The sequence below is a fragment of the Lactuca sativa genome, chromosome 4, assembly GCF_002870075.4.
Source record: "Lactuca sativa cultivar Salinas chromosome 4, Lsat_Salinas_v11, whole genome shotgun sequence".
In the NCBI taxonomy this organism is placed as follows: domain Eukaryota; kingdom Viridiplantae; phylum Streptophyta; class Magnoliopsida; order Asterales; family Asteraceae; genus Lactuca; species Lactuca sativa.
Window position 1 is genome coordinate 260,180,706 of NC_056626.2, and position 72,089 is coordinate 260,252,794.

The 72,089-nt window shown below is 41.9% G+C and overlaps 1 protein-coding gene and 1 long non-coding RNA gene across 7 annotated transcripts; one reads left to right on the forward strand and one right to left on the reverse strand.

The window, feature by feature from the left end:
• Positions 1–21,210: 21,210 nt before the first annotated feature.
• LOC111890693 (putative receptor-like protein kinase At3g47110) lies at positions 21,211–24,525 on the reverse strand. Its single transcript, XM_023886778.3, has 2 exons — positions 21,876–24,525; positions 21,211–21,781 (listed from the first exon to the last, which is right to left on the reverse strand). Exons 1-2 carry the CDS (start codon positions 24,493–24,495, stop codon positions 21,360–21,362), a joined length of 3,042 nt encoding a protein of 1,013 aa, XP_023742546.1. The 5' UTR covers positions 24,496–24,525; the 3' UTR covers positions 21,211–21,359.
• A 1,609-nt stretch (positions 24,526–26,134) lies between these two features.
• LOC111890704 (uncharacterized) lies at positions 26,135–31,624 on the forward strand. Of its 6 annotated transcripts, none has more exons than XR_002849959.3 (7): positions 26,135–26,487; positions 26,841–26,869; positions 26,958–27,049; positions 27,312–28,120; positions 28,365–28,421; positions 31,107–31,222; positions 31,287–31,624. It is a non-coding gene; the product is annotated as an uncharacterized LOC111890704 (long non-coding RNA). The 6 variants fall into 6 exon arrangements; XR_006190849.2 differs by having other exon boundaries at positions 31,107–31,217; XR_002849960.3 differs by having other exon boundaries at positions 31,107–31,202.
• The last annotated feature ends 40,465 nt before the right edge of the window (positions 31,625–72,089 follow it).

Genomic DNA, 72,089 nt, shown 5'->3' on the forward strand with positions numbered 1-72,089 from the left:
ACTTGGACCTTGTCCCATGCATCAGACTGAAGTCCGGAACTAATTGCATCGGACCGAAATCCAGAATCTGACTGAGCATATCATAGCATAGCATAAACATATCAACTAGCATAAACACATAAACTGCATACTGCTTCGGGCTGTAGCCCGGAACACATAACACATAAATCCTGTCTGAGCCACGAAGGCATCAAACATACTAAAACTGCATCGGACCGAAGTCCGGAAACTACTACTAGCTAAACGGGCCGGCATTGTGGCCTTAGACCCATTCCTACTGGAAGGAAACTCACCTCGTGACGCTGACTGCTGAAATCCTGAATGAGAAACCCCTGACGGCTGCTCCGGCTACTTCCCAGCTATAATGGGAAATAAATAATAGATTAGAATAGGGATTTCCTCTATGGGTAAAATGACCATTTTACCCCTACTATGGTGTGGGACACAACATGGCCCAGAATCTCAATTCATTCGAAGTCCATCTATGGCCCCACTATAGGCCCACTAATGGCCAAATTTGCTATATTGGGCCTAGAATCCTTTTATTGGGCCTTACTCAAGCCCAATACCAAATCCTTGGTCCTTAGCATCTGAATTCTGATGGGTCATAAAGGCCCAAGGACCCTAAGCCTAAAACCCAGCCCACACCGAGGCCCAACACTCGAAGCCCAAACTGGTGGCGTACGTGGGGCGTACACCAAGGTACGCTAAGCGTACTGGCTGGTGGCCTGTACGCGGCACGTACTTCCTTGTACGCCCAGCGTACAGCCTTGTTAAGCCAACATTTCATTAAGTGCTTAATAATCCGATCCAGAAGCTACAAATCCAGATCCTAAGCTTATTCAATGACTTAAGCCATAAAGTTGCTTACTTGATGTCTTACAAGTCTCATAAAGGCTCAAACTCTCATAAATAACATTCTACTTCCATAAAACCAACTAGATCTCATGCATGGTTCCAAATAAGCCTCAAAGATCGAAACTTTTCTACTATGGGGACACTTGAGCTTCAAGGATAGCAATCCTAAGCTCCAAAAACGAAGTTGTAAGATAAAGGTCCCTCCTTTGGACCTAAAAAGGTCCAAACTTCAAAAACTCCTAGACCTAAATTCACAAGAGGAAAGTTGAAAGCTTTATACCTCTTTTGAATGCCAAATGAAGGAATGATCCCAGATCTATGAGCTCAAGGTTCTCAAGTTCTACTTCTTCCACTTTTCTTCTTCTTCTTATTCACAAAAATGAGCTCAAAGATCAAACACACACAAGTAAGGAGCAAAGGGGACGATCTAGGGTTTCTCTGGGGTGAATGACAAGTGAGGAGGCCAAATGGGAGGCTATAATGAGGTTTAAATACATCTCAAACCCTAAAATTAGGGTTTTTCCCCCGGCTGTGTACGCTGGGCGTACACTATGGTACGCTGCGCGTACACCTCTCATCCACGCGTTTCATTTAACCCTTATGCCCAGCGTACAACGGGTTACGCCCCGCGTACGGCTTATGGGCAGAGTACATCTTGGCCCAACAAAAGGCCCACTCACATAACTAAATCTGTTATAGCCCAAAATAAAACTTGAGAATTAAATAAACTTATACCTCGGGAAAACGATCGTTACAAATCTCCCGCACTTGAGTCAGACTTCGTCCTCGAAGTCCACTGCTACTGAATCGGAAAATAACTCTAGGTAATGCTCCTGCATCTCCTCCTCTGATTCCCACGTCCACTCTGAACCCTTCCGGTGCTGCCACTGCACCTTCACTAGCTGAATTACCTTGTTCCTCAAGGTCTTTGTCTTCTAGTCCAGAATCGCGACCGACCTCTCAATATAATTCAGGCTGCTATCAACTTGAATGTCTTCTAAGGGAACATCTGCTGACTCATCCACCAAACACTTCCTCAACTGGGACACATGGAAAGTGTTGTGGATCTGCCTAAGCTCTGCCGGAAGATCCAACCGATAAGCAACCCGACCCACCCGGGCCAAAACCCTAAAAGGACCAATGAACCTGGGGCCCAGCTTGCCCCTCTTCCGAAACCTGATGACACCCTTCCAAGGTGATACCTTTAGGAGGACCATGTCGCCTTCCTGAAATTCCAATTCTGATCGCCTCCTGTCGGCGTAACTCTTATGCCGACTCTGCGCAGTCTGCAGCCTACTGTGTACCTGTTGGATCAACTCTGTCGTCTTAAGCACCACTTCGGTGCTCCCAATGACATGCTGACCAACCTCTCCCCAACAAATCGGGGTCGTACACTTCCTCCCATATAGCATCTCGAATGGAGGTCGGTCAATACTCGCATGGTAATTGTTGTTATACGAAAATTCAGCTAACGGAAGATACGTATCCTAACTGCCACCGAAATCTAGGACACATGCCCGTAGCATGTCCTCCAGGGTCTGAATCGTCCTCTCGCTATGTCCGTCCGTCTGGTGGTGGAAAGCAGTGCTGAAATGGAGACGAGTACCCATCTCGTCATGAAACCGCTTCCAAAATCAGGAGGTAAAACGGAAATCTCGGTCTGACACTACTGAAACAGGCACCCCATGTCATGCCACCACTTCTTGCACATAAATATCGACTAGCTTCTCAGCTGATATGCTCTCCTGGATCGGTATAAAATGAGCACTCTTCGTCAACCGATCCATTATAGGCCAAATCGCGTCCACTCCTCGAGCGGTCTTGGGAAGCTTAGTGATGAAATCCATGGTGATTTCCTCCCATTTCCACACAGGAATGTCTAACGGCTGCATCTTGCCGTGAGGTCTTTGGTGCTCCACCTTAACCTTCCTGCAGGTCAGGCATCTTTCCACATACCAGGCCACATCCCGTTTCATGCAAGGCCACTAATAATCGGGTCTAAGATCTCTGTACATCTTTGTTGCCCCTGGATGGATGGAGAATCGAGACTTATGAGCCTCGTCCATCAGCACTTGCCGTACTCCGCCCCAGTATGGTACCCAGACCCTCCCATGAAGGGTTAACAATCCTTGACTATCATAGTCAAACGAAGCTACTCGGCTTACGATCCTCTCACACTTCTGCCTCTCCTCCTTGAGGACCTCGTCCTGCACCTCTTTAATTTGCTCCAGTAATGGAGTAATCATTGTCATCCTCAAACAAATGTCTCTAATCGGGGCTGCTGCTGCCTTGCGGCTCAGGGCCTCGGCCACTACGTTGGCCTTCCCTAGGTGATAAAGGATCTCACAGTTGTAATCCTTCAGCACATCTAACCATCGCCTCTGCCTCATGTTCAGGTTCGGCTGGTCCATGAGGTACCTCCAGCTCTTGTGATCCGTGTAAATGGTGCAACGGACCCCATAGAGGTAATGTCTCCAAATCTTGAGGGAAAAAACCACTACCCCCAACTCTAAATCATGCGTAGGATAGTTAGCCTCGTGAGGCTTCAACTGTCTCGAGGCGTAAGCTATCACACAGTCCTGCTGCATCAACACTGCTCCCATACCTGCGATCAAAGCATCATAATAGACTACAAAATCTCTACTCCCTCTGGTAGGGTAAGAATCGGTGCCTCGCACAATTTCCGCCTGAGGGTCTCGAATGCTACCTGCTGCTCAGGCCCCGAGCGAAACACCATCGACTTCTTGGTCAGTCGGGTGAGCGGTACTGCTATCTTGGAGAAATCCTGGATGAATCTCCTGTAGTATCCTGCCAAACCTAGGAAGCTTCAGATCTCGGATTGAGATCTCGGGACCTCCAACTGCATCACGGCCTGTATCTTGGCCGGATCTACCAAAATACCCTTCTGGTTGACAAGATGCGCAAGGAATTGCACCTCGTGCAACCAGAACTCGCGCTTGGAGAACTTTGCAAAAAGTCTCTCCCTCCTCAAAATCTCTAGCACCCCTCTCAGATGGTCCTCATGCTACTCCTGAGTCTTGGAATACACCAAGATATCATCCATGAATACTATTACAGACCGATCCAGCATTGGCTTGCACACGCGGTTCATGAGATCCATGAACGCTGTTGGAGCGTTGGTGAGGCCAAACGGCATCACCACAAACTCATAATGACCATACCGGGTCCTGAAAGCAGTCTTCTGCACATCCTCGCCTCTAACTCTCATCTGATGATACCCAGAGCGTAAATCGATCTTGGAAACCAAGACGCTCCCTACAGCTGATCAAACAAATCATCTATCCTCGGAAGTGGGTAACGGTTCTTTACCGTTACCTTATTCAGTTCCCGGTAATCTATACACATACGGTGCGACCCATCCTTTTTCTTCACAAACAAAATCGGTGCAACCCAGGGCGAACTGCTCGGCCTGATGAAACCCTTGTCTAGCAGCTCTTGTAGCTGCGTAGATAACTCCTGCATCTCTAGGGGAGCCAATCGATATGGTGCTTTGGCTATCTGAGCTGCACTAGGAATCAGGTCAATCCTAAACTCAACCTGTCTCTCGGTAGGTATTCCAGGCAATTCCTCTGGAAATACATCCGGGTAGTCTCGCACTACCGGAACATCATCAATCTTCATCCTGCCCTTCTCCCGAGCATCTATAACATAAGCAACATAACCGTCGCAACCCTGTTGGAAATAGCGCCTCACCCTGGCCGCTGAACATAAAACTGGCCCACGCTGTGGTCTCTCACCCTGAATCACAAACTCTCCCCCACTGGGATATGAACCCTCACCAACTGCAGCTCACAATCTATCACTGCCCCATTGGGGCTCAGCCAATCCATGCCCACTATGACTTTATTCCCTCGTAAGGGAATAGGGACCAAGTCCACCGGACACTGCTCATTGAACAACTGTAAAGAACATCCTCTGTGCACCCTTGCGACTCTAATGGTCCTATCAGCTGCTATCTCAACCTCAAGTGGACAATCTAGCTCTTTAGGAGCTATGTTGAACCTCTTGCTAGGCGCAAGAGAGACGAATGATCGGGTAGCCCCCGAATCAAACAATACTGAAGCTGAAATGCCGTTCACTGAGAACGACCCTATACAAAACATATAACCATAAGAAACAATCAATAATAAATGCAGAGATAAGGGAAATATACATACTCGTCACCACGTCAGGAGTCGCTTGAGCCTCCTCTGTCGTCAGCTGAAAAGCCCTACTCTTTGCCACCAGCGTCTCAGCTCGGCCCTGACGGCCATCCATAATCCTCAAAGTAGCAGGAGCAGGTGCTGACACCTTTCCTGCAGCAGCTAAACTCGGACACTGGGACTTTTTATGTCCCCTCTGATTGCAATGGAAGCAAATCAGATTTGATGTTGTAACGGTGGCAGTAGTGGTTGTACAATCTCTGCTCATATGCCCAGTCCGACCGCACTTGTAGCAGCCGGCACTCCCTGCCTTGCACGCCCCATCGTGTAATCTCCCATACTTGCCACACCGAGCATGGCTCTGCTGACTCCTAGCTCTGTGATCTGAACCCTTGGGCTTCTTGCCTGCATTCCCTGTACCTGGAGCCGCCTCCGGCTTCCTTTTCCTCTCCATTTCAAGGTCAATCTCTCTCTCTCTCTCTCTCTCTCTCTCTCTCGCCCTAGCAATCATGTCATCCAGCGTTTTACAGCTGGACCGGCTCACGAACTGGTGGATATCACTCTGCAGCATCTCATGATAACGAGCCTTCTTCGTTTCCTCATCAGTCGCGTACTGAGGAACAAGAAGTGCCCTCTCCCTGAACTTAGCGGTAATCTCCGCCACTGTCTCTGTAGTCTGAATAAGATCCTGAAACTCGCATGCTAACTGCTGCACCTCAATAACCGGGGCGAACTCGTCTCTGAATATGGTAGTAAAGTCTGCCCAAGTCATGGCATCCAAGGCTGCGTCATCCCCAATGGCATGACCAATCTCCTCCCACCAATCTCGTGCCCTGTCCTTCAGAAGACAGGAAGCCAATCTGACCTTGTCCCCCTCGGGACATCTGCTAGTGCGGAAGGCGTTGGCCACGTCTACCAACCATCTGGTGCTCGCTATGGGGTCCCGTGCCCCGTGATAATCTGGAGCCCCGCATGCCCGAAACACACTGAAAGTGAGCGTGCGCGACCCCATAATGGCCGCCACCTCAACACGGAAGGTGCTCAACCTCTCGCCCATCATCTATAAGATACCCTCCTTGATCGAACCGAAGATCACAGGAGTCTGCTCAAGTATGGTACGAGTAATCTCTGAAGAGAAAAACTCCATAGTCTACTCATCCAACTGCCCGACCTCCGGGCCTGATCCTGATCCCCCTCCGGCACCTGAACTACCGACTGCTGGTCTAGGGTGTAATACCACCATTCTGAAACACAACATTATAAACATCAGGAACGCTGATAATTCCCAAGGAATCACTACTTTCACAAGTCTCCTGGTCTTATCTCAGCTTTCCTTGATTCGAGTACCGATCCTCTTCTTCCAATAGTACAGGCCCATACTACCTTCCACATCTATTCGTACTTTCCTCAAGTACTTGCCTTGACTCCACCAAGTCACTAATACTGCTAATAATCTCTGCTACTCCCATCCTAGGCTTACCCTAGGGAATTCTCTGACTATACCCGATCCAGTCCTCAGCTGCTGAAGGCCTCCTTGTGATGCCAACTAGTCGTCACCTGAATACCATCACATGCGGCGAGGCTCAGATAATCCTTCAAGTAAAAGACTCGTCTCTACAACGGTTAGACTCAGACAAGAGCTGCGCAATAGTGCTAAGTCTAGCACTCTGAGATTATCCAACCCTGTTCACATGTGACGTGACGCATTCACCAAATGGCTAACTCCCATCACTTAGAGTCGCACAAAGCACAAAGCAAGCAGCATTCAGACATAGGAGACTACTCAAGCAATTCTATCCTCTTAATGGGAAACTGTACTAGCATGAAATGCTAAGCTCCTACTATCAAGCATAACCTAAATAGGCTATCATTCTGTTGTATAATCAAAACTAGCATGCAATTCTCATAAAGCTGAAACACATATAGCAGGAACATAAGGCATCCTCCTATATCCTTAGTCCTATTCTAGCATGTTGTTCTACTGGAACTGAAATATATAATCATAATATAACTTGTATGGTAATTTGGGAGTACTTACTTGAGCCCGGTTGATCGCATGCACCACACCCTTTTCCTTTTATAAAAACTCTTCTTTTTTCTAAGTTCTTTTTCAAAAATCATTTTCGAAAACATTTTTCTTTCGAAAATCTTTACCGTTCCCTTAGTTTGAGTTCAAACACACCCGGAAGTGTATCCGAATCCATCAAACCAAGGCTCTGATACCAACTTGTAACATCCCAAAATACGACCCAAATTTTTTTTGTTTAATAATTACTAAAAAACACCATGTTAATATCATAAAGTAAAACTTGTACGTCAATATCTCAAAACAATAGAAAATTGTATCAAGATTGTATTAAATCACATCTATGAAAAGCTAAAAACAACTCCCAGAACAACTGAAGTTGTGGTGTGTGCGATGTCATCAACCCGAGCTCTTCCCTTTACTTGCCGTGCCTAAAACCAAAACTAAAACTGTAAGCACACAGCTTAGTGAGCTCCCCCAAACTACCACATACCACACAATAACATATAAACACATATTGGGCCTTGCCCACTGCATCGGATCGGAGTCCGGAAACTGCATCGGACCGAAGTCCAGAACTAACCAGGGCCTTGCCCTCTGCATCGGACAAAATTTTGGAAACTGCATCGGACCGAAGTCCGGAACTGACTGGGACCTTGTCCCATGCATCAGACCGAAGTCTGTAACTAACTGCATCGGACCGAAATCCAGAATCTGACTGAGCATATCATAGCATAGCATAAACATATCAACTAGCATAAACACATAAACTGCATACTGCATCGGGCTGTAGCCCGGAACACATAACACATAAATCCTGTCTGAGCCACAAAGGCATCAAACATACTAAAACTGCATCGGACCGAAGTCCGGAAACTACTACTAGCTAAATGGGCTGACATTGTGGCCTTGGACTCGTTCCTACTGGAAGGAAACTCACCTCGTGACGCTAACTACTGAAATCCTGAATGAGAAACCCCTGACGGCTACTCCGGCTGCTTCCTAGCTATAATGGGAAATAAATACTAAATCAGAATAGGGATTTCCTCTATGGGTAAAATGACCATTTTACCCCTACTATGGTGTGGGACACAACATGGCCCAAAATCTCAATTCCTTCGAAGTCCATCTATGGCCCCACTATAGGCCCACTAATGGTCGAATTTGCTATATTGGGCCTAGAATCCTTTTATTGGGCCTTACTCAAGCCCAATACCAAATCCTTGGTCCTTAGCATCTGAATTCTGATGGGCCATAAAGGCCCAAACACCCCAAGCCTAAAACCCAGCCCACACCGAGACCCAACACTCGAAGCCCAAACTGGTGGCGTACGTGGGGCGTACACCAAGGTACGCTAAGCGTACTGGCTGGTGGCCTGTACGCGGCGCGTACTTCCTTGTACGCCTAGTGTACAGCCTTGTTATGCCAACAGTTCATTAAGTGCTTAATAATCCGATCCAAAAGCTACAAATCTAGATCCTAAGCTTATTCAATGACTTAAGCCATAAAGTTGCTTACTTGATGGCTTACAAGTCTCATAAAGGCTCAAACTCTCATAAATAACATTCTACTTCCATAAAACCAACTAGATCTCATGCATGGTTCCAAATAAGCCTCAAAGATCGAAACTTTACTGCTATGGGGACACTTGAGCTTCAAGGATAGCAATCCTAAGCTCCAAAAACGAATTTGTAAGATAAAGGTCCCTCCTTTGGACCTAAAAAGGTCCCTCCTTTGGACCTAAAAAGGTCCAAACTTCCAAAACTCCTAGATCTAAACTCACAAGAGGAAAGTTGAAAGCTTTATACCACTTTTGAATGACAAATGAAGGAATGATCTTAGATCTATGAGCTCAAGGTACTCAAGTTCTCCTTCTTCCACTTCTCTTCTTCTTCTTCTTCACAAAAATGAACTCAAAGATCAACACACACACAAGCAAGGAGCAAAGGGGACGATCTAGGGTTTCTCTAGGGGTGAATGACAAGTGAGGAGGCCAAATGGGAGGCTATAATGGGGTTTAAATACATCTCAAACCCTAAAATTAGGGTTTTTCCCCCGGCCGCGTACGCTGGGCGTACACTATGGTACGTTGCACGTACACCTCTCATCCACGTGTTTCATTTAACCCTTACGCCCAGCGTACAACGGGTTACGCCCCGCGTACGGATTATGGGCAGACTACATCTTGGCCCAACAAAAGGCCCACTCACATAACCAAATCTATTATAGCCCAAAATAAAACTTGAGAATGTTAGTCCCTGATGTATTTTTTGTATGCTTCAGTCATCCCTATAAAGAGGGGTAGATACTAGAGTTAGAGTAGCTTTTTGATCATTTCACTATTGTACTCTACACTTTTCTCTGTATCTTTCTGAAGCATAATTGAGCCATCTAGATCATATTTACATTTGGTGTTTATATTTCTATTGTCAGACCCCGAAACCGTTGGCGGAAACATTCCGGGGCGTAGGACGTCATGTATAGCATCACAACCAATGAATAACAACAATCATAGCAACACAACCATTACAGTGAATATTCGAAAGAAAATGTTTACATCTATTTGAAACTCAGTTTGAATTGCATTCATTAGCTTTGCAAAATAAAAACTTAAAAACTCTAAATACTTCGGTTCCTCAGAAAATCCAACGAGTACCTGTCTACTGATTTCCTGAGAATACAAGCAGTTTGAAAAATATCAGCATAAAGCTGGTGAATTCACAAGCAGTAGTTTGTAATGAAAACTTATTGATGTGCGAGCCGAAATGATTGTGTAATTTCAAGAAAATCCGATATTTTCTTTAGTGAAAAACATAGTGTCATCGATTTCGTATACAACCATGAATGTTCATTTCTGAAAAACCGTAGTGATATGCGAAAATACTACCCCGTTTGGCTAGCTAAAGATAAACATGATGTATAAGTATTTAATATGAAAAAACGTAGCATAAATGATCCGGTTTGGAAAACCCTGGCTCGGCCAGTATGCATAGTGTGTTTAGTTCTATTTAGTATAAATAAAACTACTGAAGAAAACCAGGTTGGTAAACTATCGGTGATTTATACATAATGTGAGTCGTATAACCATGCTTGATATGACTAGTGACATTTCCAACGTTCTTCAGGCGTTGATGTTAAATAATATTTGTACATCTCAGGCGTGCCCGCACTAACTGTAACTAGCAGTCCAGATGTGGGATTGTCAGTCCCGAATAGATCTATTCACAAACCTCACGCTCTCCCTCCAGGAGACTCTAGTTATACAGTGGTAGGATTTTTCCCTGTACACCTAAGGGTACAGTATTGAAGTAACGCCTCACAGTATCGTACAATCTAGTTTACATGTAATGCAGTAGCGTTCTACCGTAGTGAAAATCCGAATGTATACCGCGTATAGTGATAAGTTACGGTTATGAAAATCATAATAAAACAGTGATATACCTGTAAACGGTTTCTGTTCCACTGCATATGTTTAGTAGAGAAAGTTTTTATGCTTGATAAGTTTTTAGAGAAACCCCAAACTATACCGATTATAGTTTGCATGAATAGCGTAGCGAATAGCGTATCCGTAAAAACTATGCAGTTTTAGTGAAAACGTCCCTTATGCTCGGCATAGTACAAAAGGGAAATAAAGTATGAGATTTGCATAAGTTTTATGTATTTTCCTGAAAACATTTATGTTTAGCTTATAAGGAAACATTTATGTTTAGCTTGTATTTCCCCCTCTGAAAACCATAAAAATGATGAAAAATGTAGGGGTACGAACTCACAGTTGTTGCGTGGGGTTGTTGACTGAAAAGAAGATTCCTAAGTTGTTGCACGCGACACTTAACGAAAACCTATTATCAAATAAATACACATATGTATCTAAATTAGCGATTTCGATAAATAAAGTGTCAGAAAACACTTGAATTTGGTTGAGGAATGTTACCGAGACTTGTTTGAATCGAAGAAATGGGTTTTCAGCCAAAAGTACTACCAAAAAGGTGTTTACGGCCGTGAACAAGAGTTTACGGTTTCTGAAGACTTGGGGAGTTTACGGTTTCTAAAGACTTGGCGAGTTTATGGTCGTAAACTCAAGAACAGAGTTTACGGTCTTTGAAGGTTGGACCCTAAAATCAAGAAGAATGATGGTTGGATGTTGATTTCGACGAGTTGAGTGTTTCCAGACGTTCCAAAGGGCTCCAAACGTGATTTTGTCGATGTTTTCCGGAGTTTGAATGTGTTTTGAGTGTTTACGGTCGAGATTCTTAGAGAGAGGAGGAGAGAGTGTGGCCAGAAACGTCGTAATGAAGTCGAAGGCATCGTATTTATAGGGGTGAGGTGAGGGGTCCACTCGTCACTGAACGTAAACAGGTTGACGGTCGTAAATGAGTTTACGGTCGTAATCCCACTTCGACCAGAAATGTTTGATTTTTCCAAATTTTCAGGTTTCCGCGCAATTTTTGGTTCCGATCCGTAAATAATTTAATTAAAAATAATTAGATTATTTTAGAGTAAATTACACGAATGGTCCCTATGGTTTGGGATAATTTACACGTTTGGTCCTTAACTTATTTTTTTTAACTCAGACGGTCCCTACTTTATGTTTTTGTTGTGTCTTTGCTCCCCAACGAAAGTAAAAAGACTACCTTACCCTTAATATTTTATTTTATTTATTTATTTTATGTCAGTTTATTATTTCTAATTTGTTAATATCAAAGTTTATTATTAAGTTTAGTTAATCATGGTCTTCTCTTCCCCAATCTAGTGCATATTTCAGGCAATATCACCGGCCGCCATCTCCGGTTAATATCACCGGCCACCATCTTCGGTAAATATCATTGGCCACCATCTCCGGTAAATATCATTGGCCACCATCTCCGGTCAATATCATTGATACCCCACCCCATAAAAAATTCAAACAATCCGGTAGTAATTTGATAAAATGATTCTGATAAAACATCCATAATAACAATTATACAAATCATTACTTAATTCTGGAATCCGCGAAACATAATCCTCAAATCAAGCCCCCACTAAAACAATTGTTCAGACACCGAGCTTGATATTTTGTTCAATGGAGAAGGTTTACACATATCACAGATCGAGGCTAGGAGGGGAGAGAAGAGAGGAAGTAACGATATGATGTCCTTCTTGTGATTTTCCACCAACAAAAAAGGGGAAACAAAAGCTAGGGTTCCAATTTCTGACGAGATTTTCGATTATTTTCATGGGGTGATGGAATAGATAGACCACGAGATTTCCAGCGAGGATTCCATTTCAACAGATCGACAACGATGGAGCAGAAGATCGATGACGATCTGAGCTGTTGTCTTCTCTATAACATGCTTCATTTTCTTCGATGACTTGCTCCTTCACGTTCCACGTATCGTCGGAGAGATAAGGGTGACCTGGAAACTTTGATTTTTTTCTGATTGAGATCTAAAAAGTGATTTCTTGTAGAGATCTGAACCTTGTTTTCTTTTTCTAGTGGAGATCTGAAAAGGAAGATTTGATACTTGGCTTTTCCGGTAGCAGAGAAGATTTGGAGATATCCAACAGGTTATGACGATTTCTATTTGGCTGGGAAGAAGACAGTAGTCAGTAGTGCTAGGTGATGGTAGATGGCGGAGGTCCGGTACGTTGAGTGGCGGCGGTATAGTTATGGCGAGAGAGAGAGAGAGAGGGAGAGAGAGAATAGGTTTAGTGGGATGATATTGGTAACCAGGTAGGAGTGAGGGGATGATAATATCCAGTTTACTTTTCTTTTTATTTAAAAATTAAATATTAATAACAAATGGAAATTAACTAATAAACACAAGGGTATTATTGTCATTTCAAATGGGAGAGGGACCAACCACGCAATAAAATCATGTTATAGGGATTGTCCGAGTTAAGAAAACAAGTTAGGGACCAAACTCGCAAATTACCCCAAACCATAGGGACCATTCGTGTAATTTACTCATTATTTTAATAAACCAAAGAGTTTGGCGGAAAAGTTAACAAATTTGAATTTTTATTAACATAATCACGTAACGGAAACGGGATAAGTTTCGGGTTGTCACATCATCTCCCCGTTAGAGGGAATTTCGTCCCGAAATTCGAACCTAGAATATAAATCATGGATTAGGAAAGAGATGCGGATACTTCTGTTTCGTCTGATCTTCGCGCTCCCACGTGAATTCAGGCCCCCTCTTGGCATTCCAGCGAACCGTCACTATAGGGATGCGACTTTGTTTCGTTTGTTTGACTTCCTGATCCATGATTTCGATAGGTTTTTCCACGAAGTTGAGGTTCTCGTTGATTTCAATCTCTTCGAGAGGAATCACAAGTGTCTCATCGGACATACACTTCTTTAGGTTCGATACGTGAAAAACAGGATGGATGTTGCTGAGTTCTCGCGGTAGCAGGAGTTTGTATGCTACGGGACCGATCCTAGCAAGGATCTCGAATGATCCAATGTACCTTGGGTTTAGCTTTCCACGCTTTCCGAAGCGTACCATGCATTTCCAGGGTGAGACCTTCAGAAGGACGCGGTCGCCAACTTGGAACTCCAAGGGTTTATGTCTCTTATTGGCGTAGCTCTTTTGTCTATCTCGTGAGGCTTTCAGTCATTCCCAGATTTGTACAATCTTCTCAGTTGTCTCTCAGATGATTTCAGGACCAATGAGAGTACTGTCGGGGATTTGACCACTAGTTAGCTGCGTGTCGCCCACCTCAACCCAACACAGAGGGGATCTTCACTTGCGGCCATAGAGGGCTTCAAACGGTGCAACCTTGATGCTGGTATGGTACCTGTTGTTGTAGAAAAATTCAACCAAAGGAAGATGAGTGTCCCATGACGCGCCGAAGTCAATGATGTAGGCTCTCAACATGTCTTCCAATGTCTGAATTGTCCTCTCACTCTGTCCATCAGTCTGCGGATGATAAGCCGTGCTCATATCCAATTTAGTTCCAACAGCCTTCTGTAAAGACTGCCAGAACCTCGATGTAAACCTGCTATCTCGATCGGAGATAATGGATGCAGGTACACCATGAAGGCGAACTATCTCTTGCATGTAGATCCGTGTGAGTCTCTCCATCTTGAAGCTTTCTTTGATTGGCACGAAGTGGGCGGACTTCGTCAACCGATCAATAATTACCCAGATGGCATCGTGCCCACTCTGAGATCTGGGTAACTTGGTGATAAAATCCATGGTTATCCTTTCCCACTTCCACTTAGGTATTTCCGGCTGCTGAAGTAGACATGAGGGTCTGATATTCGACCTTCACCTTGGCGTAAGTCAGGCACTTGCCCACGAAGGTAGAAATCTATGCTTTCATGTTTGGCCACCAATAGAGTCGTTTGAGATCCAGATACATCTTATCTGAACCTGGGTGAACGGATTATTTAGTCTTGTGAGCCTCATTCATGACAACCTCTCTGTAACCACAAAACTTTGGGGTCCAGATTCGGTTCATGAAATAGTAGACTCCGTCTCCCTTGATCTCTACATTCTTTTCCATTCCTCTCAAGGCTTCACCTGGCATGCTCTCTGGTTTTAAGGCTTCCAGCTGAGCCTCTCTGATCTGCGCGGACAGGTGGGAATGGATGGTCATTGTTAGTGCCTTCACCTTACGCCCTGAATACTCCTTTCGAATGAAGGCGTCTGCTACCACATTGGCCTTGCCAGGATGGTAGCAAATTTCGCACTTGTAGTAACTGAGTAGCTCGACCCATCATCGTTGTCTCATGTTTAACTCCTTCTGATTAAAGATGTGCTGTAAGCTCTTATGGTCGGTGAAGATAGTGTACTTGGTTCCATAGAGATAGTGTCTCCAGATCTTTAACGCAAAGACCACTGCTCCCAACTCCAAATCATGAGTTATGTAATTGACCTCATGTGTTTTCAACTGCCTCGAGGCATAGGCGATAACCTTTCCTCGTTTCATGAGCACACAACCTAGGCCCTGATTGGATGCATCGCAGTAGACCACGAAGTCTTCCGTCCCTTCGGGCAGGGACAAGATAGGTGCACTGCACAGGGCCTGCTGCAATGTCTGAAACGCAGTGTCTTTCTTGACTCCCCAATTGAAGGTTACACCCTTTTGTGTTAGGGTAGTTAAAGGCTTAGCGATTCTAGAGAAGTTTTGGATGAAACTTCGATAATAGCCCGCGAGACCCAAGAATTGCCGGATTTCTGTAGGTGTCTTTGGTGTAGACCAGTTTTCAATCGCTTTGATCTTGGAAGGGTCCACGTGTATGCCTTCTTTGCTAACCACATGACCAAGGAAATTCACGTTCCTGATCCAGAACTCACATTTCGAAAATTTTGCGTATAGCTTTTCCGCCCTTAATGTTTCCAACACCTGCCTCAAGTGTTGTTTATGATCATCTTCACTCCGCGAATAGACAAGTATATCGTCGATGAACACAATCACGAACTTGTCTAAGAAACGGCGGCACACCCGATTCATCAGGTCCATGAATGCTGCCGGTGCGTTAGTCAGACCGAAGGGGATTACTACAAACTCGTAGTGTCCATAGCAAGTTCGGAATGTTGTCTTGGGGACATTACTCTTGTGAACTCGCAACTGATGGTACCCTGATCTTAAATTGATTTTTGAGAAATAACTGGCTCCCTGAAGTTGGTTGAAGAGATCTTCGATTCTGGCTAAAGGATATCGGTTCTTGATGGTCAGCTTATTCAGCTCTCGGTAGTCAATGCACATCCGAAAGGATCCATCCTTCTTTTTCACAAATAAGATTGGAGCTCCCCAGGGTGAGGAACTCGGCCTTTTGAATCCTTTGTTGATCAGCTCATTGAGCTGATTGGATAATTCTTGCATCTCCGCTGGCGCTAAACGGTATGGAGATTTAGCTACAGGAGTAGCTCCGGGGATCAATTCGATACGGAACTCTACTTGACGCTCGGGAAGGATTCCTAGGAGATCTTTAGGGAGGACATCAGGAAAGTTACAGACTTCGGGGATGCTCTCGAGGTCTCTAACTTTTCGCGTTTCGTTGACAACATGAGCTAGGAATGCATGACATTCCTTCTGCAGATACTTTTGAGCTTGGATGCACGAAATGATACTGAGGTTCAAACTGAGCTTATTACCATAAATCATAATGGTTTCGCCAGAAGGAAGATTGAGACGGACAACCTTCTCGAAGCAAAGAACATCAACATGATTGGAGCTTAACCAGTCCATGCCGATAATGACGTCGAAGCTTTTGATGGACACAGGCATAAGATTGATAGGAAAAGAATAATTGTCTAGAGTAAGGGTGCAGCCTATGAATATGTCGTTAGTGCTCTCCTTTCCGTTAGCCATCTCGACGGTAAATGTTTTGGTTAAAGGTTGGGATTTACACTTGATTAGATGTTTAAATGAATGACTAACAAAACTCCTCTCCGCACCAGAATCGAAGAGAATGCATGCATAAGAGTTATCAAGGAGGAACGTACCCGTAACAATGGTAGGATCAGCAACTGCTTCATTCTGGCGCATAGCCAAAACTCTCCCTGTATTGCCACCAGTTGTTGCCTTGGGGCAGTTTCTCCTGTAGTGCCTAGCCTCTCCACATCCATAACAAGTTTGACCAGTGCCCGCTCTCAGAGCCTGGTTGGTTGGTTGGGCCAGTGTCTTGCAGTATCGAACTGTGTGTCCCTTCTTCCCACAGTTGTTGTAGATCAATTCACGGCAGAGCCCGTGATGATGGAAGTTACATTTGTTGCACAGAGGTAGTTTCCCAGCATAACCACCGATAGGGGGTTGGGTGGTTGGAACAGCAGTGGGAGCAGCAGCAGGAGCAGTAACAACATGAACTGCCACTATCTGTTGTTTCTTGGAGGGATCCTGCGAAGACTGACCCTTTCATTTGTTGCCAGACTTCTTCTTCTTCCCACCGCTTTCCTTTTGTGGCTCGGAGACAGCTTCCACCTCATCCAGATCGATTCCATGATCGATCAGAGTCTGTGCTAGATCCTTGGCGCTTTTAAATGTAGTAAGCCTAGCAGCCAGGACATTTCCTTTGGTGGGTTGCGTCAGTCCCCATATGTACCTCTCGATTTTCTTGCTTTCCGGGGTGACCATTCCCAGACAGAGAAGCGCCAGATCATAGAATCTAGCAGTGTAGGTAGCGATTTCGGAACCCCTCATCTTCAAGTTCCAGAGTTCATGTTCCAACTTTTGCACTTTGCCCCTCCGGCAGTACTCCGCGAGCATGAGCTCCTTCAGTCTTTCCCATCCAATGTCATTAGCCACTGGCAGGGTTAGGGTTTTGACTTGACCATTCCACCAGGTCAAGGCTCTGTCGGTGAAGGTGCAGGCAGCAAACTTCACCTTGTTGGCTTCAGAACAGACGCAAATTTTGAAGATGGATTTGATCTTCTTGAACCACCACGTCAGGGCGATGACACCTCCATTTCCATCAAAGGACTTTGGTTTTGCAGTCATGAAGTCCTTGTAGGAACACTCTTTTTGATTCCCCTGACTTCCATCTTGTCTATGTGGGTCGGTTCCACCTCCAACCCCACCAGCGTTCACTTGTGTCATTGATGCGGTCACGGCGGCGGTAACTGCTGCCTGGCACATGAAACGGTCGAACTGAGGAGGTGGTGGTGGTGATGGAGTGTCGTTGTTCCTTCTGATGGTTCTTGGTCGAGGAGGCATCTTGTTCTAGAAACAATCAGGAAGAAGGGGATGGTAAGTCCTCGAGATATATAAAAGAACAAAATATATCTCATCCTGATAATGAAAGTATTCTACCGAGCGATAATCATATAAAGGTAACTAACACAAGTAAGTTATCACTTTAAGGAAGGAAAAGTAACAATACTTAGAGTGAATCTGCGTACTAAGTTTGGCTCTAGCGAAAATACTCCTATAGTATTTTGTGAGAGATGATTTATGGTAAGTTTTAGGCCTGCTGTAGCACCACAGTCAACCCTAAACACATGTTGGTAATGTCTCGACTGAATATAGTTGATCGGGCTATATTCACCCTAGACATGATTACATAACTGCCCAGGTTTAACCGCAGCGTTCCAGCATCCAAAATACTTTTGTTCAGTTCTACTAGCGACACGAATCCTATTATGTATGCATGCTCGTATACTTCTTATAAAAATACTTATATTTTGAAAGTATAGTTTTAGTGCATAGCACTTAGGCCCCTTAGTGTTTATAGTTGTATACCACGTAAGGTTCGGTATACTAGTTCGCTATAAACATGGGCTCTGATACCAATCTGTCACACCCCGAAACCGTTGGCGGAAACATTCCGGGGCGAAGGACGTCATGTATAGCATCACAACCAATGAATAACAACAATCATAGCAACACAACCATTACAGTGAATATTTGAAAGAAAATGTTTACATCTGTTTGAAACTCAGTTTGAATTACATTCATTAGCTTTGCAAAATAAAAACTTTAAAACTCTAAATGCTTCGGTTCCTCGGAAAATCCAGCGAGTACCTGTCTACTGATTTCCTTAGAATACAAGCAGTTTGAAAAATAACAGCATAAAGCTGGTGAGTTCATAAGCAGTAGTTTGTAATGAAAACTTATTGATGAGAGAGCCGAAACGATTGTATAATTTCAAGAAAATCCGATATTTTCTTTAGTGAAAAACGTAGTGTTATCGATTTCGTATACAACCATGAATGTTCGTTTCTGAAAAACCGTAGTGATATGCGAAAATACTACCTCATGTGGCTAGCTAAAGCTAAACATGAAGTATAAGTATTTAATTGAAAAACCATAGCGTAAATGATCCGGTTTTGAAAACCCTGGCTCGGCCGGTATGCATAGTGTGTTTAGTTCTATTTAGTATAAATAAAACTACTGAAGAAAACCAGGTTGGTAAACTATCGGTGATTTATACATAATGTGAGTCGTATAACCATGCTTGATATGACTAGTGACCTTTCCAATGTTCTTTAGGCGTTGATGTTAAATGACATTTGTACATCTCAAGCGTGCCCGCCTAACTGTAGCTAGCAGTCCAGATGTGGGATTGTCAGTCTCGAATAGATCTATTCACAAACCTCACGCTCTCCCTCCAGGAGACTCTAGTTATACAGTGGTAGGATTTTTCCCTGTACACCTAAGGGTACAGTATTGAAGTAACGCCTCACAGTATCGTACAATCTAGTTTACATGTAATGCAGTAGCGTTCTACCGTAGTGAAAATCCGAATGTATACCGCGTATAGTGATAAGTTAAGGTTATGAAAATCATAATAAAACAATGATATACCTGTAAACGGTTTCTGTTCCACTGCATATGTTTAGTAGAGAAAGTTTGTATGCTTGATAAGTTTTTAGAGAAACCCCAAACTATACCGATTATAGTTTGCATGAATAGCGTAGCGAATAGCGTATCCGTAAAAACTATGCAGTTTTAGTGAAAACGTCCCTTATGCTCGGCATAGTACAAAAGGGAAATAAAGTATGAGATTTGCATAAGTTTTATGTATTTTCCTGAAAACATTTATGTTTAGCTTATAAGGAAACATTTATGTTTAGCTTGTATTTCCCCCTCTGAAAACCATAAAAATGATTAAAAATGTAGGGGTACGAACTCACAGTTGTTGCGTGGGGTTGTTGACTGAAAAGAAGATTCCTAAGTTGTTGCACGCGACACTTAACGAAAACCTATTATCAAATAAATACACATATGTATCTAAATTAGCGATTTCGATAAATAAAGTGTCAGAAAACACTTGAATTTGGTTGAGGAATGTTACCGAGACTTGTTTGAATCGAAGAAATGGGTTTTCAGCCAAAAGTACTACTAAAAAGGTGTTTACGGCCGTGAACAAGAGTTTACGGTTTCTGAAGACTTGGGGAGTTTACGGTTTCTAAAGACTTGGCGAGTTTATGGCCGTAAACTCAAGAACAGAGTTTACGGTCTTTGAAGGTTGGACCGTAAACTCAAGAAGAATGATGTTTGGATGTTGATTTCGACGAGCTGAGTGTTTCCAGACGTTCCAAAGGGCTCCAAACGTGATTTTCTTGATGTTTTCCGGAGTTTGAATGCGTTTTGAGTGTTTACGGTCGAGATTCTTAGAGAGAGGAAGAGAGAGTGTGGCCAGATACGTCCTAATGAAGTCGGAGGCATCGTATTTATAGGGGTGAGGTGAGGGGTCCACTCGTTAGGTTTACGGTCGTAAATGAGTTTACGGTCGTAAACACGTTTACGGTCGTAATCCCACTTCGACCAGAAATGTTTGATTTTTCCAGATTTTCGGGTTTCCGCGCGATTTTTGGTTCCGATCCGTAAATAATTTAATGAAATATAACTAGATTATTTTAATAAACCAAAGAGTTTGACGGAAAAGTGAACAAATTTGAATTTTTATTAGCAGAATCACGTAACGGAAACGGGATAAGTTTCGGGTTGTAACATCAATCTATACTCTGATTTCATTTCATATACTCGATCTATATCAACGACAGTTCTTTAAAATTTTAGCAGGTAGAGTAGAAGGAACAAGCAAATACTCGATAAAATGTTTTCATTGTAATTTTGGATGTAAATTGTCTTATTTTACCAAAACATATTATTATGTTAAGATAATTTTTTCAAACTGATGTCTAATTTTTTAATCATGTTTGTGTTGTGTTTATAGTGGCCCTCCAAGACTTGAAGGAGATAGACCGAGATTCGTTGATACTTGATAAGTTTGGATACCATCGTGGTCCCACAGGGCCTTCCGGTAAATTTGGTGACGAGAAGGGTTAAGGCTTATTACCCGCTGCTTTTTTAAAAGGGTAATATTTCTTTGAAAAAATAGGTTTGTATATTGGTTCATGCGTTTAATTTTATATGGTAGACATTTTCTATATTAGAAACTGAATATGGAGTTTGTTTGTTTTAAGTATAAAGATCAAGGTATTCCGGTTGTAACAATAAAAAGAAAAGAAAAAATATCTGTGCGAATATGTGATCTATAATTACCACTACATGCATTTTGTAGCAATGCACTTCAATAAGATTTGAAAAAGTTTATTAAAAGAAAAATTAATGGGTAAATTAGAATTTGTTAGCTGTTATAAAGGTAATATACTAATAAGGTATGTCCTTTTGTTTTAATTAAATCGAATAAGTAATGAGGCATGCCTTCTAAATTTCATGTTTTTGTTCAACATACCTAAAAACCCCCTAGTCAATTAATCTTGGCAACCCTTTTTGCCGAAAATCCCAAAATTTCATATCTTTTATTTTCTTATATATATACGAATGGATCCAATCATCCTGATTTATTAGTACTTCCCTTTCATTGATAAACATACAACCTAGAAATATAGCATCTTGCATCAAATCATTCTGATTTATCAATACCTGCCATTCATTGATGGAGATGAGTTACGAAACATATCTTGAACACTCTTGAGTTTGCGCAAAGCCTCAATAATGGTGATTCGTCCTTCAGGGGTATCGTTAGCACAAGAAAGCGCAACCCCCATGACAGTTGAGAGGCAATGAAGTTTCATTTTCAGGTTCATGGAACGAGCATCCAGACATAACTCTTCTGAGCACAACTCTTCTGAATACAACTCTTCTGGATCTTGAATCAGGTCATGATCCACCACTTGATCTAAGTTCCCTGGGAAAGCAGACTGCACCCATGTCTTGAGGCTCAAACCACCCACAAAGCTCTCGTCTGTTGGTCTTTTCCCGCTAAAAATCTCCATAACCATAATTCCGTAACTGTATACATCTCCTTTAGTAGATGGGTTTGCTCCCATACCATATTCTGCATGCGATGTATATACAAGTCAATGTAACGTACAATTATATATACTTTCATGAATACAACCATAGATAATAATATTAGTAGACTAATTAACCTGGAGGTATGTAACCCATTGAACCTTTAAGAACATGGCTAGAGCTAACAAGTTTATCTTTCTCAAGCAACATGCTAGCAAGCCCAAAATCCCCGATTTTAGCAGTAAAATCTTCATCCAAGAGAATGTTACTTGGCTTTAGATCACAATGCACCACTGGAGCTACCACACATTCATGGTGGAGATAGGTCAACCCGCATGCTACATCAATTGCCACATTTAATCTCTCCAGCAACCCCATTTCTTTCCCGATCCAACTTTCCAAACTCCGATTCTTCATGTATTCATAGACCAGAGCACGAAATTCCTTGTTTTTGGGATCCAAACTGGAACAGGAAGTAATTAGTTTCACAAGATTCCTATGCCTGAGATGCCGAAGAACACCACATTCGGCTAAGAAGCTAGTCAATGAACCAGTGGTTTCCATGTCAAGAACCTTCACAGCGATTTCCATGGATCTTCCTTTGAGATGGAGATACCCTTTGTAGACAGACCCAAAACTCCCACGACCAATCAGGTTTTCCTCATCGAAGTTCCCTGTTGCAGAGCATAGCTGGTCATATGTCACGATTTGATGCTGGCCCTTGAACGAATCAAGAGTCTCCATGATCATAATTGCTTTGTGTTTTCGGAAGTAGAAAAACAAGGCGATTGATATAATAAGTATTGCTATTACTGAAGATATTACCACGACTAAGATGACAACTACTTTGTTGGTGTCATCTCTTGTGCATTTGGAATCATAACATAGTTTTGGGTTGCCTTCAAGATGAACTCTTGTGAGATTCGAAAAAATCCCATCACTTGGAACCTTTCCTTCCAAGTTGTTAAAAGAAAGGTTCAATAGTTTTAGGACGTTTAAATTTTGAAGCTCGAGAGGGATTGAACCGGAGAGTTGATTCGAAGAGAGGTCGAGTGTTTCCAAACCTTTTAATTCCCCCAAACTATTTGGAATGTTTTCTGAGAGCGAATTTTTAGATATGATCAGCTGTTCCAAGCTCTTACAATTCTGGATCGACTCTGGAATGTCGCCCGATAAATTATTGTTGGAGAGATCAACTGTCACCACTCTTTCCAGGCTACGAATTTCTGGAGGCAATGAGCCTGTCAATGAGTTGCTGGAAAGATTGAGGATGATGCTTAAACTTGGGAGATTTAGAACTTCTCTGGGTATACTTCCATTCAGCTTATTCATAGAGAGATCCATTGAAATTAGGCTCTTGAAATTTGTAAAACTGGTGGGTATATTTCCACCCAATTCATTGCTTGACAAATCAATATGCGTCAACCTTCCAAGATTACCCAATGAATTCGGAATATTGGAAGTGAATCTATTTTTGGCTAGAAAAAGCTCTTGTAGGTTTTCCAACTGGCCTATTTCAGGAGGGATTTTACTCGAAATGGAGTTGTAACTTAAATTTAGTAACGCTAGACCTTTCAGTTGACCAATTGAGGAGGGGATGCTTCCAGATATCCTGTTCGAACCCATGTACAAATTTCTAAGTGTTTTGGAAAGATTCCCTATGGACTCCGGAATAACACCATCAAAATGGTTTCCATCAATAGCTAGGAAATCAAGCTTTGTACTATTTACAAAAGAATTCAAGAAACCAAGACCCTCACCTTGTTCACTAACAATATTATTGTGCCCAATATTGTACAATGTTAGCTCACGAAGGTTTCCTAGTCCAGGTGGCACTGTTCCATGCATTTGGGTATGTGCCATCCGGATGTTTCTTATATTTGTGAGGTTGTGCAGCGAACCAGGAATAGTACCTGTGAATCTATTGATGCAAAAGTTGAAATCAAGAAGATTTGGGAGTGTATCACCAATATTGTAAGGTATCTCTCCCCTTAAATCGTTAGAAGCTACAGCAAAAACTTCCAGCAAAGACATGTTGTAGAAGGATGGAGGAACTGTCCCCGTGAGCTTATTGATTGTGATGTCAAGAATCTTTAGGTTACGAAGACGAGACAGGTCACTAGGGATCGGGCCTGTAAGTGAATTGGTGCCCAAATTCAAAGTGGATAGTGAAGTAAGGTTGCCGATAGATGGTGGAATAAAGCCTGAAATCTGGTTTCTTGCCAAGTTCAAAATTCGAAGATTAATGAGGAGAGTGAGGCTTTCAGGAATCGAACCTGAAAGTCTGTTTCCCATGAAGTCGACAACCCTGAGGTTGATACACTCGCTTATGTTTGCTGGGATGGTGCCTTGGATGCGGTTGAAGCTGATGTTGAGGAGTTGGAGGTTAAAAAGATTAGTGATCGTTTCAGGAAGAATACCGTTAAATTGGTTGTTTTGAAGTTCAAGTGATCTGAGAAACGATAGATTCCCAATATATGGGCTAACTGGACCAGTTATCCGAAGCATGGAGAGGTCAAGACCGACAACTCTTCGGTTACGATCATCACACAACACTCGGGTCCAATTGCATGGGGATGAGCTTGCTGGATCCCATGTAGCTAAAGCTTCTGGTGGTTGCGTGATTGTTTGAGATTTGATGGAGATTAAGGCTTGTTTATCAGTTTCAATACTTAAAGTGGCAGAAACTGCAAACTGATTTTGTATGCAAAAAGAACAGCTAACCAAGAAGATGGAAAGGTGTGAGAAAAAACTCATGATATTTTGCAGATGACAATAATTTTACTGGTGGGGAAGTTGTTAGAGGGTATTTATGAACGTGGTTGACTGTCACATCAGTATTTATGCATTTCATTTTCCATTCTTTATGGCTTCTCGACTCGGTCGTATGTGATTTAGATTTTTCAAAGCAATGTATGATTTTTTGAAACCAAATATGATAGAGAAAATGATAGGATTCAAGTTGTAAAAAGATAAAGAGCTCTAGCATCCATATCCATATGCTGTGATATTTTTAATAGCTATTGTTTTTGGAAAAAAATAAAAAAAAAATAGAATAAAGAATAAGCGAATCACACTTTGACCCCACCTTCTCTATCTTCTCTCCTTTCATTGTGGGTGTAAGGAGGACGAGACGGTGAGCTCCCTAGCTTGAGCTAGGAACCGATGTGTAGCCGCACCAACGACCTCCTAGCAAGACTTCCTAATGAGCCACTATTTGTGGCCTAAGGCCGAAGAATGCGTGCAGAATGCGTGCAGAAAGTTTCTCTTACTTTTAGTCTCAATCATTTCCTCCACTTTTTTTTCCCTTACCAAAAGCCAATGTGTATGTGGGAAACTTCCTTCAATCTTTTTTTTAGATAAAAATAATTGAATATATATATATATATATATATATATATATATATATATATATATATATATATATATATATATATATATATATATATATATATATATATATATATATATATATATATATATATATATATATATATACTAGCCGTTTACCCGCGCAAAACGGCGGACGACAAATAGTTTGTTTTGACAATTAATTTTTTTCGATGAAAATGATTATTTTCAATTCAATCATTAGTTTGTTTTAGGAAACATGTCATATTAAAAATAAAAAAATTCAAGAAATAATCAAATTATAGGGTGTTGAGTATTTATTTGGATGAAAAAAGATCTGGTCAAAACCTTGGAAGAGAAGATTTATAGGAGTTTGTTTAAATTTCAATATTATTTTATTAGTGGACGTCTTAAAAAAATATTATTATTTTATTCAATTATATTTTTAGAAATAATGGAATTTGTTTTATAAGATAGTAATATATATATATATATATATATATATATATATATATATATATATATATATATTACTATTTCTAAAAATAGATTTAAGATGTATTTAAACCTAAAGTACAAAAAACCTATAATATAATAATTTTATAATTTAAATCGTCTAAATGTTTAAACAGAAAATACAATCACTCAATGCATATGTTTCTTATTTAAAACCTTGGAAGAGAAGATTTATAGGAGTTTGTTTAAATTTCAATATTATTTTATTAGTGGACGTCTTAAAAAAATATTATTATTTTATTCAATTTATTTTTAGAAATAATGGAATTTGTTTTATAAGATAGTAATATATATATATATATATATATATATATATATATATATATATATATATATATATATATATTACTATTTCTAAAAATAGATTTAAGATGTATTTAAACCTAAAGTACAAAAAACCCTTAATATAATAATTTTATAATTTAAATCGTCTAAATGTTTAAACAGAAAATACAATCACTCAATGCATATGTTTCTTATTTAATTCACGCTGTAGGTTTCCTTATTTCACTTTGACCTAGCCCTCGTTTAAATCCCCGATATATCACTTATTTACTTTATCACGTTTGACTTGAATTCAAGATACCCCAATCTCGGCATTTATCCAACAACAAACCTAAACCGCTTTCATGCTTGATATGCTATGATCCGCAACCCAAATGATCATCCATCATCTGCCAGATCTACGTCCTTCAGATGCTCTCCAGTTCCATCGCTATCAGCCACCATCAAAAGCCTAGAACCCATCTCATAAATCAGGCACTGTCAGAACTCCAATGAATGTTTTAGTGGCGAAAATAGTCTTCCCCCTACTCTGATTCCTTTTATCCCAACCACCATCGCACAACCTGCACACAAACACCACGATGTCGGAAATCAAAGGTTTTATGTCAATTTCCTTGTCTCTTATGTACATAGATCTCATGCCTTTTCACTAATAACATCAGGCAGGTGAAAGTATGTTGGTCATACTTATTGTTCTTCATTTTGAAACACTTCTGAAAATATATAGTAGATTAAGAATTTGGGAAATCGCAAGGCTGCTATGAAGAAGAAAATGGATACAAATTATGGTTTGATTTATTTTTTCTGTTAATACAAATGACGAAGGAAGTTGATACAAATTATGGTTTGATTTATTGATCGTTTTTAATTTAAAACCTCAAATTTTAAATTGGATTTCATTTTCTTTTTGAATTAATTAGATACTTAAGGGGTTTTAATGTTTTATTCAGGTGGTTTTGCAGGAATCGAGCATCAAGAAGTAAGTTTTCTTCCTTATTTCTGTTGATTGTTTTCTTTACCTAACCTCTTTTTTGCAGGATTTTCTGATTTCTCTATCTTTGTTACAGATGCATGATCTGTATGTAATTTAGCTACAAAGTCACAATCACGATGCTCCCTTCAGTAGCAATTCATTCAAAGAAACAATTCTCGTGAAAATGTAATTGCTTCCCTGTTCTTTGATGACTTTTGTTGATTATATTCCTATAGCATGTTTGTTTACATGTAGCAATTCGTTGGACCTGTGACCTGTCACAAGTGTCAATTGGTCACCCGATGGACACTGCATGTTTGTGGGCTTAAACATTTATGATGTCCAGCTCTAGGATTCTACATTAAACAAACATGTAAATAAATAATCTACTCTTAAGTTTATAATTTAGATCGAATATTTTCTAAATCTTTGTGTTTAAAATGTACAGTCGAGAACACTGATAGGCTGCCACAAGTGATGTATATCAAGCATATTTGTGGACTTGGAAGGCAACCAACTATTTTGAGGAGATTTAGTGTTCCAGTAAAAGACTAAGCAGGCAGTAAAATTATTAATTTAATTTCCATAAATAATAACATACCTTGTGATTTTCAGTATTTTGATAACCAAGAAACTTTTTTATTAATATTAACAATAACAACAAAATCGTAAAAAAGATAAAGTAAAGGGAAAAGGATCATTTTTCAAGGGTGTAACAGTATTTCAACTCATATTGTGAGTGAGAGGGGTCAAAACCGATGTGAAACCTTAAAAAGGGACCAAAAATGGAAAAAACCAAAAAAATTAGTGTAGTTCCTTTCATGTTGACATTACTTAAAATATGTAATTGGTGTCCTCTTTTGGTTCAACTTATCCTCCCAGTGCATACTCACCGGATGTTCTTCCAAAATATGTGGTTTGGTTGCTTAATCAGGGTTCAAATGTCATGTATATGGACTTCCATCCTTAGCAACAAACCATTCTCTTAGGTTGATTCCATGTTTGCTTGCTTTAACACCTACCAATTTCTTAATTTGATCTAATATTCAATATCCTTTTTTATGAAATTAAGAAAAAGTGGTAATGAGATTGTTTACAGGCTTATATCTAACCATATATGCCTAATATGCTATATGATCTTTGCAGTTGAAAAAAATGTTGGTGAAATACGTATTTGGGAGGTTGGAACTCGAGAAAGAATTGTTCATAAACCATCCAAGGTTTGGGATTTATCAGCTTGACTTAATGCCTTTTTAGGTATATATGGCTTTAAATAATTTCGTTTAAATATATTTATTTTTCCCTTTCATATGTGTTGCATTTTTCATGCATATTGTTCAAATATATGCATACAATACATCAGGGGGGGAGTTAAGGTGACTTGGAGAATACCATTAATTTGATAGGTCTTGCATAATTCAGATAGATGCATGTGTTGCTGGTGTAAATTCTTATAGTTTCCAAAATATAGTATTAAAACAAATTATATTATTTTTGGCAGAAATGTGTGTACCAACACAAGATGGAACTTAAGAAGATGAACATTTTCATATTGAAGGTTATTTTCATATTTTTTTTTTCTTTTTATGTTTGATTAATTTTATTTCTGATGGAGAAATATCATTTTTTAATTTATGTGTTGAAAATAGCGTGCATATGCCTCTAAAATACCGAGTTTTAATGCATATGCCATATTTGACCTTTAATTTTAGTTTTTTGTATTTGATCTATCGTGATTATGTATTAGATTATGTCTTGCCATTAAAATTTGCTATTAACTAATTTTTATTGTTTTTTTTTTTGGATAAGTCTTAATGTAATGCATAATTGTGATTTGTGTAAGTGCGTTACCAAGAATTGGTTCATTTAGCACAAATTTGTAGGTTTTTTTATGTTAAACTTTCATGTATTAATAATTAAAATGAAGTTTTTGGTTTTTACAGATTCATTTAAACAAGATACTCAAACCTGAAATATGTGCATATTGCACTTTATTTTAACCTTTTTTTTTTGTTATTTCTTTTCATTTAAAAACCCTATGAATTTTATAACGGCCTCGGAATTTGGGATAACCAACAACATATGCAACTTTTGTGGGATACAATCAAATTTCGATACATTGAATGTTCTTTAGAAGATGTTATGTTTTCGTATAGACACTAATCGTTGAAACAAATATAATTGTCAAAAGAAACTATTTAACGTGTTTTGTGTTCCTTGAAGTCTATCATGTTTCCAAATGGAAATAAACACCAAAAGAAACTAATTGTCAAATGAAGCTATTCGCCACCACCGCCGCTTTGCTCGGGTAAACAGCTAGTGTGTATATATATATATATATATATATATATATATATATATATATATATATATATATATATATATATATATATATATATATATTTGTAACGTCCTGTTATAAATCGTTTCCTAATTCGGGGTGGTGACCGAAGATCGGGTGTCATAAGGCTTAGGGACTTCGGAAAAGAGGGATATAGACCCATTTGGGTGTGGGTAGTGTAATCTAGATGATCTGGGAGTTCAGTTGGTGATTTGGAGCTCAATGGTATAACCGTAAAGTGTCAGTTCAGGCTTTTATGGAAATTGGATTTTTAGTTCGGGAAGTTTGAAGGCAAGTTTAAGTTGCTAGAAGCGTAGAGCTTCTCGTTACCTTTATGTGGATATATGGATCGTCGGAAACGAACTTATAACGAAGAAGTTATGGCCTTTGGAAGATGGTCGGGTTTAAGGCTAACCTTAGTACACGGGGTGTACATAGGGAGTACGTTGGGTGTCTTAGGGTGAAGGATCGCGACACCTTTGGGGAGTACGCTGAGCGTAATGAGAGTACGTAGGGCATACTCCAATTTCATGCAAACCCCAACTTAGGGTATTGTATCCTATTTAAGCTCCTTAACTCATCACCAAACCCTATTATCTCCAGCCTCCATCCCTTTTAAACCCTAGTTTCGAACCCGGAGTGCATTTGGTGGTTTTTGAGGTTGAAAAGTGATTTGTGGGTGTTTTGTGGTGAAGAAGATCTAGAAGAAGAAGATGAACACTTAGAGGAGTGGCTTGAGCTTGTAGATCCAGGATTACCTTCTCATTTGCAAGCTTTTTAAGGTAAAAATATCATACCTTGATGATTATTTATGTTAGATCTACTTTATGGTGTTTCATGTACATATTTTAGTCTTTTGAAGTAAAGATAAGCTTTTGATCTACTCCAAAAGTAATGGATGCTAGATCTAAGCTCTAATAAGGTCCTTTGCTCAAAAAAAATGCAAACTTTATGAAAGATTTTGGTTCATGCAAGTATTAAGACACTTATTAAGCTCTTTTTTAAGTTTTGAGTTCCTTTAAGGCATGTAAGAGAGTAAAGTTGGCAACTTTATCATTTAAGACCTTGCCTAGGGATCAAATCTATGTTTTGGACAACTTCACTTAACCCATTAAGAGCTTTTTGAAACTTTTGGCATTCTATTGAGTACGTTGGGCGTACACAGGAGTACGCTTTGCGTAATGGGTGGTTGTGCATAAACCATTTGTACATCGTGCTTCATGGCTGAGTATGTGGGGCGTACGTCTTGAGTATGCGTGACGTACTCCCCGAAATGGTTATTTTGGATCTTTTTGGTTTTGGGCCTTGCTGGGCCATTAGACTTCTGACTTTAGACCATGGTTAGATTGCGGGCTTTCTTGGTATTGGTCCCATGATAGTTTTTGGGCCCAATTAGAAAGTTAGGCCATACTGGGCTTTGGGTTACCATTTTGGGATTTGGGGTTTTTGTGCATTTGGGCTGGGCCTTGGGTTTGGGACAAGTAAGAAAAGATTAAAATGGTATTTTACCCTTTAGGAAATTGGTTTATGGAGTGGGCCTCAGATTTTGAGATTATCGGGATTAATATTGATTAAGATTGTATTCTTTTTGTTAGTTGGTGCGAGGTTACCCGTTTCAGCAATCCAAGCAGTTATTTGATTATCAGTGGTTTGAGGTGAGTTTGCTCACTGTGTTTAGCGGGTCGAAGGCACCAATGTCGGCCCATGTTTTTTATAATAGGATGCTAGATGTATACGTGACTCTTTCATGTGTTATGTGTTGGTATGCTTATCGAGAAACGCCCGATGCCGGGCGGGGCTCGATGACTTTATTGTATGCAATTGTCTTTGTGATTATCGCATGTGTTCATTTGATTATACGTTTATATGTTTATATTTATGGTGTGTGGGATTCGATGCCAGGCGGGGATTGATGACTGACAGATCTGTATACCGAGCGGAGCCCGATGTCGGGTACGACCCAATGCCTGACGAGACCCGATGAAGGGTTGGGTCCCAGTATGTGATTATTATGTATGGTATGTGGTATTTTGGGGAATCCACTAAGCTTTGTGCTTACGGTTTTTATTGTTATGGTTTCAGGTACTTATGGTTCGAAAGGGAATGGCTCGACTTGATCGCAACACATCCACCCATGTTTCTGTATTATGATGATTTTGGAGTAGACTCCTGTGATCTTTTGTACGTTCAAGGAGGGGATTTTGAAGATTTTAGATGAGCGTCTGGGCGCATTTCGTACTGAGCTATTGGCTATTGTTGGAGTTCGCACTCTTTCTTTCCGTGAGTTCCATGCTTGTGGAGCTCCCGAGATTGGTGGGAGGAGGTAGACTTTGCTTTGGGAGGTGTGATGTCCAAATAATAACGAATTAAATTTTCGTTTTTAAATTAATAAATCGTTAATACATATCATTTCCATAAAACCAAGGTAATCAAGATTTATCAAAACATCAACAAAATAGAATAAATCACAGAATGCAGGAAACATGTAGTGTGTGCTCTGCAATTATCTCTTTCATTTGAAAATCGAAGTACCTGAAGCACAAACTGAAAATCATAATAAAAAGCTTAGTGAGTTCCCCAAGATACCACATACCACACATACTGGGCCCACGTCCTACCTCGGGCCCCACCCGGCATCGAGCCCCGCTCGGATGATAGATCTGTCGATCACTAGGCCCCGCCCGATACACACATAATCATATAACCATATAATCATGTAAACATATAACCTTGCTAGCACATGCAATAATCACAAAGACTATAGCATACCATAAAGTCATCGAGCCCCACCTGGCATCGGGCCTCACCCGGTAATCATAAAAAGAGATACTAATGACTATCATACAATGTACTTATCAGCCCCGCCTAACATAGGGCCTTTCCCGGTAAGCATATCGTCACACAACACATGCAAGAGTCATGCAGGCATCTAGCATCCTAACATATAAACCATGGGTCGGCATTGGTGCCTTCAACCCATTAAACCCAGTGAGGAAACTCACCTCGCACTGCCGAATAGCACAAAAAATCCATGGTTGTTGGCTGACAGATCCCCAAACTATCAATATCAAATACATTAAATTAATAATTGGCTTCCCATCCAAACCATCAAACCATTACTATGGTAAACGACCAGTTAACGCATTACCTAGTTTGGACCAAGACTAAGGCCCAAACTCACAATCTAAAAGGCCCAAAATCCAAATAATCAACAAAGGCCCAAGTATGGCCCAATTTTCCAAATTGGACCTAAACCCATTACATGGGCCTTACCCTAAAGCCCAACCGTTTTCCTTAGTCCAAAACACTTACACTCAGATGGCCCACAAAGAACTCTAACACCCAAGCCCAAAATAAAGCCCAATATGCAAAATCCCCCCTGACTAAGTACGTGGAGGCGTATTCAGTTTTACGCTAAGCGTACATGATATTTGGCTTGTACGCTGCACATATAGACTTGTACGTCCAACGTACTCATCCATTAAGCCAAACTATTCATTAATCTTTTAATGCTTAAGTCCGTAAGTCCAAACCAAATATTTGAGTCCTAATAAGTGTCTAGAACCATAAAGTCACTAACTTCTTGACTTTGCATGCCCCAAAAGAACCCAAATTCAAGATATAGCATTATACTATCACCAAATGGACACAATCTTATGCAAGGGGGATTCTAAACCCTAAAGGAGACAACTTTATGAATCTAGAACCTCAGCAACACCCAGAGTGGCAACTCATATCTCCTATAGTGGTATCAAACTACTGGATCCCATTCTTGGGGCCAAAAGGAACCAAAACTCATATATAATACATCTAAGCTATCAATGAATAGGTTCATAGCTTTTTACCTCAAACAAGCTTGAAATGAAGTAGAGAATCAAGATCCACAAGCTCTTTTTTGATCCACAACCTTGTACCAAACTCCATCTTCTTGAATATGAACCAAAACACACCAAGATGCACACATTCAACTAAAAAACACCACCATGGAGGCTAAGGGACGATTTATACGGTTTTGCAGGCTTGGAGGCTGATAGAGAGGCCATAACTAAAGACTTAAAGTGTTTGTATAGGGTAAAAAATCATAAATTAGGGTTTTCATTTACACGTCCTACACCCCGCGTACTCCTCGTATGCCCATCGTATGAGGCCTCGCACTCGCGTTCCTTCCTTCATAGTGCTCTAAGCATACACCAGATTACGCCTCGCGTACTACTCTTCGCACTAGTACGCCCCACATACTCCCAAGGTATGCATCGTGTACTAGGGTTTCCCCTTAAACCCTAAAGCACTCCGAAGGCTATATTTCTTTGTTATAATTCTGATTCCGACGATCCTTATATCCATTAAAAGCTAACAAGAAGCTTTATGCTTTAATCTACTCATACTTTCCTTAAAATTTCCTGAACAAAAATCCAATTTCCATAAAAGCCCGAGCTGACATATTACCAAAATACCCTTTGGCTACAAAACACAAATCGGATACCCAGATCATCCAAATTACATCATCCACCTCCAAATGAGTCCAAATCTCAATTATTCAAGGGTCCTAAATCTGCTAATACCCACTCCTTAATCACCACCCCAAAATGGGAAACGATTCGAAATAGGTTGTTACAACTCTCCCACAATTAATTAGATTTCGTCCTTGAAATCATTCCTTACCATCCTCAGCATGCCAGACAACCTGAGCAACACGACCATAACCCCGAGCATAACACAACCTTCACGAGGCAACCGAAACCAACCCTTGTAGGGCTCTCTAACCCGAAGATGAACGAATCCTTTCTCCACCTAAATATAAATTCCATGTGAAATAACCATCTGTACTCAACCTGAAATTTGAAGTCTCGAGATGGTATGACTCCCTGACAGGCCGCCCATACTGAACCATTGCGAAATCCATTCAACTTATCTCCCAACTGACTACTCAACTTCTGATAACTCGAGGTTCCTACTAGAAAACAAAATCATAGACCAATTATTGTTGCAGAAAACTTGTACTTGATAGAAGCCTCAGATAATCTTTTTAGTAGAAGAATCATCCCTGCAATGGTTAGACTCAGACGAGAGCTGCACAACAGGGTTAAATCTTTTACGCTGATATTATTTAACCCAACTACAACTGATGTAATATATCCTCCGAATAAAAAGAGACTCCACACACGATTTCCAAATCAATAATTCCGCCTTGACTTATCTTGATTCCCTTTACAATAGAACCAATCGAATACCCAATCACAAGGGCTTGATCTATCATCAAAACTGAATCCATTCCTTACCCTTGAACCCTTCGATTGATGCCCTCGACATATAGATACCCCAATTCTTATCCCACTGAAAAGAAAATCCTACACATAAACACTTGTAATTCCCAACTCAAGATCTCACCCAAAAACCAACCCGATACTCAACTCATAACCCGAGATCCACAGATTTGCACTTGCATTTCACCCAAAACCATCTGATTCACAACAACCCCTCACTAGATCGGGGTGTAATGGTTTCAAAACCATCGTTGAGACTACCAGTCTCGCACATGGTCCAACCACTAGGTTCCCAAGATCCAAATAACAAGGCTTCCCAGCCTATAAACCCCTATGTGTTACACACTGACCACCCACTTAATCCTACAACTCAAGATCCAAAACCTTGACCCAACGGCCTCTACCAGGTCCCACCAGTATTTCCATAATCATACGGGCCTCACCTATGGGTCCCGCCCAACTATACCATGAAGCTGCCTCGCCTACAGGTCCCACCCATCTAGAGTTACACAGGCCTGACACCACACCGGACCCCAATGGTCCTCAACCTAAAACATATAAATACTCCTCGTAAATCCATATCGACATGCCCAAAGCACGAACTGATTCCCCTTTTACGCTCATGACCACCTCCAACGATAATCTACCTCGAACTGGTGAATGCTACGATCCCGTCACAGTCTTACAACACTTCTAACCAACCATGGTGACCACCGATGTCCTTACCACACCCAAACCATCACAACCCTACACATCCTGAGTCTAAACTTGCATCCAATCAAGTGTTCGGTTCATGATTCGAATTTCAAGCCTGGACTCAACCACAAGCCTACTATGCCTAATAAAGAAGACGTCGACCATGATGATATTAAAACAACCTTTAATCTATGAAGATCTATTAGATCTTGAACAAGTATGTAAATATAAAACTGTAAGAACGCAATAATAAGAACAAGACAAGATAGAATCAAACGAGTTGAATGATTAAACAAAATCCTCAGAAGAGCTCGATTAAGAACATCAACTGTAGAGGATTGGTAGGTTACAGGAACGATTAAAGAAACCTGTTGTGCTCTAGATGAATCGCTATTTCGTTAATCTCTAAAATCGTTAACCTAATATGTATGCAAGCGTAAACTTATATACAAAACATAAAAGGCTCTCGGTTGGACAGGCCCAAACCGGAATATAAAATAACTTATACTATCGAGCCCAAAAGACGCAATCTTCAAAATAATCTTCAGCCCAACAATCTCCCCCTTTGCGTCAATTTGGAGCGAGACCTTCACTTGTTACTTGGGCCAGCAGCTGAAGCAGGTACCTTCTTCTTTACGGTGCTAAACAGACATTTGGTGATGGAGAGAATGGTCTGTCTAAACCGGATGTACCAATTGATCATGTCGTTGAAGTACTTGATGTCATCGGCCGAGTTCTCTTTACACCGTTTGATAATCGATAACACATGCTCCAAACAAGCTGTGGTGTAAAGGTGTTTGTCAGCTAAAGCGAAGAGACATTTCTGTCCTTCCGCTCTAGTGAACATAACTGAGTTGCGTCTCAGGTCGATCTTGCCCATTTTCATTTGGTTGAGATCACTGGCCGATCCTACAAGAGCAATCTTCGGTTTCTTCTTGAAGACTGTGGCGACCTCCTCATCCATTAGGGCAACCTCCATGATGTAGCAGGCTAACATCCTTTTGACATGGTCTATAATGGGACCATATTCGGCTTCATCAGTCAAAAGGATATTATACAGGACAATCCAATCATGAGGATTTAGATTCGGTAGATCTGCCAGGGAGATAAGATGAGCAGTTCTTGCAGATCCCCGAATGAGCTTGAACCGAACGTTTGTGAACCTCCCTTCGGCGTAAGGCTTCAACACCCGGACATTCACAATTTTTTGGGCGCTCCAAGTGAGGTACTGGGGACGAGCAGCCGCCAGATAGAAGTCAATGAGCTCCCTGTCAAGCTCAGCGTTCGGGTGAGGGACTTCAAATATGTTAGAGAAGGCGTGGAAGATGAACACCTTTCGAGTCAGCGGCATGTCGAACTGCGAATCGACAGTGTTGTTGCAGTCGAACGGGATAACCGGCTCGAGCCATAATATGCTGGGAGTTTCTCTGGCCTCTTTAATCATACGCTCCCTGGTCCAGGCAGGGAAGAGAGTCTTCCGGCTCTCAAGGAGATCGTGGGCTTCCTTTTGCTTGCGTTCGGCTTCTTCAGCCTCTCGCGCCACACGACTGGCATCATCGTCAGCATTGCGACTGTTCTTCCGTTTTAACATGTCAGCAATGGTCTCCTTGTCTTCATCTTCATCTTCTTCCTCAGCTAAGTTTTTGCCTTTGTTCTTCACACCCGAACCCGAAGCATGATCAGTTGGAGGTGGTTCGGTTGTGTGAGTAGCTTTAGAGGAAGGAGGTGGTTTCGATCCAGTCTTCTCATCTCCCCCTTGTTTCGGAATGGACACGAAACTCGGTAGGCCTTCGATTTTGCTGAGAAGGTCCATGGCCGGAGAGAGCTTTTTAGCGAGGGTACGCCTCACCGAATGGTTAAGAATGGGATCGTGTGCTTCCAGGATGTTGGATAATGCTGCGTGGACATCCGAAACACACGTTTTGATCACCTCCCTTTCGGATCGAAGAGCTTCCAGTTGTTGTTAGGAGTTGGAAAGTTGCGTGCTCTTGACCTTGAGGGCGGTTGTTTTGCTCGCCAGAACGTCCATCAAAGAATTCTCAGCTGCAAGATCCTCTTGTAGCTTAGCGAGGCGGGCATCGATGGAGGCACGAAGTGCCGAGTTGTCGTCACTTATATTTTGGCGTAGGGTAGCGAACGAAGTCAACTCCGTTGAGACGAACTTGGCCAATTGCTGAACAATTGGTTCCAAAGTTGTCTTGGTGGCGTCGGCACTTTCCTGCAATGACTTCAACAGGACAGAAGCGTCGGAGAATAGTTTATCGACTTTTTCGGTCGCAGCCTCACAGGCTCTGGTGGAGGCGTCAATCGCAGCAGTTGCTGAGGCCACCGAATCATGTTGAGCCCTGGAGAAGGCGTCAACAATTTTCTGAAGGGCAGCTTCAGAGAGAGAGGACTGCTGGTCGGAAGAGGAGGTGAGAAGTAGGTTAACCTTCTCGTTAAGCTCTTTGAGATGCTTCTTCGTCACTGGAGCATCATCCTCCTCGTCACTCTGAACTTGAAACGGGCTATAGTAGACCGAATCAAAGTTCATGTGTTCACCACCAAGGTAAGGGTTTTCGCCATCAGAGGCATTTTCAGGAGATGGAGGGGGTGGTGAAGTTGGGGGTGTTGTGGGTTTGGTAGGTTCAGGTTGAGTGGGTGTTGGGTTAAATTTGGGTGGTGGTTGAGTATGGGTAGTTTCGGTTGTATGGGTTTCGGTTTGTGGTGGTTCGGTTACGGGAGGTGTTTCCGTTACTGGTGGTGTTTCGGTTGCAGTGGTGAAAATGGGTGGAGGTATAGGGAAAGATGTTGGGGGAATAGTGGGGTTTATGGTCGGAATGGAAGTAGGAATGGTTGGTGGAGGTGAAGGAACTGGGGAATTATGAAGTTCCATCTCTGGGGTAGGGGACCGAGGTGGTGTGTTTCCTCGTTGAGGAGATTCGTCTCCTTGAGAGCCGTCAGAACCCGAACTCTCACCCTCAGAGTCACTGGAAGAAGAGGGAATTACTAGCTTTCGCTTCTGTTGAGTCTTCCTCCGCTTCGGCTGTGGGGACTGTGCAGCCTTCGTTTGTTTCCTCTTTTTGGGAGAAGGTCCCTTTGGAGCTTTGGACGCTTGCTTCCCTTTTTCAGCCTTTTTTCCCCTGCTCACCGGTTTGTCTGCATCGTGAATCGACCTGAGCATATCCGGTGTCAGTTCTCTAGGACCAGTTGGCCTAAACTCCTTGATCGTCCGAATTAATCTGTTGTCAGATGGCACGTCGCCATACATTGTCTCCGGGATGGAGCCAATGAAGGAAAATTTCGATGCATCTGAGACGATGATCTTCTTGGTATGGAACGTACCAACAGAAGACATCGATGCACCGTCAACAGTGGGAACATCAAACTTGTCCATGGCCCATCTTGTAATCAAGATCCAGAACCAGGCCAATGACACCTCAGAGTGTCGGGATGATGAAGAAAGGCTCTGGATGAGCTGTTTCCATAGGACCAACCCATAGTCCAGGTTAATCCCGTTGTAGACCCCGTACATTATTGACAGGAAGAGACGACTTGCACCGTCAGATCCTGAGCTCCTTTCCGACAACCCCTTGAAAAGGACTGTAAATAGGCCATTCCACTGTGGCGGCAGGGAAGATTTTTTAAACTTAGCGACAGAGGTGAGAACCTCTGTGTATCCCATGTTGTAAAACATGTTATACAGATGGCCAACCGGAATCGTCTCCGGATTGATTCTTGAAGGGTCAACGGCAAACCCAAGCATGGTGCAGAAACGTTGGCGTGAAACTGAGGTCTTGTGTTCTGCAAGCTCGAAAAACACCCGGTCTACGGCCTCGTCGTAGTAAGCAGTCACATAAACCTGCGATAGGGCCAGCATTGGCACAAATTCAATTCTTGAGAGTGCTGGAGCAAGTTGGGAGTACTTCAAACATTCTATGACCGGCGACATGTAGGAGTTGTACGCCAGTGGGTTAAGATCAATAACCAGACATTGTTGTGGGCGGATAGGGAGGATCTGTGAAGTAGCATGAACGGAAGAGGATTCAGCCATTTTTGCAGGTATGAAGAAGATGATGAACAGGAAATTGTTTGGGAGTATTTGCTCTTTGGAAATTTTGGAGGTAGTAAAGAGGTAAAAGGTGGTGTAGACGGCTTTTTATAGTGGGTGATAGGAGAGAGAAAAATTGTTTCAAATCTCTTATGGAAATACGAAACGGGTTCTTGAGTGACAGATGTATGACAGTTGAGGCGTGCGATGATCACGTAGGAGAGAGAGTGTCAGGTTCCTAGGATCACGCCGCCCAACAAGCGCCGTTTCAGAGAGAAAACCGTTTCCATTTCCACACGCGCCTTTAATGCCAGAATGATGACGCTTGGATTTCGCACACGCGTCCACAAGTGTCAGTAAAAGCACGACCGTTTCAAATTCACACGCGCCCACTTTTACTGTCATTTGAATTTCAATCCTTTTAACTCCCGCCGAGTCAGCAACCTTTCGTCTTATCCTTTTAAACGGCATTTTTTGAATTAATTAACCACGTGGATTGTTTTTGACCACAACTTCATAATTAACCACCAAGTAATAATACAGCCTGTAAATAATTAGCAACGGAATTTGGGAAAATCAAAGATTTTCGTGCAAAGAGTGTAAAAGAAAAAGAAATAAAGCAACTCTTTTAAGGATATTCTGTGATGTCAATAATGACACGAAACTAATGATCCCGGGCACGAATCTCTTCCTTCAAGGTCAAGAGAGACCTTAAAGTGTTAGTGTGGATTCCCGTTGAATTACGATCAAACACTTATTAGTAAATGTTGAAGGGCTTCTTTTAATTAGGCTTAATAGGGGTGGCTTTCGCTTTGATTCATCAATTCTATGCTTGAAATAAGAAAGAAAGTGAACAAAGTACTTGTGAGACCGGTGTAGCCTGTTGAACAAGTAGGAAGGAATTCATTTTAAATTGGCTTGGAAAAATATAAAATCTCAGAAAAAAAATTAAAAACTGGATCCCAAGGGAAGAAATGTTATGGTGTATAACAATTTCATAGGAATCACACAAAAGAAAATTTGAGATTTCATTAGGGTACATTCGTCAATCCTTTAGTGAAAACTTGAGCAATTTAATTGTTCACCGTCAATTCATTAGGTGTTGAATTTTGGGTTTCACTCAGCTCGTAGTGACACGAAACTAAGATCATAAACACAGATGTTGTGTAACCATAAACCTCAGTGGTAATTTCTGAGAGTCTCAAGGGTTACGTTGATGAAACGAATGTGGTGGAGAAGAGTTATGGAGATGGTGTAAGAAGAGATAGTACCTCTGCTGCGAAAATAAGGACCAAGCAGGAAACTCTTAACTCATGTGAGAAAAGATTGAGGTAGCTCACGATTAGAATAAATGTGTTAGCCTTATTGGGAATACAAGGTTTGTGTGTACCATGTCATGAAGGCTATTATTCAAAATCTTATGAGGCTTGGGACACATACAGCAGCATGTTTCTAGGGACACTTAAGTAATTCATCAAATATATCCCCATAAGCGAACGAACACACAAGAAAATAAGAATAAAAAAAATAAAATTTTGGAGTTTTTGAGATTTAAAAAAAATAAAAGAAAAATAAAAAAAATAAGTAAGAAGAAAAGAAAAAGAATAAGACTTAAAAAAAACTTTGGAAAGAATATGAAAAACCGAACCCGAACGTTCGGTTGGTTTCGGTTGGGAAAAAGTTGAAAAACCGAACCCGAGCGTTCGGTTGGTTTCGGTTCTAGAAAATTTTGAAAAACCGAACCCGAACCTTCGGTTGGTTTCGGTTTAGGAAAATTTTGAAAAACCGAACCCGAACCTTCGGTTGGTTTCGGTTCAACAAAATTTTGAAAAACCGAACCCGAACCTTCGGTAGGTTTCGGTTTTGAAAATTTTTGAGAAACCAAGGAATTTAGACATGCAAGTGAAAAATATTTTTAACACAAAGAAAAACAAAATTGTACAAGAAATATACAACAGAGAAAAACTACCTTTGAAGTAATGAGCGAGTCAGATGGTTGAACCGAACCCGAACGTTCGGTTGGTTTCGCTTCTTACCTTTGAGGTTGAGAGGTAGTGTGAGGTACTGACTCTGATTCCATCATACCTAGCCCTTGCAATATTTTATTGAATGATGCTTCAGGAAGAGCTTTGGTAAAGACGTCAGCCAGTTGATCAGTGGTTCTTACGAAGTGAACTTCGACGTTTCCATCTTCCACGTGATCTTTGATGAAGTGATACCTCAGTGCTATGTGTTTGGTTTTAGAGTGTTGCACTGGGTTATGACAGATCCTAATTGCACTTTCAGAGTCACAATATAGTGGGATCTTCTTCATATTGAGTCCATAGTCTCGAAGTTGACTCTGGATCCAAATCACTTGTGATGTGCAGGATGCAGCGGTAATGTATTCCGCTTCGGCAGTAGACAACGACACACACGTTTGTTTCTTGGATTGCCAGCTGACCAACTTCCAGTCAAGGAATTGACAGCCACCAGTTGTGATTTTACGGTCGAGTCCACATCCTCCAAGGTCAGCATCAGAATAGGCTTGAACGAAGAAGCCTGAGTTGGATGGATACCATAGACCTAAGGAGGTGGTTCGCTTGAGATAGCGTAAGATGTTCTTCACTGCAAGCATGTGAGGTTCGCGTGGGTTTGCCTGAAATCGAGCACAATAACACACAGAAAACATGATATCAGGTCTGCTAGCAGTTAGATACATCAGTGAGCCTATCATTTGACGATAGAGCGTGATATCGACAGCCGGTTTGTCTAGAGATGGGGTAAGCTTGGTGCCGAATGCCATTAGGACTTTGACTTTTGAGTCTCCCATCATGCCAAACTTTGCTAAGAGAGTCTTCGTGTAAGCTTCCTGATTAATAAAGATGCCTTCGGGTCCCTGTCTTATGTTTAAACCAAGGAAAAAATTAATAGGACCCATTGAGCTCATTTCAAACTTAGTCTCCATCAGCTTTCTGAATTCAGCTGTTAAGCTGGGATTCGTGGAGCCAAAGATGATGTCATCGACATAAATTTGAACTATCATAAGGTGGTTACCTTCCCTTTTGCGAAAGAAGGTTGGGTCAACCGAACCTTGTTTAAATTTAGACATCTTTAAAAATTTTGTAAGTGTTTCATACCAGGCTCTCGGAGCTTGTTTGAGGCCGTACACAGCTTTATCCAGAATTTAGCAATGATTTGGATACTTTTCGTTCACGAACCCAGGAGGTTGCTCCACATACACAGTTTCTTCGAGTTCTCCATTGAGAAATGCACACTTGACATCCATCTGGAAAACCTCAAAGTTTTTGTGAGCAGCATAAGCCAGAAATATTCTAACAGATTCTAGCCTAGCTACTGGAGCGAAAGTCTCTTCATAGTCTATCCCTTCCTCCTGACAGTATCCCTTTACCACCAAACGAGCTTTGTTCCTTATAACATTACCTTCCTTGTCCATTTTGTTCCTAAAAACCCATTTGAGACCAACGACCGAAGCATCTGGAGGAGTTGGAATGAGGCGCCAGACTTTGTTCCTTTCAAACTCATTTAGTTCTTCTTGCATTGCTTGAACCCAATCAGAGTGATCGAGGGCAGTGTTAACTGTCTTCGGTTCAACTTTTGATACGAATGAGTTAAACATACAAAACTCAACCTTTGAAAATAAGGATGTCTGTTTTGCCTTCAGTTGTGATCGGGTCAGAACCTTTTCAGATACATCACCAACTACTTGAGAGATAGGATGATCTCTGGTCCATTTGGTAAGAGGAGGGTAATTCGGATCAAAGGTTGGGTCTAGTTCAGCATTGATCATTTCTTCTGGCTCAGATTGGCTATCGTAATCAAGTGTCATATCATCACGCTTCCCCTCAATTGATGAGTTTTGAGAAACATGAGGTTCAGGGGTTTCTTGTGGTGCTGGACTTTCATGCGTTGAAGCACCTTCGTTTGAGAGGCATCTTCGGTTGGAGAAGCACCTTCGGTTGGTGAAGGACCTTCAGTTGGAGAAGCACCTTCGGTTGGTGAAGGACCTTCGGTTGAAGTTGTAGAACTTGGCTCCTCCTGGACTTGTGAGCTTGGCTCCCCCTCGACATTTGAGCTTGGCTCCCCCTCGATTGAAGCATTGTTGGATGGAGAGTCATCAGTGGTCGATCCTCCTTCATGCATTCTCCTTGCAGCATCTTCGACAATCTGCTTCATATGATCAACTTTGTTGTCTGCTGCACTTGCTTCGAAGAGTGAAGCTTTCTCCGGTTCGTCAAAGAGCTCCAGAAATTTCTCGTATAAATTGGCGATCGAGACTGTGACTTGGCCAGTTTGAGGAAAGATTTCCCCAGCGGTGTCTTCTTTGGCCTGTAGCTTCTTGACATAGCTATCGTCAAAGGTCACATAGTATGTCTCTTCAATCCTTCTCAAATGCTTGTTTAGGACCCTGTACGCCTTGGATGTGAGTGAGTAACCCAGAAAAATTCCCTCGTCGGCTTTGACATCAAACTTGTTGCGGTGTTCTTTAGAGTTAAAGATGAAACACCTTGAGCCGAACACATGGAAAAATTTCACATTGGGCTTTCTGTTGTTTAGTATCTCATATGGTGTGAGAGTGAATCGCTTGTTGAGATAGGACCTGTTCTGTGTAAAACAAGCAGCAGAAATAGCGTCAGCCCAAAAATAAAGAGGTAAGGAAGCGAAACTTAGCATAGTTCGGGCAGCTTCACAAAAAGATCGGTTTCTTCTTTCGACTATTCCGTTTTGTTGTGGTGTGTAGGGAGCTGAGAAATTATGACTAATTCCCTTTTCTGCAAGAAACTCTTCAAACTCCCTGTTCTTGAATTCAAGACCATTGTCTCTCCTGATGTTGCGAACAACCTTCTTGAGCTGTACTTCAATTTGCTTGATAAACACTTTCAGCTTTTGAGTCACTTCAGATTTGAGCTTTAGAAAGAACACCCATGTAAATCGTGAAAAGTCATCAACAATAACAAGAATATACTTGCTACCACCGATGCTTTCGATAGATGAAGGACCACACAAATCGATATGAAGTAATTCGAGTGGTTCAACAACTTTTGTATTGATTACAGATGGGTGACTTTGACGACTCTGCTTCCCCATTTCGCATGCAGCACACAAATGCTCTCTGTCAAACTTGAGCAATGGAAGACCCCTAACATGACCTCCAGTGACAAGTCGGTTGATATCTTTAAAGTTGAGATGAGAGAGTCTTCGGTGCCACAACCAGCTTTCGTCGGATTGAGCTTTTGATAACAAGCATATAGCTGGGTTTCCTTTGATGGGTTTAAGGTTTAAGGGAAACATTTCACCCTTTCGCTCTGACTTGAGAATTACTTTCTTTGTCTTTTTCTCTATGATTTCAGAACCTTCATCATCGAATGAGACTTTGAGACTTGTACCTCCAACAAGCTGAGATACACTAATGAGGTTGTGTTGGTGTCCTTCCACATAAGCCACCTTCCTTATAGTAAAGTCCCCATTTGTTATCATCCCGTATCCCTTTATGGTGCCGAAAGAATTATTTCCAAACTTGACGTTGCCACCATTTGCAAGAGATCTGTATTCCCTGAGCTCCTCTTTCCTCCCTGTCATGTGACGTGAGCAGCCACTATCGATGTACCATTCTTCGTCGAACTACTCGTCACTTATAACCTGCAAAAATTAAGCAGATTTAGGAACCGAAAGTTTCTTGGGTCCATGTGAGCTTTTCATGGGAACAGGAACAGTAAGAGAGATGTCAACTAGATATGTTCGTTTTATAAGAGTTGTTTCATCTTTCTTTTTAATGGTAAAAACTTTTATTTTGTTAGGATTAGGTGCGTTTGATTTGGACTCTGGTTTGGATTCATTAAGCTTCTGTTTGCCATTTTGTTCAGCTGACGAATGAGATTTTTGAGAACAAACAGAATTAGCTTTAGAGCAAGATGGAGATGAATTGGTGGAAGTAGAAGAATTAGAAGAAAGAGAAGAATTAGAATGAGTGGATTTGGATTGAGAGGACTTCCTGGCTGGAGATTCTAAGTGACCCTTTTGCTTTTGATCATTGGAGGGACTGACCTTAGAGTCTTGTTCTCTTTTGACTTCAGAACCGAACCTTTGCGTTCGGTAGGAGTTGTTCTCAGAACCGAACCTTTGGATTCGGTTGAAGTCTTTTTCAGAACCGAACCTTTGCTTTCGGTTGTTGTGACTTTCTGGCTTTCCTATAGGATTGTTTTCATACTTCAGATTCTTGTCTTGGTGTGAGAAGTATGCATTCTGGGATTGCCAGAATTGTTTCCTTTCAGAAAGGTTCTTCCTGTATCTTTGGTTCCTTTCTCTCTTCCTATTCCTCATCTGCTTAGGTTGATGATGAACATTCGCTTTCGTTTTCGGAGTCTCCTTGGCTGGTTCCTTTTGAACTGTAGGAGTTTTACTTTGAGCCGAGGGAGCAGAGGGAATATCTGAAGAAGTTCCACTTTGAGCTGAGGGAGAGGGAATGTCTCCTTTTGCCGAACGATCATCCCCCTGAGGAATATCTTTCGTACCACTGGTGCTTGGCTCATCGAAATTATCCGGCTTATTCAAGGGTTCAGGTATGTATCTTCCTTTACTCATCCAGGAGGTTCTTTCAGATAAGCCAACAGTTTCGTTTGCATTATCTATTGGAGCTTCCCAGAAGTACTCATCGCAGCCATCAGCATTGTCTTCGTTTACAATAGCTGTGAGTTCAGCTGTTTGATGTTCGGTTACTCCAGTCACCTTGTATACTTGATTCGGAGTGGTCCTGACCTTTTGATACACAACTGCTTTCTCAAATAATATCGGGGACTTTTGTTGGGACAATCGAGCGAACTCCACTGAATTTTCAGAAATAAGATTCTTGTGGTTTTCAGGTTCACTTTTAATAAATTCTGAGCAGTCAACCGTGTCCTCTATAGAAATTTCACTCATGTTTTCGTCCTCGTTAAGCTCAGATGCATTTTCAACATCAATTTTGTTTTCTGAGCTTACGTTGGCGTTTAAAGAGTCAAATTTTTGCATGGTTTCGGTTCTCAGTTTAAGTCTGTCATTTTCATCCAAAAGATTTTTAAGCATGTCCTTGTGGTCCTTGGATTTAATGAAGGACTCAATTTTGTCCAGTCCATACATGTAGGTCGGATTGACATCATCAGACGATATCACACTCTCACAATTGTAGGCTTCGGCATCGATTTCATCCTCCTTAAACTCTAGGAAGGGCAAAATCATGCGATGGATCTTTTGGCCTATTTCACAATCCAAGTGAAGCTGAGTAATATTAGAATATAAACGTTTAGCAATTAAACAAAAAACATTCCGCTGTTTTAACAATTTTAAATTGTCTCTTTGCAAATAAATGTTTTCGTCTTTAACTTTAACTAATTCCGACTCCTTTAACTCGATCCACATTCTCCGCTCCTCACTCTTCGACGCCACCCTGCTTAATTGATCAGTTAGGTTAGAATTGGTGACTCGAGTTTGAGTTAAGCTACTATCTAGATGAGAAATTCTTGTATTAACGTTTTTTAGTTCTTTCTCATATGAGGATGGTGGTACTTTAGATGAAAGAAAAACCGATTGTACCTTCTTTATCAGTTCATCGAGCTCATTGAACTGCTGGCTGAGTGGTTTGGCCGTAAAGCACATGTCCTCCTGCACCTTCGGTCCATCGCTTCCACCATCGGTGTTGTATCCCCTCATTTGAGATACGTCAGTCACCATGAAGCATCTTCCTCCACTGCTTTCCTCCTTGGCCACATAAGCCTTTCCATGGGTAGGCTTCCTCACTTCATCGTCTTCTGAGTCGGTAGACCAAACTTCCGTGCTACCGAACTCGTCATCATTAACCGAACCCTGCACAATAAGAGCATTAATAGAAGGGTTAGCGGTAGACTTCTTCTTTCTCAACTCATCCAATCTTTTCTGCAACACAGCTTCCTCATCATTTCCATCATCCTTTTCAGCCATCTTCTTAAGGACACAGTCCTTAGCATAGTGGTTTTTCCCACCACAGTAGAAACAGCTTACTCCGGAATCGCCATCCACCTTCGGTTCCTTCTTGGGCTCCTCAACCTTCGGTTCATTGTTCACCTTTTCAGAGCTGTAACTCCCCTGCCAGTTTCGGTTTTTATTGCTGGGGAATCTCTTCTTTATGAACCTTTTAGGATTGGACACCATCATGGCATAATCCTCAGACGTGAGGTCATACTCCTCCAAGTTGAGGTCTTCATCCTCCATCACAACTTTACTTTTTGATAGGAGGGCCAACGAACCAAGACTTGAAACGACGTTCTTCTCTTGCAGCACAATCTTCTCTTGGGACTTGAGAATGACCACCAGTTTCGCCAAAGAGTATGATTTAAACTGCTCATGGGCTTTGACTATGGAAACCACTGCTCTCCATTCAGACCTCAGTCCATTCAAGAAAGTAACCTTCTGTTCGATAAGCTTCCTTTCAATATCGTGTTTGATCATCTTGCTGAGAAGATGATTGAAGCGATCGAACGTCTGGGTCACCGTTTCTTCGGCCCCTTGCCTGAATTCACCAAACTCAGATAAAAGCAAAGTTTGGATAGAATGTTCAAGATCCTCTTCTGTAGAATACAGTTCACGAAGTCTATCCCAAACTTCCTTTGCCGTCGTGCATGAGCTGACCAACCTGAATGTGTCGGACTGAAGGGCGAATCTGATCAACCTTAACGCCTTAATATTGCACTGGAATTTGTCTTTTTCATCTTGTGCAATATCCTTCACATCCTTTAGCAGATCATTGTACTCCTTTTGTGTCTTAATAATCCTGGACGTTGCAGAATGAGAAAACGGTCCATTGATGATGGCTTCCCATATGAGGTACCCATTATCCTCCGATCCAATCACGTAGTCTTCAAAGTGATGCGCCCATACTTCATAGTCATGGGTGTATAAGATTGGAATCTTTGTCGTCGAACCGATGCTGTTGGAAATATTAATAGGGTTTGATTGCGTCGCGTCCATTATGATCGTAAAAACCTGTTCAAAGATCAGACTTGTAATAAAGCGGATTAGGGCAAAACAATAAATATCAAGATACGTCAATAAAGAGATGACGGCTCAATAAATATCGATAGTTGCGGAAAAACCCTAATGGAAATCTTTTTCACAGAAAAGATGTGTATCGATTACACAGCCTCCTGCTCTGATACCAATTGATGATATTAAAACAACCTTTAATCTATGAAGATCGATTAGATCTTGAACAAGTATGTAAATATAAAACTATAAGAACGCAATAATAAGAACAAGACAAGATAGAATCAAACGAGTCGAATGATTAAACAAAATCCTCAGAAGAGCTCGATTAAGAACATCAACTGTAGAGGATTGGTAGGTTACAGGAACGATTAAAGAAACCTGTTGTGCTCTAGATGAATCGCTATTTCGTTAATCTCTAAAATCGTTAACCTAATATGTATGCAAGCATAAACTTATATACAAAACATAAAAGGCTCTCGGTTGGACAGGCCCAAACCGGAATACAAAATAACTTATACTATCGAGCCCAAAAGACGCAATCTTCAAAATAATCTTCAGCCCAACAGACCAGCAATTGGAAGTTTCCCGAACTCCCACTTACACAACCTTAATCTAAATAGCCACTTGGGTCATGTCTCACTCGCGAGGATTTAAAAAGTTTCCCTAGTTCCACACCCTTCATAACTTTTGAAATCATGGTCGATTCTACCCCACTTGGATTCGACGAAGCTCTCTCATCTCTTAAATCTGACGGATTCCCGACCTATCAACCTCATATAGCATGAACCACCTATGACTTGTGCTAATCAATATTAGCGTTCCATTGCTAGCCAAACTCAATGATCGCCCAACTCCTAAAATCCTAAAGAATACTCCTGACATCTTAACCAATTTGATATTCCAAATCACCTCCCATGATACCATACCAATTTCTAAGTTCTTATCATGGCGAGTAAAAACCATAACCCTTGCCCTGAACTGACAAATCTTCACCCCAACTTCCAATCTCAAAGAAACATTGAATTATATTCGACTACAACCTGTGCAGATATAAAACTCCCCTGACATTTCCAATGACCAAACAATTCATTTAACTGACACCATCATCTTCCTACTACCGCTCCTCTCCTAGCAACGATAGTGTTTGAACCCAAAGTTCTTCTATATTCAACCACCGATCATACCAGAGCAGATGATAAAACTACTGAACCTGAATTTCACTATAGAACTAACCCGCTAACCCTGACCAAAGATCCTCTAAGCAATACCCCTTAATTGATCCTGATAAAGACCCGAAACAACAGTTGAACATGCTAAAACCTGCACAACAAGGTATGACCCTCTAAAGATTCATTGAAGACTCTTAGCATGTAGAATGGCATATCCCAATCCTTGATAATATAACCCAAACAACAACAGAAAATCAAACCGAGATATTGCTTACCCAAACCCAGGCAAAATTCCAACGCAATACAATTTCCCAATAACAATCCAGAAGAAAACAGAAAATAGCACACCCGCAAAAGCATCTGAAGGAAACCTGACCTCCTCCTCCTGAGTTACCCCAACCATCGTGGAGACATAGTGCAAAACTCCCCTCCGATCCCCAATGACAAGAACTAACAATAGGATCCTCCTTCCCGAAGGATTCTAGGGATCCACAAGCTTTGGGCTCCAGATGAGCCCCCAACTGCCCTACTACAACCTCGACCCGAAAGGCCCCGAGATGACAATCCAAGAGCTCTAAAATCCCTTCCTTGACTGAACCAAAGACCACCGGGGTCCGTTCCAAAATACAGCGAGTAATCTCTGATGAGATGAAATTTTGCATCCGCGCATCGATCGACTCTGTACCTGCTCATGTGTCGGAACCAAAACCTGAACCCCATTCCTGGGTGCTCAACACCATACCGAAAACAACATGCAAAAGATACAAATATACTCAAGGACCGCATCCCACAGAATTCCTAGATTCTCCAAGACTCTCCCCGATTTGAGTATGGATCCTGTGCTTTCAGTAGTACGGGCTCAATACTACCTTCCACACATATCCATACTTTCCTCAAGAACCCTCTGGAATCCTCTAATTCACCTTCTCAAATCCATACACCAAACAATCGCTACTTAGTGCAACAAAACCAACTGAAATAATCCCTAGGCTTTCCTAGATTTCTAACCTCACTCTGCCATCAGCTGCTGAAGAACTCCCCATTATTCCAGTCACCCACCTCATGAATACAATCACATGCAACAAAGCTTAGATAATCCTTTGAGTAATAGACTCATCCCTACAACGGTTGGACTCAGAAAAGAGTTGCACAATAAGGTCAAATCCATCACCCTGAGATTATTCAGCCTTTGTCAAATGTGACTTGACATATGCACTTATTAGATAACTCTCATCACCTAAGAGTTGCTCAAACTACAAAGAAAGAAACATTCGTGTAGTAGCACACAAATCCATAGAATAATGACGAGCATCCAATCCCACATACTACAACCCATACTAGGAGCTCCCACTCCCACTACTGATTAGCTTACACATACAATATATACCCAATCTAGCATCCCATGCTTCTTGGATACAAGACATCACGTATCAGGACAACCTATAACTGGCTAATCAAAACTAAAATGCAAGTCTACGAGCTCACACAATACACATACAATGCATATCTCCTAGCATTCTATCATGTAATAACTGAGCAGAACCTTAACCCTAACTAGCATGTGATTCACAGATTCATAAATCAAATCACACCAAATAACATGTATGTGTATTTTTAGAGAAACTTACTTGATCTTGATCGATTGCATGCACCACACCCTTTCTTGTATTAGAAAACTTGTTTTTATCTTTTTAAATCATTTTTCTTTCATTTTTGAAAAACTTTACCAAATCCACAGTTTGAGTTCAGAAGCACCCGAGAGTATGTCCGAATCCCTCAAACCTAGGCTCTGATACCAACTTGCAATGTCCCAAAAATAGAGAAATAAAATTTTCATTTTTAAATTTAATAAATCGTTAATACCTAATATCAGAACATGATCAAATCAAATTAAATCACAACATGCGGAAACATGTGGTGTGTGCTTGTAGCTAGAAGTGTTGCATGCTAGAATGTGATTATATCACATTAGAACATGAAGGAAAGTATATTCCATTCTGGAATCTGACTCAAAAAGACCTAAGTCTAAGCATTGCATCATACGATAAGTGGTCATTAGAAAATGACCCACCGGTCTATTATGATAATCAAAGTAAAGAAATTATCTTAATCTAAGTTTTTTTTTAAGGAGTAGGAATCTCCAAAAAGGATTTATTTTGTAACTCGAAGGTTACGATTGAAAGTCCAACATAGTACAAAGAGTGGTTACAAGATCGAGCACCGCCTGCAGTCAACAAGTCAAAGAGTTAGATACTCATTTGAAGGAACATAGGAGTTACGGTTATTACCTAGGATGAAAAGATAACATATGGAGACATTATACAAGCCTTGTTTCGTTGATGATTCTGAGACGCAATCATCCTAAGGGGGATATAATTGTAACGCCCGCATAATCGGGCTAGTCAATTTAAAGACAATAAGCGTCAAAAATAACTTTTTTTATAGAAGATTATTTATAATAAATAATCTTAACCAACTTATAGTATATGTCACAAGGGTTTCGTACATATAAGGAATGCTGAAATCCGAGTTATAACGAAGAAGTTATGACCCGTCGAAGTTATGTGGCTAAACGGACACGACACCAGCTAACATAAAAAGTGAGTTTTTGATAAATTACTTTTTAGCGTTAGCGATCTAAACAAAAGACATAGTAGACGTTAAACCGAGAGCGTGCATATAGTGAACGTCCAAATCTGACTTCATATGACAAAGTTATGATTTTTCTATAATTTTGCATAACCGTATACAACCCGGAAATCGAATTATAGATCGATCGATATGGCAGTCGAAAACGGACGTCGGATAACAAAGTTATGAATTTTTAACGGACTTTAGCTGTCTGAGCCTGTTAAAATATAACTTCAAAAATAAATTCAAAATTAGCCGATGGAGTCTAAACGAAAGTTGTAGATCCTGTCGATACCTACAGTTGAATATAATGAACGTAAAAAATGGAGCTCGAATGTGAAAGTTACAGATTTTAGAAGATAATTAGTTTTTAGAGTGATCGGCGAGTGACACGTGGCGCAATCTGAGTCACTGCTTCTTCCCCACACCTTGCCACCAAATGGTGACACTTGGCACACCAACATGTCATGTAGGGCTCATAAACACACCATGTTGAGCCATTTCCAGCCTACAAATAGAGGTGCAAATCATCCCACTTCTTTACACCTTTCCACTTCTCTTCTCCTAAACACTCCCAAAGCCTCAAGACTTTTCTCTAGCCATTCTTAGGAGTTAGTAGCGAGTCCCGGAGCACCAGAAGGCCCCGAGAAGTTGCTTGTGCATAGCCCTATTCTTTGCTAAACTCCATTGTAAGTGAGTTATGCTTACCCTACTATAATTATATCTTATGTTTAGGTTTATTATAGTTATTATAAACCTATAAAGAATATACGTAAGTACTATAAATTATAAAAAGTGTAATAACTTTTAATTGCTCGCGGTATGGGGAAATTGGTTTGAAGGGCCGCATAGGGTTGTTGGATTTCAGAACAGCTTAAATGCCAAAATGGTCCTGCCCTTTGGCGTTTCATGTCTAGCCCTTGTCTGTACATAGTAGTTGAAGAGTATTGTTTAACACTTATAAAACAGTATCGCTCGTAGGCCTTGAGTTATCTAGTTGCAATAAATACTAGACTAAAACATAGCAATAATAATGCTAAGTTTCGTCGAAGGCAAAGACGATTGTTAGAGGTGAAGTGTTGTCCGAATTTCGAGTCATCACTTTAACAAGTGATGGCATAGTCCCTTTCATGAACATGAATTTAATACAAGTATTGATTAAATTATTAAATATATGTTTGTGTGTGAAATATTTGTTATTACCCGAACTACGTGCTAAGAGCATATCAGCTAATATACAATGATTCAGGATACACAACAAACCTAAATTAATTGAGATGGATATCAGGTAGTATCTACTTATGAGTCTGGGTGAGATATACATGGAGGGTCGACTTTAAAATTTGTCATTGATCCAAGAGCATGGATTAGACATAGTCATTTTTCCTTAGTCCGAGAGTTTGGAGAATACATAGTTATTTGTCATTTATCCAGGAGAATGGATTAGACATAGTCATTTGTCCTTAGTATGAGAGTATAGAGAGCACATAGCTATTTGTCATTAATTCGGGAGCACGGATTAGACATAGTTAATTGTCCCTAGTCCAAGAGTATGGAATGGGCATAGTTATTGATTCGAGAGCAAGGATTAGACATACATGATCCGAGAGTATGGCTTAGGTAAAGTGGTTAATTTTAGATCCGAGAGTATAGATCATGTCGCTGTGAGGATTGACGGGGTGGGGTAAAATTGCTCATATGAAGTGAAATTGTATATATTGTGAGTTCTAAGACACACACACACACACACACACACACACACATATATATATATATATATATATATATATATATATATATATATATATAATATCGTGGGAATGAAATCCCTATGCAATCAGTAGGTTTTCCAACCCGACCCACTCAATTTTTCTGTATCACAGGTATAGATACGAAGACACATTACACTAAGAGATTAAAGAAGATGCAAATCATTAGTGTAAATGAATGTAAGGTCTATTTATGCTTATATTTCTGTATTGACAATGACATCCTAAAGTTTTAATATAAACAAAATACATTTCTTCGAAAATGCTTTGATAATATATTTATCATGTTTTCTGAGAACCAATTCCGCAATATTTTTCTTTAAAATGAATACTCTAATTTTTAAATAAGCATCAATAAAAATTTTAAAATGACCGTGAATTTGGGGATGTCACAGTTAGTATCAGAGCATTAGTTTAAGCGAACTAGGAATAAGGATTTATTTATAGACTTAAACTTGGAATGCTAAGCGATGATTGTGAGGTGAGTGTCTGCTATATTTTAGACCGAAGTACTAGCTTATTTTAGGGAAGATGCCTAAAATTCTTTTATGTGCTAAGTGATTTGTGATGCTTTATGATGCCATTGTTTGATCAGATCTATGGTCTGTTGGAGACCAGATCTGGAAACTTTATGTGTTCAGATCTCTAAACGTTTAAATACGGTATTAGAACTGACATAGAACTTTTCGGAGTGATAAAGAGATTGATACGTCTATCATAAATAAAGTTTTCCTATCTAAAATTCTCGTCACTGCAAACCGAACATCTGATTTGTTGTATAGATCGACACGGTGGGTACTCAAAGCGGATATGGAAATGCTAATGCTAATTAGCGGCCTGTGATTGATCATGTACCAGAGGTAGCAGCTGCACCCGAGCCAATCACGATGGCAGGAGTCCAGTCAATGATTCATGCTATGGTGTTCGAACAAAAGGAGGAGATGAGGCAAATTGTAACGCCCCGATTCTCTGGTATTAATTACATAAGAATTATTGGATGAAGCACTACTCGACGAGTCGGTCGACCTACTCGTCGAGTAGCAGCGGGGTGGACCACGTGTTAAGTGACCTACTCAAAGAGTCCAATTTGGGACTCGGCGAGTAGGAGCTGGCAAATGAGACCCTAAATTATGGGGTTTTCACCCTGATTTAAAGGAACCTCAGCCTTTTTTGGCCTCCTTCCAGTCTTTGAGAGCCCTTAAAACCCTACGCATTTGTGTGTGTGTGTGTGTGCCATTGTGTGATTGAAGCTTGAAAAGAGGATTTTGGAGAAAGAAGGCTCAGAGGAGAAGGGTATTGGAGTAAGTGGAGTGTGGAAATCAGCTCTTATCTCAGTCATCATATTCTGGAGGTAACCAAATCGCCTTCCTTCTTGCGAATCTCTTCCATTGTTGACTTTCAGGTTTTTTGGTGAAGTATTAAGTTGAAAGGATGAGCTATGGGCTAGATCTGAGGTTGTAACTTCAGATCTGGACCCTCCTTGGATGCTTGAATCATAAAGTTTCTGTATTGGTTGTGATTGAGGTCCCTCTTAGACTTGAAGATTCATTAAGAACTTAAAATAGATATTTAGAGCCTTTATAGCCATGCATGCATGTAAAGTTTGTAACTTTACGTGATAAGTATGCCCTAGAAGCTTGGATATGTGATTTGGGGCCGTTGCATGGCTCAAACGAAGTCTGTATGAAAAAAGAACTGAATGGACTCGGCGAGTCGCAAGATCACTCAGCGAGTCATATGAAGATGGCTGTGAACTCGAAGAGTTGGATGAACAACTCGGCGAGTCCGATGAAGATCACCATAAGACTCAACGAGTTGAAGAACAACTTCGCGAGTTGGATGAGTTTTTCCTAGATTATGTGTGCGTGTGTATTTTTCAAGTTGCAAGGAGGGAAATCGACGTGTGATCTTAAGTTGATCGAGGACCAAAGGAACTCGACGACTCACTCCGATGACTAGGCGAGTTGGAATGTACTTCAGGGAACTCGGCGAGTTAAGGTCAACATGGACTGTTGACCTTGATTGAGGACTTTGAATTTAACCAGGGTTTGACTAGTGGTATATGGAGTACCTTGTAAGGTTAAGGACTTATGAGTATGATGTGCTATGATGATAGGTGGTGGAACCTGTGTCAAGTGATCCGAGAGTTGGAGTTTACCTTTCGTGTCGACATATGCGATGTGAGTTATCCTCACTATATCGATATGGTCTACGGCACCAAGGCCGACCCTTTAGTTGTTATTGTTATGGTATGTTGCATGTGGTTACAATTTCTTAGTTCGGAATGTGGTAGATAGTATGTTATGCTTTTATGATCCGTAGGGATTGGTGTGTTAGTGTCCTGATAGGTCGGTACTCTAGTTGTAGGAGAATTCTATGATTATGATCAGTGAGATAGATATACTTGATGTTTTTATATGCCAGTATATAATAGCTATGCGCACATGGTTATTTGCTTGTTGGTTGGGGTTGAGGCGGTCCTGCTTTGTGCTGAAGGCCAATATACCCTATGAGCAGTCTGGGGAGATTGTAGGCCCACGTGGCGGACTAGTCATGCCGAAGGCTAGGGATAGATTCAGACAGACTGTAGGCCCGGTAGGGCGGTCCAATCAGGCCGATTGGCCAGTATGCGTGATGATTGATTGGTTATTACTGATATGGTATTGTGAGTGTGGTATTGGTATTTTGAGGGTAGCTCACTAAGCCTCAGGCTTACAGTTTTCACTTTATTGTTTCAGGTACTTCAGGAGTCCATGGAAAGGCGAAGGCGTGACCGTACCGCTCCTCGTCCTTATGTTATGAATTTTTGGGACACTCTGATGGAAAATGATTTGAAAACATTTTGTAAACAATGCTTTACGGTTTTTATTTATGATTGAAAAGTTTAAATTTGGCGTAAAATTTATGGACCTTACAAGTTGGTATCAGAGCCTTGGTTTGAGTGAATTGGAGGAACACTCGTGTGAATCCAGTCTGAAATCAAGGACATTTTCGGAAAATAAGTTTTAAAATGATTTTGAAAATAAGGATGGAGGATGCAGAGGGTACGATCAGCCAGAGACTATAAGTGAACCCCAACATACCCTACGGTTATTTGATATTCTGATATGTTAGGACAGAATGCTAGTACTAGGCTAGGGATCTTCAGGAATTGCATGATAGCCTTGCCTGATTATATGATGCATATTAGCCTAGGTTTTCTTGTATATGGAATTGCATCATAACTGCAGATGTTTGGTGTATGCACTACAACTATGTATAATCAAGATCTTATAGCCTGAGAATGTCTGATTCGACCTTAGTGTATGATTATATATTCGAAAGTCTATGGGGTCCAGCGTTACATGCAGCTAGCGTGCACCGTCACTGCAGGGGATGACAGAAGTTTCATGGATGTGAGAGTTGTGATAAGTGGTGAGGCTAGATGCGAGATATTTTAGTATTCCCCTAGAAGTGAGGGTTGGGCGCATTCCTATGTTGATGATATTGTTAGGGCGTTGTGATGATACTTGAGAAAAATATGGGTAGCTGTGGAAGGTGGTATGGGCCCGTACTATTGAAAGCACAGGACCCATACGCGTAGCAAGGAAATCACAACCCCTGGGGTTTTTAGGGTTTTGGTCTCCCGAAATTATGTTATTTATCTGAAGACTTATATATATATATATATATATATATATATATATATATATATATATATATATATATATATATATATATATATATATATATATTCCAGTATTGTGGCGACGAGACGTGTTGCTTCAGGATCGAGATCAGGATCATGATTAGGATCGGGGTCGGGAGACGGAGGGTTGGAGGTGCCGGTAGCACCTGAGCCCGTGGTTCAGATAGGGACCGAGGAGTTGGATGCCAGGATCAGGGAGATCACGCACGACGAGATTGCTGCCGCGTTCTGAGCGCAGCTGCCAGAGATGTTTGGGTCGATTCAGACCGCGATGGTTGAGTATTTTGATGAGTGATATGCAGCACTAGCAGAGACAGCTGCCGCTGCAGCCACTTCGGCTGTAACCGCGGCAGGGGTTGGAAGAGGAGCCGACAGGGCTTTTCAGTACCGGGACTTCGATAATATGAAGCCCCCGACGTTTGATGGTACACAGGATGTGATTAGGGCTATGAGGTGGTTATCTGACGTGGAGGGCTGTTTCTTCACGTGCTCATGTCCTGCTGACCAAAAGGTTAGGTGTGCCCTGAACCTGCTGAGGCTTTGGGAAAGGGACTGGTGGATGCTGACGACTGGGTCATATACTGATGATCAGCAGGCTGCTATTACTGGGAAACAATTCAGAGATATGTTCCGCACCCGCTACGTTGCACGTGTTGAGCGGGAGCGGCTTCTATAGGAGTTTTTGACATTGAGGCAGGATGGGGAGTCTGTGATGGAGATTGCCCGTATATTCACGGAGAGAGCTACGTTTTGCCCGAAGTTTGCTTCAGACCAGTCTCAGATGACTCGTTATCTGAGTATGCTTAAGACTGATATTCGACAGTTTGTGTCTACTCAGCGATGTGATACCCTCCTGGACCTTCAGGAAGCCACGCGGCGGCGTGAGTTGGAGATAGAGCTGCAGCTGAAAGAGCAGTGTCGGGCACCGGCACAGTCTCAACCGACGTCTAAGCGGTAAAATACCGCTGATACATGGTCTGGGGGTCATCAGAGCCACACATGTGGGAAGTGTGGCAAGGCCCGTTCGGGGGTTTGTCGAGTAGGAGGCGGGTGCCACAAATGTGGCAGGGAGGGGCACTATGCCAGGGACTGCCGTCAGTCCGCCCCTCCAGTAGATATGAGGATTTGTTACCATTGTTATCAGGTCGGTCATGTGAAGACTAACTGTTCGCAGCTCGCCGCTAAGCCAACGCAAGTTTCCGCGCCAGCTGCTGGGAGGATTGGAGATGGGAGGCCAGTCAAGGTGGAGCCTACGAAGGCTTAGGATCGCACCTTCCAGGTCACGGCCGAGGAGGCCAAGTCAGCACCAGATGTGGTTGCTGGTACGTTTTCTATACTTGTATCAGTTATTATATTCGTGTTATGCTTGTTGATTGTACCTATGATTATGGATGTTTTTAGTGAATTCTTTGCCCGCTTTGGTTTTATTTGACTCGGGGGCGAGTCGATCGTTTGTATCTCAAACCTTCTCTAGAGGGTTCAGTGTGCCGATAGATGATCTTGAGTGTCCGTTGCGAGTTTCGATCGCCAATGAGCACGGGGTCTCTGCTTCTTCGGTCTTCCAGGGATGCGAGTTGGATATTTTCGGGATGCCCTTCCCGATAGATTTGATTCCTATTCCCATGAGGGATGTAGGCGTGATTATAGGGATGGATTGGCTTAGCCGTTTTGGTGCCATGATCGACTGTGAGGGGCAGCGGGTGGTGGTTCGAACCCCAAGTGGGGGAGAACTTGTAGTATATGGTGAGGGCACCAGGTTGGGATCAGGGTTTTGTTCGGCAGCCAGGGCTCGGCAGTTTATTCAGCACAGGTGTGCCGGTTATTTGGCATATGTCGTAGATACGCGGGTTAGAGAGCAACTCTAAGTTTCTAAGGTTCCGGTGGTGAGGGAGTTTGTTGATGTGTTTCTAGAGGAGTTACCCGGAGTGCCTCCGGAGATGCAGGTTGAGTTCAGGATTGACCTAGTGCAAGGTGCGGCCCCTATCGCTAAGGCTTCGTGCCGAATGGCACTACCAGAGAGGCAGGAGTTGTCATCTCAATTGCAGGAACTGGTGGGTAAGCAGTTTATTCGTCCGAGTAGTTCACCCTGGGGAGCACCGATCCTTTTCGTCAGGATGAAGGACGGATCGCACAGGATGTGCATTGACTATAGGGAGCTGAACAAGCTAACGGTGAAGAACCGTTATCCGCTTCCGAGGATAGACGATATATTCGATCAGCTGCAGGGTGCATCTTGGTTTTCCAAGATTGATTTGAGATAAGGATATCACCAGGTCAGGGTGAGGGAGGAATATGTGGAGTAGACCACATTTCGGACTCGTTATGGTCATTATGAGTTCGTGGTGATGCCATTTGGACTCACCAACGCGCCAGTAGTGTTCATGGATCTGATGAACCGAGTATGCAGACCGATGCTTGCTCGCTCGATCATTGTGTTTATAAATGATATCTTGGTGTACTCCAAGACTCGAGAGCAGCATGAGGAGCATCTTAGGGAGCTGCTGGAAGTTCTGAGGTGAGAACGGTTGTATGCCAAGTTCTCGAAGTGCGAGTTTTAGTTACGGGAGGTCGAGTTCCTTGGACACCTCGTTAACCAGGAGGGGATTCTGGTTGATCCGGTCAAGGTGCAGGCGGTTATGCAGTGGGAGACCCCGAAATCTCCCTCTGATATCAGGAGTTTCTTGAGTTAAGCAGGGTATTATCGGAGATTCATTCGTGATTTCTCAAAGATTACTGTACCTTTTACTCGTTTGACGAGGAAGGGGGTGCATTTCCGGTGGGGCTCTGATTAGTAGAGGGCGTTTGAGACCCTCCGGCAGTGTTTATGCGAGGTGCCAGTGTTGACACTCCCCGAGGGATTGGAGGATTTTGTTGTATTTTACGATACATTCATCACTGGCTTGGGGGCAGTCCTCATGCAAAGAGGACAGGTGGTAGCCTACGCATCGCGGCGGTTGAAGTCGCATGAGACGAGGTAACCCACGCACGATCTTGAGTTGGGAGCAGTGGTTTTCGCTCCGAAGATTTGGAGGCACTATCTGTACGGGGTTCGTTGCACTATATACATGGATCACAAGAGTTTGAGACACATCATGGATCAGCCGAACCTGAACATGAGGCAACGCAGTTGGCTGGATGTGGTCAGGGACTATGATTGCGAGATCCTTTACCATCCTGGTAAGGCGAATGTGGATGCGGATGCTCTGAGCCGCAAGTCAGCTGTGTCCTCGACCCCAGCAAGGTGTATGAGGATTGCTGAGGATTCCCATTGGTGGATTTGATCAGGAATGCTCAGATTGAGGGCATGAGACTAGAGAACTGGAAGATGGAGAAGATTAAGGGCGAAATCACCCGGTTTGTTCATGATAGCCGTGGATTATTGAACTTAGTGTATGATTAGATATTCAAAAGTCTATGAGGTCCAGCGTTACATGCAGCTAGCGTGCACCGTCACTGCAGGGGATGATGGAAGTTTCATGGATGTGAGAGTTGTGATTAAGTGGTGAGGCTAGATGCGAGATATTTAGTATTCCCCTAGAAGTGAGGGTTGGGCGCATTCCTATGTTGATGATATTGTTAGGACGTTGTGATGATACTTGAGAAAAATATGGGTAGGTGTGGAAGGTGGTATGGGCCCGTACTTCTGAAAGCACAGGACCCATACGCGTAGCAAGGAAATTACAACCCCTGGGGTTTTTGGGGTTTTGGTCTCCCGACATTATATTATTTATCTGATGACTTGTATATATATATATATATATATATATATATATATATATATATATATATATATATATATATATATATTCCAGTATGGTGGTGACGAGACGTGTTGCTTCAGGATCCGGATCAGGATCAGGATTAGGATCGGGGTCGGGAGACGGAGGGTTGGAGGTGCCGGTAGCACCTGAGCCCGTGGTTCAGATAGGGACCGAGGAGTTGGATGCCAGGATCAGGGAGATCATGCACGACGAGATTGATGCCGCGTTCTGAGCGCAGCTGCTAGAGATGTTTGGGTCGATTAAGACCGCGATGGTTGAGTATTTTGATAAGCGATATGCAGCACTAGCAGTGACAGCTGTCGCTGCAGCCACTTCGGCTGTAACCGCGCAGGGGTTGGAGGAGGAGCCGACAGGGCTTTTCAGTACCGGTACTTCGATAATATGAAGCCCCCGACGTTTGATGGTACACATGATGTGATTAGGGCTATGAGATGGTTATCTGACGTGGAGGGATGTTTCTTCACGTGCTCATGTACTGCTGACTAAAAGGTCAGGGGTGCCCTGAACCTGCTGAGGCTTTGGGAAAGGGACTGGTGGAGGCTGACGACTGGGTCGTATACTGATGATCAGCGGGCTACTGTTACTTGGGAACAATTCAGAGATATGTTCCGCACCCGCTACGTTGCACGAGTTGAGTGGCGGCGGCTTGTGCAGGAGTTTTTGACATTGAGGCAGGATGGGGAGTCCGTGATGGAGATTGCCCGTATGTTCACGGAGAGGGCTATGTTTTGCCCGAAGTTTGCTTCAGAGAAGTCTCAAATGACTCGTTTTCTAAGTATGTTCAAGACTGATATTCGACAGTTTGTGTCTACTCAGCGATGTGATACCCTCCTGGACCTTCAGGAAGCCGCGCGACGGCGTGAGTTGGAGATAGAGCTGCAGCTGAAGGAGCAGTGCCGGGCACCGGCACAGTCTCAGACGACGTCTAAGCGGTAAAATACCGCTGATACATGGTCTGGGGGTCATCAGAGCCGCGCTTGTGGGAAGTGTGGCAAGGCCCATTCGGGGGTTTGTCGTGTAGGAGGCGGGTGCCACAAATGTGGCAAATAGGGGCACTATGTCAGGGACTGCCATCAGTCCGCCCCTCCAGTAGATATGAGGATTTGTTACCATTGTCATCAGGCCGGTCATGTGAAGACTAACTGTTTGCAGCTCGCCGCCAAGCCAGCGCAAGTTTCCGCGCCAGCTGCTGGGAGGATTGGAGATGGGAGGCCAGTCAAGGTGGAGCCTACGAAGGCTAGGGTCACACCTTCCAGGTCACAGCCGAGGAGGCCAAGTCAGCACCATAAGTGGTTGCTGGTACGTTTTCTATTCTTGTCTCAGTTATTATATTCGTGTTATGCTTATTGATTGTACCTGTGATTATGTACGTTTTTAGTGAATTCTTTGCCCGCTTTGGTATTATTTGACTCGGGGGCGAGTCAATCATTTGTATCTCAAACCCTATCTAGAGGGTTCAGTGTGCCGATAGATGATCTTGAGTGTCCGTTGCGAATTTTGATCTCCAATGAGCACGGAGTCTCTGCTTCTTCGGTCTTCCAAGGATGCGAGTTGGATATTTTCGGGGTGCCCTTCCCGATAGATTTGATTCCTATTCCCGTGAGGGATGTAGGCGTGATTATAGGGATGGATTGGCTTAGCCGTTTTAGTGCCATGATCGACTGTGAGGGGCAGCGGGTGGTGGTTCGAACCCCAAGTGGGGGAGAACTTATAGTATATGGTGAGGGCACCAGGTTGGCGATCATTCCTGATCAAATCCATTTCTCGAAGTGCGAGTTTTAGTTACGGGAGGTCCAGTTCCTTAGACACCTCATTAACCAGGAGGGGATTCTGGTCGATCCGGCCAAGGTGCAGGCGGTTATGCAGTGGGAGACCCCGAAATCTCCCTCTGATATCAGGAGTTTCTTGAGTTAAGCAGGGTATTATCGGAGATTCATTCGTGATTTCTCCAAGATTACTGTACCCTTTACTCGTTTGACGAGGAAGGGGGTGCATTTCCGGTGGGGCTCTGATTAGCAGAGGGCGTTTGAGACCCTCCGGCAGTGTTTATGCGAGGTGCCAGTGTTGACACTCCCCAAGGGAGTGAAGGATTTTGTGGTATTTTGTGATGCATTCATCACTGGCTTGGGGGCAGTCCTCATGCAGAGAGGACGGGTGGTAGCCTACACATCGCGGCAGTTGAAGCCGCATAAGACGAGGTAACCCACGCACGATCTTGAATTGGGAGCAGTGGTTTTCGCTCCCAAGATTTGGAGGCACTATCTGTACAGGGTCCGTTGCACTATATACACGGATCACAAGAGTTTGAGACACATCATGGTTCAGCCGAACCTGAACATGAGGCAGCGCAGGTGGCTAGATGTGGTCAGGGACTATGATTGCGAGATCCTTTACCATTCTGGTAAAGCGAATGTGGATGCGGATGCTCTGAGCCGCAATTCAGCTGGGTCCTCGACCCCAGCCAGGTGTATGAGGATTGCGGAGGATTCCCCATTGGTGGATTTGATCAGGAATGCTCAGATTGAGGGCATGAGACTAGAGAACTGGAAGTTGGAGAAGATTAAGGGCGAAAGCGCCGAGTTTGTTAAGGATAGCCGCGGATTGTTGACCCGTTACGATCGGGTTTGGGTTCCGATGTCCAGAGGTGTCCGACAGACATTGATGGAGGAGGCTCATAAGTCTCATTTTTCGATTGACCCGAGAGCCACCAAGATGTACCGTGATTTGAGTTCGAGGTATTAGTGGTCTGGCATGAAGCGAGATATCGCTTGGTTCGTTGAGAGGTGCTTGACCTGTAGGATGGTCAAGGCCGAGCATCAGAGGCCGCATGGTAAGTTGCAGCCTCTGGAGATTCCCATGTGGAAATTTGAATGGATCGCGATGGATTTCATCACGAAGTTGCCGAAGATGGCAAGGGGGTTCTATGCTATATGGGTCATCGTGGATCGATTGACCAAGAGTGCCCATTTCCTGGCCATACGGGAGAGTTCTTCGGCAGAGAAGTTGGCCGACCTGTACGTCAGGGAGACTGTCTCTTGCCATGGGGTTCCGGTTTCTATCTTTTCCGATAGAGATGCCAGGTTTACTTCCCGTTTTTGGCAGAAGTTCCATGAGAAACTGGGGACACGACTACATTTTAGTACGGCATTCCATACGCAAAATGATGGGCAGAGTGGGCGGACCATTCAGACCCTCGAGGATATGTTGAGGGCGTGCGTTATTGATTTCGGTGGGAGTTGGGATTCCCACCTACCGCTTGCGGAGTTCGCTTACAAAAACAGCTATCATTCCAGTATTGGCGCCCCGCCTTTCGAGCTGTTGTATGGGCGGAAGTGTAGGACCCCAGTCTGTTGAGGCGAGGCTGGGCATAGAGTGATGGGTCGGACAGAGGTAGTTCTACAAACTAGCGAAATGATACAGTAGATTTGACAGCGACTGCAGACCGCTCAGAGCCGGCAGAAAAGCTACGCCGACCGACGCCGATCTGACCTGGAATTTCAAGTGGGTGACATGGTTCTTCTGAAGGTCTCACCCTGGAACGGTGTGATCCGCTTCAGGAAGAGGGGAAAATTGGGTCCGCGTTACATTGGACCATTTAGGATTATCGCCAGGGTTGGCAGGGTGGCTTATAGGCTAGAGCTTCTGGAGGAGTTTAGCTGGATTCACAGCACATTTCATGTTTCGCAATTGCAAAAACGCATTATGGACCACGACGCAATGGTATCGTTGGATGACATTCAGGTCGATGAGCGCCTGAACTATGTGGAAAGGTCTGTGGCGATTTTGGAAAGGAAGAAGAAGATTCTGCAGAATGGGAACATCGGAAGGGATCCAAGTGGACATGGGAGCTGGAGGCGGAGATGCGTGAGCATTAGCCGACAATGTTTATTCCAGCGGACTTCTAGGGCGAAGTCTAATTCAAGTGGGGGAGAGTTGTAACGCTCCGATTCTCAGGTATTAATTACATAAGAATTATTGGATGAAGCCTTACTCGATGAGTCGGTTGACCTACTCATAAAGTAGCAGCGGGGTGGACCGCATGTTAAGTGACCTACTCGACGAGTCCACTTTGTGACTCGGCGAGTAGGAGCTGGCAGATGAAGCCTTAAATTCCGGGGTTTGCACCCCTATTTAAAGGAGCCTCAGCCTCCTTTGGCCTCCTTTCAGTCTTTGAGAGCCCTTAAAACCCTAATACGCGTGTGTGTGTGCCATTCTGTGATTGAAGCTTGAAAAGAGGATTTTGGAGAAAGAAGGCTTAGAGGAGAAGGGTATTGGAGCAAGTGGAGTGTGGAAATCAGCTCTTATCTCAGTCATCATCTTTTGGAGGTAACTAAATCGCCTTTCTTCTTATGAATCTTTTCCATTGTTGAGTTTTAGGGTTTTTGGTGAAGAATTAAGTTGAAAGGATGAGCTATGGGCTAGATCTAAGGTTGTAACTTCAGATCTGGATCCTCTATGGATGCTTGAATCATAAAGTTGTTGTATTGGTTGTGATTGAGGTCCCTCTTAGAATTGAAGCTTCATTAAGAACTTAAAATAGACATTTAGAGCCTTTATAGCCATGCATGCATGTAAAGTTTGCAACTTTACGTGATAAGCATGCCCTAAAAGCTTGGATCTGTGATTTGGGGCCGCTGCATGGCTCAAACCAAGTCTGTATGGAAAAAGAACTGAATGGACTTGGCGAGTCATATGAAGATGGCCGTGAACTCGACAAGCTGGATGAACAACTCGGCGAGTCCGATGAAGATCACCATAATACTCGATGAGTTGAAGAACAACTCCGCGAGTCGGATGAGTTTTCCCTAGATTATGTGTGCGTGTGTATCTGTCGAGTTGCAAGGAGGTAACTCGACGTGTGATCTTAAGTTGATCAAGGATCAATAAAACTCGACGAGTCACTCCGATGACTCGGCGAGTTGGAATGTACTTCAGCGAACTCGGCGAGTAGCCAAGGGTATTCGACAAGTTATGGTCAATATGGACTGTTGACCTTGATTGAGGACTTTGACTTTGACCAGGGGTTGACTAGTGGTTTATGGAGTACCTTGTAAGGTTAATGACTTATCAGTATGATGTGCTATGTTGATAGTTGGTGGAACCTGTGTCAAGTGATCCGAGAGTTGGAGTTTCCCTTTCGTGTTGACATCTGCGAGGTGAGTTATCCTCACTATATCGATAGGGTCTACGGCACCAAGGCTGGCCCTTTAGTTGTTATTGTTATGGTATGTTGCATGTGGTTACGATTTGTTAGATCAGAATCGAAGTAGATAGTATGTTATGCTTTTATGATCCGTAGGGATTGGTATGTTAGTGACCTGATAGGTCGGTACTTTAGTTGTAGGAGAATTCTATGATTATGATGAGTAAGATAGATATGCTTGATGTTTGTATATGCCAGTATATGATAGCTATACACACATGGTTATTTGCTTGTTGGTTGGGGTTGAGGCGGTCCTGCTTTGTGTTGAAGGCCAACATACCCTATGAGCAGTTAAGGGAGACTGTAGGTGTCACACCCCAAAACCAAGAACGGCGGAAACGTTCTGGGGCGGAGGACGTTATGTACAGTATCACAACACAGTAAATGTAAATAAGCAAACAACATCATCCATTGCATTAAATATATAATTTTAATACAAGTGTTCTGTACAGTTATAGACACCAAAAATAATGTAACACAAAATAATATGAGATGAGTCTTGAATGCACTCCATCTTCTCAAAAGCTGGCCTCGGTACCTGTCTACTGATGACCTGAGAATACAAGTTATTTTGAAAGAGTTTATCAGCATTAAGCTGGTGAGTTCATAAGTATTTTAGTGTCAATGTTCGTTGTCAAAACGTTTGAACCTGTCTCAATGTATAAGTTTGTAAAAATGTAAGTAAATGTTTGAAAGTGTTTGTAAAAGTTTGAATCTCTCAGAAAATCCTATATTTTCTATTAAAGTAACCTTCTACCAAGGCTTAACTGTTTTGTAAACTCGTCTGTTGTAAAAGTGTGTATTTACCCAAGTATAACTATCATTTGATAAAATATAGTTTGTACATTAATGCTTAAGTGAGATTATCACCAAAATATGTAATGGGGAAATCATTGTAGTAATGTAGCTTTGTATAATAAGAACTACTGTTGTACTAATTACTACTACCTTAAACCGGATTTATATTAAGGTATATTGTGATTAATTGCACCATGCTATCGACTGGTAACAACGACATAATGAATGGTCGTAATAAAGAAATGACGTTTGGCACCCGCAGACCTGCAGGTCCGGCTGTAGCTAGCAGCAAGGTGTAGGATAGTCAATCCAGTATATATCTATACGCAAACTCACGCTCTCCCTCCAAGAGAATTCTGGCTACAACTCGGGCCATGACATTTAAGGCATGCTCCGACACAGTGGATCACAATTGTTAACATATTCATGTATATGTAATGTTTCGCGTTCTAGTATAGTGGTATATGTTCATGTTTCTAGTATAACTGTATATGTGTATATGAACTTGTTTCTAGTATAGCTGTATATGTACTTGTTTCTAGTATAACTGTATATGTACATGTTTCTAGTATAGCTGTATATGAACTTGTTTCTAGTATAGCTGTATATGTACTTGTTTCTAGTATAGCTGTATATGTACTTGAGTTACCCCGATGGTAACTAACTATTGATGTACTGATAAGTATGAATATGGAAGTACTTTTATGTCTATACATGTATATATGATATATAAGTAATATGGAAACGACCTTCGGATGGTCACCCGAAATCCCACCAGACCACATCCAAATCGAGGAAAAGGAAATAGGGCGGATGGCCTTCCTAAGCCCTTTAAACATTATTTATATATCTATACATCTATGGGCATGCAATTGAATATGTAAAAGCATAAATAAGTTTTCATAAGACATTTGAAGCATAAATATAATTTCAAGAGAAGATCGACTTGATGTCGATCTATAAAACAATTTGAAAGCATAAGTTGATAAAACAGTTTAAGTATAAGAAACATTTGTTTGAATCACAGTTTGAGATTAAGTTTGGATAGTAAAAGAGTTTGTAAAACATTTCAAAGTAAAGCAGTTTGATAAACAGTTTGAACAGTGGTAAAAATCGTTGTTTTCCTAGTTATTAATCACATGTGATTAAATGCAATCACATGTGATTGAAGCTATAACTATAAGTATTTGACTTGTATTCCCCCCATAAAGTATTTAAAACATTTGAAATCATTTCAAAGGTTGATTCAAGGGGTATGAACTCACTTGTGGTGAGTCGTTTGAATTGCAGTGTCGGATACCGTGCTAGGTGGCAAACGGAGACTTGTTTACACACACGAGCCTAGTTATCATATAATAAGCATATATATATAACTAATTAGACAAATAATAACTTAATAAATAAGTTAAGACACTTAGGAAACATGTAAACACTTTTTATAAGTGTTTAAGGTCCAAATGGTTGCATCTAAGTTGCTACGGGACAAGGCAAAAGGGTTTGAAACATCAAATGGCCTTGCATAAGAGTTCACCACCCAAAAAACCCCACCCTTTGGAGTTTACGGCCGTAAACTCATAGGTTTATGGCCGTGAACTCCTCACATGGTGGTTTTGGGTGTTTTAAAGTGTTATCTTGATCCTAGAACACCCCTAGCTTTGTTGGAATAACACATGAAGTAGCTTAAGGCCCTAGAATGCCCTATAGGGGAGTTTACGGCCAAAGGACCTCATCCCCTAGAGTTTACGGCTGTAAACTCCTATGGGGTGATGGCTTTTAATTGTTTTGAGGCCCTTGCATGTGTAGGATAGCTTCCAAACTTTTATCTAAGGCTAATGGGGACAAGAGGCACACATTTGTGCCTTCACTTGGAGTTTACGGCCCAAGATATGTTCCTTGGCTGTAAACTCCTTTTAAGGAGTGATTATGATGTCTTTTACTCTCCATTCAAGTCCCATGTGTTCAAGGTAAATTGTCTTAAGGCCTAAGGTGTGTTTGTGGTGCATTTAGCCTTTGGAAAAGGGGTTTACGGCCCAAGAGAGATTCTTGGCCGTAAATTCCTATAAACTTGTGATTTTGAAGTGTTTTGAAGTCCTAACTAAGCACAAGTATTAGTGGATAAAGTCCTTAAGCATTAGGGGGAAGTTTAGGGCACTAAATGCCCTTGAAAAGGGGTTTACGGCCCAAGGAAGTTCCTTGGCCGTAAACTCCAATATCATGTGTTTCTTGGTTGCTTTTTAGTCCCAAATGTTTATACACTAACCCCTAAACAAGTTGTCTAACAAGGAATCGGGACTAGGAAGCCTTTATGTTCCATTTTGGAGTTTACTCCCCAAGAACGTTCTTGGGCGGCAAACTCCCGAATCTTGTAATCTAAACATGTAATTGATGTTAATAAGCATCTAACAAGTATTGAAACACATTTAGTAAAGTAGACTCACAATCTGGGATGAAAACCCGAAGATTCGTCAGAGAGAATATGGCTTTTCTCTATTTGGAATTGTAAATAATGAATTTATTTAATTCAGAAAACTATTTATAGTCCTGGAATATTTTGGCAGAAAATATTTTTATTCCCGATATAGGACTGTAACATTATGAAACTTGAAATGCTCAAATTTCACAAAACCAGGAGCATCCACTCTCCTGATACCTCCTTAAACATAAACCCTAATATACACAAACTTGTTCGGAAAAGTGTGAAAATCACAGAAACTGGACTAGCTTCTATTGGATAGATAATGTTCGTACAATGGAAATTTCAGGTTGTCACAGTAGGCCCACGTGGCAGACCAGTTATGCCGAAGGCTCTAGACAGATTCAGATAGACTGTAGGCCCGGTAGGGCGGTCCAGTCAGGCCGATGGCCCAATATGCATGATGATTGATTGATTATTACTGATATGGTATTGTCAGTGTGGTATTGGTATTTTGGGGGTAGCTCACTAAGCCTCTGGCTTACAGTTTTCACTTTATTGTTTCAGGAACTTCAGGAGTCCATGGAAAGGCGAAGGCGTGACCGTACCGCTCCTCGTCCTTATGTTATGAATTTTTGGGACACTCTGATGGAAAATGATTTGAAAACATTCTGTAAACAATGCTTTACGGTATTTATTTATGATTGAAAAAGTTTAAATTTGGCGTAAAATTTATGGATGTTACAGAAATGATGCTTAATAGGGATCAACCTATTGTACCCATTGTACATCCTGAACCGAACATTGAACAGTCAGATAGTGAGACTGCCAATCAAGCTGAGCCACGAGTGGTTAAAAGAAACCAACCCAATGGAGGAAATGATGGACGTGGATGTAAGTACAATGATTTCATGGCTTCCAAACCACCGAGTCTTTTTCGAATCCCAACACCGGTGTAACTCATGGATTGGATCTCTAAGATGGAGATGATGTCTGAAAGTTCCGACTACAACAACAAACAGAAGACCGCTCCCGCGGTAACACTGTTGAAGAATGGGGTATTAAGCTGGTGGAAACAACTAGCTGATACCATGCCCAAGGGAGAGGCTAGCAAGATGGCTTGGGAAGACTTTTTGGTATAACTGAAAATGCAGTACTACTCTAAGTAGGATCTTCTGGAGATCAACAACAAGTTTCAAAATCTGAAGAAGGGAAGGATGAGCGTCACCGAGTACGCTCCAAGTTTTACGGAGAAAATGAAGCTTGTTCCTTAGTTGGTTTTGAATGAACTCTCCAAGGTTAAGAAGTTTGCTAAGGGATTTCCAACAAACTTTGGTCTGATGGTCAAGAAAGCAACCACTTTCAAAGCCTCCGTCTGGGCAGCCAAGAATGTTGAGACCCTGATAAGGGAAAATGGTCTCGAGAGAGCTGAAGTTGGCGAAAAGAGCAAGTTTGAGGGGTCTACAAGATCCAAAAAGAAAATTAGGTTCCCAAAGTCTGACACCAACAACAAGAGGTATAGGGATAACAATGAAGAAAAGTGGTGTGAAAAGTGTAGAAGGAAACAAGGAAACACATTGGGAGATGCTCTAAAGAGGTGACCTGTTTCAAATGCGGGAAGACTGGTCAGTATGCCAGCGAATACACGACCAAGAGAGAAGTATGTTTTAAGTGTGGCAAAGAAGGATACTTCAAGCAAGACTGCCCAAATAGGGAAGGAGCTACAGATCCAAATGTACCACTGAAGCCAAAGGCAAGAGCATTCATGATGATCCTTAATGAGGCAGGTGACATTGCAAGGGATTAGGAGTGAGGATCTATATACCCGAAGATCGGGATATGAAGTAGCCATATAGATAGTATCATGTGGTGTAGCCTAATATAAGAGGAATAGATTAGGTTGAACTTGAACATATATGTACTCGTTTAAGGAAATAATATAAACCTTGGTTTTGTTATTTGGGGTGGTAAGTTGCTACATGATTTTATTGTGTGGTGACATGGAGAACAGCGGGACAATACTTGGGACGAGTATGAGTAGGTGTGAAATGTATTAAAGGCCTATACTACCGGAAGCACAAGATCCGTACTTGGATAAGGGAAAGTCACAAGCTTAACAAGACACTAGTAATTGATTATGTTTTGTACATACTATGGGTCCAGTCATCCTCGGGATGGAATACCCCAGGCTCACAACCATCCGGTTGGAATACCTACATACTACGAGTCCAATCATCCTCGGGATGAAATTATCATTGCCCACAACCATCAGGATGGAATGCCCAGGTCTATTGGCTCTCGCACAAAGCAGATAAGCCTCAACAACCAATAAAACATGTACACATATATCAGATAATCAATAATAGTCTATAGAATGAAAAACCGACCTAACCGATCATAACAACATAATAACATCCTGTCTACCAGGATACCGATCTAACAGAT

Bases quoted from the DNA above. Each gene is read 5' to 3' on its own strand.
- LOC111890693 (XM_023886778.3), bottom strand. From the start codon at position 24,495: ATGAGTTTTTTCTCACACCTTTCCATCTTCTTGGTTAGCTGTTCTTTT. The intron at 21,782-21,875 runs GTTAATTAGTCT...CATCGCATGCAG, and splicing joins AATGGGTTACATACCTCCAG to AATATGGTATGGGAGCAAAC.